Here is a 60,948-nt window from a genome sequence, read left to right as displayed (position 1 = left end):
TGATACTAAAATGGACTCTTGCTTAAATAAGTCCATTTATGGGCTAAAGTAGGTTTCAAGACAATGGAATTCAAAAATCACTCAAGCTCTTATAAGTTCTGAATTTAAGCAATCCAAGTTTGATTACTTATTATTTGTTAAAGACATTAAGAGTTTTTTTGCAGTAGTCTTAGTATATGTAGATGATATAGTGATTACAAGTCATTCTCTTGAAACAACCAATTCAGTAAAGGCGTCTCTTTCTGCTTAATTTAAGATGAATAACTTGAGAAAACTCAATTATTTATTGGGTATTAAAAGTTTTAGATCTTCAAAGTGTATAAGTTTGTCACGATGATATTATACTCTTCAATCACTTAAAGATACTGTATTTTTAGCATACAAATAAATAAGTTTATCCATGGACCCGAAACTATACTTAAATGCAAAAAATGTAGAGTTGTTGGTAAATGCCTCACAATGCATTAAGGTTGATAGGAATATTTTTATATCTAGTGCTTTTTAAACCTGATAGTTTATAAAATTAGCCAACATGTATCTTCTCTTACCTCATCTTAAAGCAGTGTACCATTTGCTTAGGTACGTATGTCTAATCCAGCATAAGGTATTTTCCTTTATTCAAATTCAACAACAAATTTACAAGCCTTTTCATATGCATATTGGGTTATCTACGTTGATTCCACAAAATCTACGATTATTTATTGTGTGTTCCTTAAAAATTCTCTTATATATTAGAATTTCAAAAAGTAGATAACCATTTCACATTCTTCTATAGAGGCATAATATAAAGCTTTGACAATAGTAGCAAATGAAATATTTTGGCATAAGCAACTGCTGTATGACTTTGAAATAAAAGATATTGATATAACCTTATTGTCGTGTGACAATCAAACAGCTCTGCACCTTGTTAACAATCTCATCTTTTATGAAAGGACAAAGCACATATAAATAAATTATTACCTTGTTTGTGATCACTTCAACAAGGAAAATATCAAGTTGTTGTTAATTAAATCTCAGCACTAGTCAACATATCTATATACAAAAGCTTTGGGCTCTCAGTTGTTATATTAGTTGTTTTCCAAGATGTTTTTAATGAACATACATAGTCCATCTTGAGGGATAGTATTAGAGTTCGTTAACTAGAGTTAATGTAAAGGTCCGGAACCTTAAAAAAATAAATTTATATTTTTAAATGCGAAAACGAACAATAAAGTTTAGGTTTACATTCTTTACACAGTAAATTGGGATGCCTAATAAGGCTATATGAATGTCCCTTCTATATTGGTTCATAAAAAGAAAAACGATAATGAAACATAAATAAATAGATATCTTAAGGGTTAACCTCCACTAGCACTTGAAGGGAGTCTGAAAGGTGTACTACTCACAACTCTTTTTTTGATCGGGATCTGAATCTTGGTTTTCTTGATATGAAATGGTTAATAAAAGGGTGAGCTACACTACCCTAGTAAGAATATCACATTAATCACTGATACAGAAAACTGAAGGTCGGTAAAAAATCAGAAAATAACTAATGAAGTCCTTACTTTAAATAAATATATTTAACTTTAAAAATTTTATTTGATACTTACCGTTACAATTTTTTTTCCAAAATCAACTTATAAAGACAAATAACCAAATAACATTTTAATTTCATGCATAGAATTATCAATTCTTATTTTTTAACCTATTTATTGGGACCCTGGGGGGGTCCATAGGGATATCCTTCTACTCGTGCATCTAGTATCAAAATTTGACCATTAACCCCTCCGGTAATGGGCGCCAAAACACAATCGCCTCGATACTTTGTCCAGTATGAACCATATCTCCCAAAATTTCCTAAGTACCGGGTCCGTCCACCCTTTCTCGGAATGTCCAGTAAGCTTTCATTTATTTAGATTTTCATTATCCAAACTACCACCAAAGTATACCAACGTCTTATTTCATATTCACTGATCAATAAATGATATTTAAGCAAGTGATATAATTTATCATAATCAATAACCGAGTAACCAGATAACCAAATAAACAATGCATGAGGAACTAAATAAACCAGATAATCGAGAAGACCATAAAAACTATCAATTTAAACATGCATAATATAATAGTAAGCAATTTAGGCAATATAGAAAAATAAACAGGGAATCAGGACAAGTATGAACTAACTAGTTTCAGCTCCATTAGTGACCTGTAATATTTTAAAGATTTTTTAATTTTTTACAAAATACATAATTATTAATTATTAATCCTCAATTTACTGTAACAGAGAATAGGGTAAGGGATCGTTACCTAAATCGATGTTTCGAAATATTGTTCTATCTATTATGTCTCATAACGGGTCCCGAGTTTCCTGAATTTTTTTGTGTGAATCAAAATATTCATCACGTATATAAAAATACCCTCAAAAATCCAAAATTGGTCTTGAAAATCCTTTTATGCTGATTTTAGGGTTCCAGCACGGCGGCGGCTCCGCCACCCATGGTGGCAGTTCACCTCGGCTTGGCCAGTTTTGGCCAATTTTTACTGATTTTACACATATCCCTGCAGAAAATCATAAAAAACCGAACCTACTAGCGGGGGGGTCTCTGGGTGCAGCGACTTTACCGGTTCTCTTTCGACTAACCTGCACAAAAAAGGACAGTGAACACAATGGTTGAAAAATTGTGTGAAACGGAAAAAGAGAAAAGGCTCATCAGAGGAATTTTATGATTTTTGCCATGATAGCTCCGTCGGGCTTTACCCACAATTTTCGGCTCACCCACCATCCATTTTGCTCTGATATGATCACAAGGAGACTCATAATCGAATTCCAAGCGGGAAGGAAAAAATTTTACATTTTTTGGCGGTCGACGGTGGCTCCGGTACGGCGGCGGCTAGAAGTCGATCTCTTTTTTGGCGGTGGCTAGAGGTCGATCTCTTTTTCCGGCGCTAGTTCTTTTTCTCTGGTGACAGCAGGTGTGGCTAGGGTTAAGGTTCTCCTTCAACGCGATGTTTAAATACCCATCCTGTATCGATCTGGACCGTCCGTTTGGGTATGCGTGACCCTCTCTTATTTGTTGGATGTATCATATTCGGGAAATGAATCTGGACCGCACGATCAGATTAAATTTGACCATTCGATCACGTTTAAAGAGGGAACACATCTGGATCATTCAACTAGCGGGGGATTAAATCTGGGCTGTCAGATCCCTGGGCATGCGAATCGCCCGCGTGGCGCCGATGTCAGTGTGTTTTGCTATGTGGCATGCTCTGGTTCACCGCAACTGCTGACTAGGCTGTCCCACGTGACCAAATTTTTTTTTTTTTGTATTTTAATCCCTTGTTTCTAATTTTTCTTTTTAAAAACACATTCCGAACTCAAATTTTCATCTATTTTTTCTAAAATTGCTTTCAATTTCGTCTTTAATTCATTTTTCTCAAAAATTTAATAAAAAAAATTAAAATAAACAAAATTACTTTTAAAAATACTTTTTAAAAATAAAAAAAAAATCATCCCAAACTAATTTTCGGGACTGGGTATTATAGTTAAAGCTAACATAAGTACCTCTTTTATTCTTCTATTGTTTTTATTCTTTTATTCTTTTATTGTATAAGAGGACATAACTCATTTTTTACTTTATGTAATACTCGAAATCAATTTTAAAAATTTAAAATTAATGCAAAAATTAGAAAAAATAGGTGGAAGATGAAATTGAAAACAATTTTAGAAAAAATGGGTAAAAATTTGGGTTCTGGGTGTTTTTGAAAGAAAGATAAAAAACTGGGAGTCAAAACACATTTTAGAAAAAATGTGCCATGTAGGACTGCCCAGTCAGCAACCCTGAGGAACCGGAGCCCACTGCGTGGCAAGGCACGTTGACACAGTGCCACGCGGGAGGCTACGCTGACAATCCGTGTGCCCACAATTGGACGGTCCGGATTTGTCCCCGTGTCCGTGGAGGGTGCAGATCCATTCCCTCCACAAGCGCAGTCATGATTAAACGTAATGAATGATCCAAATTTATTATCTCTTTAAAGCGATCATACGGTTCAGATCAAATCGTGATGAACAGTCAAGATTCATTTCCTATTTAAATACGATCGGATGGTTTAGATCAAACGCGATGGAGGGCTCAGATCAAAGGAAGATGGATATAAGTATCTCATTTCACACCAAACCCTAATCCTAGCTGTAATACCCTAAATTTAATTTTAATGTAATTTAAGAATTTTTTATAAATATAATTTTTTAATTTGTCAATTTTTAATTTTAATTTAGAGTAAAAAAGAAAGTAAAATTGATGGAGGATGAAATTGAAAGCAATTTTGGGAAAAAGGGATAAAAATTTGTGTTATAGAGGTATTTTTTAAAGAAAAATCAGAATATAGGGGCTAAAATATAATTTTGAGAAGTTTCACCACGTCAGACGCCCAATTTGTAACGGCCCCGGAAATTTAAATGAAATATATGTATTAAAAATGTCAAATGCGGAAGCGTAATAAAAATTTTGATTAACATCCCTTACACAATAACCAAAACGTACTCAAAACATGAAAGAACAAATTAACTAAAAGAGATTCTCGAGATAAGAACTATAAATATAGCTATGGAGTCTTTAGGCGTCCCCTTCACCGTTTTCCTGCGGAACGGGCTCGGGAACAATGTCTTCTTGATCTGAAATGGTTAAATAAGGAATGAGCTACACCAGCCCAGTAAAAACATCACACTATCTCACCGGCACGGAAGTAAAGGTGGGTAGAAAACAAAAATAACCAATGGAGCATAATTTATAACAAATTCATTTATCAATAATAAAATTATTTACTGTCCACTTACCTCGGCGAGATCCATGAAAAAAACATATGAAAACAATAACCTTATAATATCATGAAATCATACACACTTTATAATATAACATATATCACACCTTTACATTTCAATCATCAGGAAACAGATTTCCTCTTTTACCAGCCTACTAGTATCCCTGAGGATCCATAGGGGGTCCCTTCTGCACGTGAACCATTAACATTTACAACCCGATTCCAAGGCCGTCCCCATACCCCGTCCGGTATAGGCGCCAAAGCCATAAACCTCAATACCCCGTCTGGTATGAGGGTGAAACGGGTCGTCCCCATACCCCGTCCGGTATGGGCGCCAAAACACATAAGGTCTCCATACCCCGTCCGATATGAGAGACCACGTTCCCGGTAGGGTTCCCTACGGACCCGGTCCGTCCACCATCTCTCAGGATATCTAGTCAGGCTGTCTACATTATCCACTTATCAATTCACATAACCTTTTTACCTTTTTTCTTAATCTCAATCATGCAATCATGCAAAATATGTAAACCAGTAATTGACACCAAATCAGACAATACAGTACCAGATTCACCATAATACAAATCATAATAAAAGAAACATAGTTCATACATACGAGACCATAACATAATTACATTAAACATCATGCTGCATTTAATACTGAAAATTAGATCAAACAATAACAGACCAACACTATATCAGACTCGGGCTCCATTGGCAACCTTAATCAATTATACATCTATAAAGTCACAAAGTACAATTTAATCATTTATTTAGCTTTAATACCGTGATAGGAAACTGGGTGAGGGGTCCTTACTTGTTTCGGGGTCTGAAATCGACTCTACAGTGCGCCTATGGGCTGTCCCTAATTTTTCTGAATTTTTTTTGAAAAACTGAAAAGTACTACCGGTACCTGCACGTGACCCAACAAATCCCAAATCAGACCTAGGGCCTTTTTCGGCGAATATCGAAATTCTGGCACGGCAGCTCCGCCGTGCTCCGGTGATGGCGCCGCCACTTGCGGTGGCGATTCGCCTCGGGTTGGCCGTTTTCAGCCGAATTCGGCCACACTTGCATCGGTTCCTGTGATAAAACAATCCTAGGGCAAAAAATCACGAAAAATCGAGACTTACCAACGGCGGTGCTCTCGGGTGCGGCGGCTCCTCCAGCGTGAGTCGCGTTTTGATGTTTGGCTCCGATCAACCTGTAGAGAAAAGAACGGTGATCACAGTGGTATAAAATTTGCATCGAACGGAGGCCGGGAAGGGCCTCATCGGAGGCAAAAACTGAGGAGGGGCGCGGCAGCGCCGCTGGGCTTCGGCTAGGTTTTCCGGCTGTTTGGCCGGTAGTTTGGCTCCGGTTTGGCCATAGGCAGACTCAGCATCGAAAAACGAGCGAGGGAGAGAAAATTTACCTCGATCACCGGTCGAAAACTTCCCCGATGCGGCGGCGGGTGGCGGCGGTCGGCTCATCCGGCGTCTGGTTCTTCTTCTCTGGTGAGGCACTGGTGGCTAGGGTTTTGTGGTCAGGTGTGGGTGGGGTTATTTATACCCTTTGCCTTTTAATCTCAATTGTCCATCAAGATTAAATCTGGACCGTTCGATCGTGATTTAATTGGGATTAAATCTGGGCCGTCCATCGCGATGCAATCTGAGCCGTTCGTGCGCGTGAATCTGGGCCGTCCGTGCGCATGTTTGATCTGGGCCGTCCGATCGTGCGCACGCGGATTGCCCACGTGGCCCGTTCTCTGGTCAGCGTTGCCTTGTCACGCGGCGGGTCCTGGTTGGCCGGGGCTGCTGACCGGGCCGCTGACGTGGCACAATTTTTTTAAATTACGTTTTGACCCCCGGTTTCTGATTTTCTTTTTAAAAACACCCCCAGAATCCAAATTTTCACATCTTTTTTCCAAAATCAATTTCAATTAAATTCAAATAATATTTTTATCCAATTTTATCATTATTATTATTTTTATTTTCATTAAATTAAATTAAATTAAATTAAATAAAAATCAAATAAATAAAAAAAATAAAAAAAATAAAATAAAATTTTATTTTACTTGGGTGTTACACAATCAACAGGTCTGGTGAATCAGGACACGCCGCGTGGCAGTGGACGCTGACGTGGTGCCACACGGGAGGCCATGCCGACGATCCGCATACCCGCGATTGAATGGCCTCGATTTGTTCTCGCGCGCACGGACGACCTAGATGTGTTCCCTCCCCAAACGCGATCGGACGGTCCAGATCAAAAGCGGACGGATATAAATAATTCTCATTCGCACCAAACCCTAACCCTAGCAGCCAGAACCACTCGCCGGAGAAGAAGACCTAGCCATCAGGAAGGAGCAACCGGCACTCGCCGCCACACCATAACCCTTTCCGACCGCCAAAAAAGGTAAAAACTTTTTCTTTTGCTCGAAATTCAATTTTAAGCTCACCCATGGCTAAATTGGAGTAAAAAAGTTGGTTAATTGACTGAAAAATGACGGCGAAGCCCGATGGTGCTGCTGCGGGGAATTTCACAAAACTCCTCTTATGAGGCCTTTTCCGATTCCCGTTCTGTGTAATTTTTCTACTGTTGTGATCATCGTGTCCTACTCTACAAGTTGACCAGAGCAAAACACCCAACCGCAATGTGAGCTAGAGGAGCCGCCGCACCAGAGAGCCTTTTAACATGTTTTCTCGTAGGGATCGATGCAAAATCAGCCGAAAACAGCCGACCAGAGGCAGACCGTCGTCGTACTAGAATTCTAAAATTGGTCAAGTGGGCCTCGAGACTGATTTTGGGTTTGTTTGGGATATTTATAGGTACTATTAGCGTATTTTAATTCCCAAAAAAAATTCAGAGAACCCAAGAATTGCCCGTAGGCGCAGTCGAACAGCTTAGTTTTTCAGACATCAAATCGAGTAAGGATCACTCACCCTATTCTTTATTATAGAATTGAAGTTTAAATAAATAATAATATAGTATTTTGTGCAAATTTAACAAATATGCATAATTAATTACGGATTGCTAATGGAGCCAAAATCGAAAATTGTTCTTTGTTGATTTCTGTTAATTTATTGTACAGTTTAAAGATGTGGTAGTATCTAATTTATCAATTTTATGGTTTGAATGCATGTATTGTTGCCTTACGTTATCAGAGTTTAGTTGAAAAATTGAGATATGCTTATATTCCCTGATGCATGTTTGTTTGTTTGTATAATTATGGTTGATTTGAAAAATGGAGACTAACGAAAAATGAAAAAGCTGTGTGAGAAGATGAATAGATGAAAACAACAGTCTTATTGGATATTGTAGGAGATGGTGGATGGACCGGGTACATAGAGAACCCTATTGTGAACGTTGTCTCATACCGGACGGGGTATGGAGACATGATAATTTGACGCTCATACTAGACGGGGTATGGGGACGGTCCGTTTTACCCTCGTACAGGACGGGGTATTGAGGTTTAATAATTTAGCGCTCATACCGGATTGGGTAAAGGGACGGCCTATAATTGAGATTGTTAAAGGAAAGGGTTCGCGTTTAGCGAGGACATCCCTATGAACCCCCATGGATACTAGTAGGCTAGTAAAAAAGTGAAAGTTATTGTTTGGTTTATTGACGATGTGTATAGACTTGTGATATGTATTATGTTGCTAATTTTACATGAAATTATGATCTGTATAATATTAATTGTCTGCATAAGTTGTTTTTTTAAATTCCACTGTGGTAAGTGAACGGTAAATGATTTTATTTTTAATAATAAATTTATTGGTTTAAATTAAGTGCTTCATTAATATTTTGATTTTATACCAAAATTTATTTCTGTGTCGGTGATATAGTGGGATATCCTTACTGGGTTAGTGTAGCTCATCCCTTATTTAACCATTTCAGATCAAGAAAATCAGGTTCTAGAGCCCGATCCGCAGGAAGATTATGAGTAGATGCTACATTTCTTTATTTCCCATTTATTTCCTTATTCTTATGTTTCTTTCAAAAAAGTGAATTTCATAATGCTGTTTGGTATTTTTAGTTAGTTGTGTAAGGAATGTAAACCCTAAACATTTATTACGCTTTTGCACTTTAATTATCTTTTATTTTCTTTGGATATTTCCGGGGCCGTTACAGTTGGTATCAGAGCTGCGTTCTTCGGACTCATTCCTTACACAAAATTCTTAGGGAATACTAAAACAATAGATTATCACTCAACCACTCCTTGTGAAATGCAGGTACATATAGATGAGGAGAGGAAGACCCCCACTAAATCGAGCAGCCCGATATATTCTAATGCAACATGGGAAGATTATAGCCTATGGGTCTAGGTAGTTTACGAGTCATGAGAAAAACTACCCCACCCATGACTTAGAACTTGCCGCGATTATCCACACTTTGAAGACTTGGCACCATTACTTGTATGAGGAGACCTTCCAGATCTATACCGACCAAAAGAGATTAAAATACATATTCATTGAAAGGGATCTCAATATGCATTAGAGAATATAGATAGAACTCCTCAAGAACTACGATTGCAACATCTTGTATCACTTGGGCGAGGGCAACGTGGTAGCCGACGCACTCAGCAGAAAAACTACAGATATATTAGCTCACTTAATGATTTCAGAATGCAGGGCAATAAGGGCCACACAACAGGTACGACTCCAGGACCTGAAGAGAGTTACATAGTTAACCCACCTGACTGTTCAACATGAGTTGATCCAGAGAATAAAGGAAGTTCAATCCGCCGATTCCACCATAGCAGCCCTTAAGAAAGATGCAAAACATAGAGTAAATTCAAAATTTTGAGTCTCTACCGATGGCTTGCTTAGATATCAGGACAGAGTGTGAGTTCCATATGATAGTGAGCTGAAAAAGAACATCATGACCGAGACCCATAACTCAAAGTTTATCATGCATCTTTGAAGCACTAAGATGTATCAAAGTATGCAACCCGGTCTTGGTGAACGGGATGAAAACAGATGTAGCTGACTTTATTTTCAAGTGTTTGGTATGTTAGCAAGTCAAGACAGAGCATCAACGCCCAGACGGGCTACTTCAGCCATTACCAATTCCAAAGTGGAAGTGGGAACATATCATAATAGATTTCATGATAGGATTGCCTAGGGTACGCTCAGGATATAATGTCATTTGGGTAATTATTGATCGGCTCATCAAGTATTCCCACTTCTTAACCATCAAGATGACTGACCCTTTGGACAAGTTGGTAAGAATGTATATATGAGAGATAGTCAGGTTACATAGAGTATTAGTGACAGTAGTGTCCGACAGAGACCCTAGGTTCACTTCTTGGTTCTGGTATAGTTTTCAGCAAGCCATAAAAACGAAACTATCCTTTAGTACTGCATTCCACCCTCAGACCGATGGATAATTAGAAAGGACGATCCGCACACTTGAGGATATAATCCGAGCTTGTGTTATTGACTTCGGGAGCAATTGGAATGATCATTTACCCCTAATAGAGTTCGCCTACAATAACAGCTACCAAGCAAGTATCGGCATGGCTCCGTAGGAGGCGTTGTATGGCTGCCCATATAGATCGTCAATTTGTTGAGAATAGGTGAGTGATAGAAGATTGTTCGATCCATATCTTGTGGAGGAGATTACAACTAAAATAGTTAAGATCAGGAAGAACATTCAGACGGCTCAGAGCATGCATAATAGATATGCGGATACCCGAAGAATGGATTTGGAATTTGAGAAAGGTAATCGGGTGTTCCTTAAGGTCACTCATTTCAATGGAATCAGTAGGTTTGCCAAGAGGGGAAAACTAAATCCTCAGTTTGTTGGATCATTTAAAATCTTAGACAGAATTGGCACCACCGCCTACAGACTGGTACTACCTCCAGAACTATCCAGGGTCTATAATGTGTTTCATGTGTCCATGCTATGTAAATACAACCCGAACCTCTCTCATGTCTTGGCCCATGAGCCCCTTTCACTCCAAGAGAATCTATCCTACGAGGAGGTATCGATCGGTATTGTGGATTAAAAGAGCAGAGTACTCCGCAACAGAAAAATTTTATTCGCTAAGGTCTTATGGCAGAATCATATACAGGGAGAGGCCACATGGGAGCTAGAATCAAACTTCAGAGCCCAGTATCCCCGACTGTTTCATTGAGTGAGAGAGAGATAAATTTGAGGGACCAAATTTCTTTTAAGAGGGGAAGCGTTGTAATATCCAGAATTAATTTTAAAAATTTAAAATTAATGTATAAAATATAATTTTTAAATTTATGAATTTTTATTTAATGTAAAAATTAGGAAAAATAGGTGAATGATGAAATTGAAAACAATTTTGAGAAAAATAGATAAAAATTTGGGTTCTGAGGTGTTTTTAAAAGAAAAATCAGAATTGGAGGTCAAAACGTAATTTAAAAAAAATGTGCTACGCAGGACCGCTCAGTCAGCAGCTCCGATGAAGTAGAACGCGCTGCGTGGCAAGGCATGCTAACACAGTGTCACGCAGGAGGCCACACTGGTAATCCACGTGCTCGCGATTGGACGGTCCGAATTTGTTCTCGCGTGCATGGACGATCCGGATCCGTTTCCTCCTCAGGTGCGATCGGACGGTCACAATTAAATGTGATGAACGGCTCAGATTCGTTCTCTCTTTAAATGCGATCATATGATCCAGATCAAATTGCAATGAACGATCTATATTCATTTCCTATTTTAATGCGATCGGACAGTCGAGATTAAACGTGATGGACGGTCCAGATTAAAGGGAGATGGATATAAATATCTCACTTCATACCGAACCCTAATTCTAGCCGCCAACCCCCTGATGGAGAATAAGAACTAGTCGTCGGATAAGGGAGCCGACTGCCGCCCGCTGCCACGTCAGAGCCATCTCCGACCGCCAAAAAAGGTAAAAAAATTTCTATTTGCTTGAAATTTGATTTTGAATAATCCCATGGCCAAACCAGAGCAAAAGAAACGGCAGATGAGGCAAAAACCGCGAGTAAAGCCCAGTGGCACCGCCGCAGAAAAAAATAAAATATTACCTCCGATGAGGCCTTTTCCGATTCCCATTTCATACGATTTTTCCACCATTGTATTCACTATTCTGTTTCTCACAGGTTGACTGAAGGAAAACGCTCAACCGCGAAGGTGAGCTGGTGGAGCCATTACACTAGAATACCCTACTGCCGGTAAGTTTCTGTTTTTCGACTTTTTTCGGCTAACCGAGGCCCCTTAACGTGTTTTCTCATAGGGATGAGTATAAAATCAGTCGAAAACGGCCAGTCTGAGGTAAACCGCCATCGCGGGTGGTGGTACCACCGTGCCGGAATTCTAAAATTGGCCAAAAAAGAGTTTTAACACTGGTTTTGAATTTTTTGGGGTATTTCTAGTTATTTGGAGCGTGTTTTAATCTTCGAAGAAAAATTCAGGGAATTTGGGGACCGCCAGTAGATGCAGTTAAAAATTTAGTATTCGGATACCGATTCGCATAAGAATCCATCACCTTATTCCTTATTATGGAATTAAAGTTTAATTAAAATAATGTGGTATTTTGTACAATTTAAAAAATATCAATAATTAATCACATATTACTAATGGAGGCGGAACCTGTTATTTATCACTGTTTATCCTATTTTAACTAGTTGATTGATTTTACAGTTTTAAATGCATGATAATATGCTGAAGTTGGTAAGATAGTTCAATTGTGTTTCCTTTGCATGTATTGCTTATTTCGCGTGATTTATAGTTAAATTATGAAACTGTAAATTAAATGTAAACGGATAATTGTTTGATTAAGTGAATGAATGAATGATAGTCTTACTAGATATCCTAAGAGATGGTGGACGAATTGGGTGCATAGGAAACCCTACCGTGAACATTGCTTTATATCGAACGAGGTATCAAGGATTGGTATTTTGACGCTCATATAGGACGGAGTATGGAGACAGCCTGTTTCACCCTTATACCAGATGGGATATTGAGGGATGATATTTTTAACGCTCATACTGGACGAAATGTGGGGACGGCCGGTTAGTTTATAATATTGAATAAGGGTTCACGCGGAGTAGGGACATTCCTATGCACCCCCATAGATACCATAGGCAGATAAAAGTTAAAGTTGTTGTTTTAGTTAATTGAATATGGGATTACGATATTGTTTGTGTTATTGTTTTTATAAGTCAGTTTTAGAATTTTCGTTACACTAAGTGTACAATAAATTATTTTACTTATGATAAATGAATTTACTTAAATTAAGAACTCCATTAGTTATTTTCATGATTTTTACCAACTTTCATTTCTGTATCGGTGAGTAGTGTGATATTCTTACTGTGCTAATGTAGCTCACTCTTTCATTAATCATTTTAGATAAAGAGAATCAAGATTCAGATCTCGATCCACAAGAGGATTGCGAATAGAATGTCCAGTTGTTTACTTTCTATTTATTTCTTTGATTTTTTATTTTTTTTAGAATGATCATTCCCGTAGCCATATTAGATATTCTAAATTATTGTGTAAGGAATGTAAACATTAATGCTATTATTTCGCTTCCGCATTCAATTTATAATTTATTTCTTTTTATATTTTGGGTCATTACACTTTACTTCTCTATCTCTCAAATATACAAGACTCAATTTTTTTCATATGGCTTTTTGTCTTTTTAACTATTGATTTTGAAATCACTAAGTTGTAAAATAATATATATATATATATATATGATAATATATATAAATATATATATGAAAGACTAGTTAAATTAAAAAAAAATTATGTTTCTTTGACAATTTACTTAGTATAGAAAAAAGAAGTTAATATTATAATTTTTTAACAGATCACACGAAAATATGAAACTTCAAAAAATAGACATTAAACTGGTCAAATTTTATTTTTATTCTAAATTAATTTTATATTATTGCTCTATTTACGAAAACTAAATAAAAATTTAAATATTTTTTGAAACACATCTAAGAAATAAAATACAAGTAAATACTTTAGTTAATTTATAGTTTGTAGAACCGTTTTATTTTTAATGCTCCTTTCAGTAATAACTAAACTTTTAGTTTATGCTATCTACATGGTATAATTTTTTAAAAAATTTAAAATTATATAAAATAATCTAAATACTATTTTATGTGAGCAAAAAATTTATAGAAATGAAAATATTTCTAATAAAAATATAAAAGAATTATCTTTAAATAAATAAAGTGGGAGAAATTAATAAATAATGAAAAAGTTAGATGATATATAATCTTAAAATTTATAATCAACTAAAAGTTTAATTAGATAATTATTATATATACATTTATAATTAACTAAAAATTAAAATCTATTTTATATTTAAAAATTTAAATAGATAGTTATAATAAATGTTATTGTTTTAATTATTTTAGTTGAAGATTAATAATAATTATCATATATATATTTAAACTATGATAGAGGAGTAGTAATAACCATCAGCATTTTTTAATTAAATAAGATAAAATGTTCTAGTTCATTGAAATTAATTATATGATTAATTAAATTTTTATCAAATAAAAACAAAATTTTATTTTAAAAAGAGATATCATAATATATTAATTTTATTTGGAGAAATATTTTAAAAATATAAAAAAAAATATAATGTGGTAATTTTTAATTTTTTTGTGTATATAGTATAATACATAGATAATAGATTATCGTATTTTTATCACTACTAAGTCGTGTTTATTTCCAAATGGTATCCATGGATAAAATGTCAGTTTAAGCCCGGTATGTTTTTAGTTGTTCGTATAATCGCTTTGACACGTGGCAAAATTCTATTGGTTAGAAAGTGGTCATCTTTGATGATTTCACGAGGCGAGTAATTTTATGGTTCCATCATCTCATTGCTTTTATTAATTTACCGTATTGCCCTTCCTCTGAACCTGTATTTTCCATGCGCCACTCCCGCGTTCCCCCACCGTATGCGTGGTAGCTTCCCGCTTACGAACGACTACCCAATTAACTTTCCGTCCACGTCAGCGCCACTGGACCCCACCTCCCAGGAAACCCTAAATTCACGCCAGATGCAGCCCAAATTCACCTGCAAACTCAAAACCAAATCTCACTTTCGATCTAAAGCTTACTGTTGTTCCACGTGTTCAAACCTTCAAATCCCAGCCGTCCATGCCAGGTAACTCGGTCAGCTCTCTCGGGTAGTATCAAGACAAATCAACGGCTCGATCAACCGGCTAATATAAATCAACGGCAATAATGTTGCCCGAAATTTCACGGGGCAGATCTCATCGCCTTTAAGAACCGACCCTAGCCATCTCTCGTTCCTCGCTCTCGTTTAGGGTAAAGTCCCAAACTCACATCTCATTCTCTCCTTCGATTAATTCTTCCTTCCAGCACGTTTTTCTGGTGGCGCGTGGATAGTTTTGGTGGCGCGTGGGTCCACTATCTAGCTGAATCGTCGTTGTTTTGGCTATCAAAGCTGAGAAATATCGCGGGGGCTTGGCCGGAACCGACCCGGCCGGGTTCATTTCCGACCATTGTTAATGGCATCGGCAGTGTTAGCGAACCATCAGAACGAACCTGATTGGACGCAACCGAGAAGCGGTGGCGGCGCGAAATTCATGGGCAAAGTTCCATTTTCGAAATCAAACCCTAACCCTAATCATAGATTCGGCAACAGCAAGAAGAGGCAATTTCAGCACGCAGCGGACGACGTAGATGAATCACCGGCTGTGACGCAATCGGCTGCATCTGACGATGCATCCTCGATCAACCGGAAACCTAACATTGATTTCAGCGGAGGTGCATACGTAAGCTTCAAAATCGCTTCGTATTCGAAGAAGGAACTGATCGAGCTCAAAAATCAGTTGATCGTGGAGCTTGAGCAGATTCGGAAATTGAAGAATCGAATCGAGTCGCATGACTTGCATGTCAGATCCAGCTCTAGCAATTTTCCCCTGAAGAAAGGTAGCGGAATCAAGAAAGTTACTGGTAGCAAGCGTCCATTGCCGCCAAATTTCAGCAAGGAATTGAAGAGATTGAATCCCGAAAGTGGCAATTTGATGAAGATGTGTGGTCAGATTTTGACGAAATTGATGAAGCACAAACATGGGTATATTTTCAATTCTCCGGTGGATGTGGTGGGATTGGGTTTGCATGATTATCTAGACATAATAAAAAACCCGATGGATCTGGGTACTGTGAAATCGAGGCTGGCGAAGAACTTTTACGATTCGCCTCTTGATTTTGCTGCTGATGTGCGGTTGACTTTCAACAATGCCATGATGTATAACCCTAAAGGTCACGAGATATATGCCTTGGCCGACCAGCAGCTTACAAAATTCGAGGAGTTGTTTAGGCCGATAAATGAGAGATTGAGGGAAGAAGTACGACAAGAAATGGTGTATGACCGGGAATTGCAGGCAAGCTCATGGGATCGTGTTGAGAGGGATCGTGTGGAGCCAGATCGAGCAAAGAAAGAAAGAGACGATTCTTTGCAGGTTGTGAGGAAAATGAGAGTTCCAGAAAACGGGTCTAACATAAACCCGCCGCCCGTTCCGCAGATGCCTGTGCAACCACCATCTCCTGTACGAGTACCACCAGTGAAGCCGGTGAAGCAGCCAAAACCAAAGGCAAAGGATCCTAACAAAAGGGAGATGAGTCTTGAGGAGAAACACAAATTAGGGCTTGGATTGCAGAGCCTGCCACAGGAGAAAATGGAGAATGTGGTGCAAATAATTAGGAAAAGAAACGGGCATTTAACCCAAGACGGGGATGAGATTGAATTGGATATCGGGACAGTCGATACAGAGACTCTTTGGGAATTAGATCGATTTGTGACTAACTACAAAAAGATGGTGAGCAAGATCAGACGGCAAGCGCTTACGGGTAACAATGTGGCTGCAAATGAAGGCAACAAGGTAAATGCTGAGTTATATTTGTGTCAGCAGTATATAATGCCATTGCTTGTTGATATAATTCTTTTAGACGGTACTTATTTCTGATTTTGTTGTAGGAGTTACCTGCTGCTGAGAAGGTTGAGGTAGGAATAGAGGCAAGGAAGCCGAAGAAGGGAGAAGCTGGGGAGGAAGACGTGGACATTGGGGACGAAATGCCAGTTAGCAGTTTCCCGCCGGTGGAGATTGAGAAAGATGATGGTCGTGCCAGTAGCAGTTCCAGCAGCTCAAGTAGTTCCAGTAGTGATTCATCCTCGTCTAGTGGTATAGCCCAAATCTGACATTCAGAGTCTAAATGTTATAAGTGTGTGCATTAAATTTGTCAGCAATTTAGCTGGAATTTTGATTGTGTGAGATTCTTGCAGATTCAGATTCGGGGAGTTCCTCAGGAAGTGATTCTGATGCTGATGATGCACGGTCGTAGTACCTGCAAATGGTGTAGTGAGTAGGAGAAAGTGCGCTGCAAGTGTTGTTGACGCTGGGAGGGTGGCTGGACATTGGCCACATTTGTTTCAGCCACTGATAGCAGACTGGTTAAATTCTGTCTGGTGGTGAATCAGTGAAGTGTTCATTGTGACAAGGGTGAGTTATCTCTGAAGTGTTTTGTGGGGTTGTGGTGGTTTAATTTTTGTTGGGAGTGAATAGGCATTGTAGCTGGAGACTGACTGGAGGTTTCACCTTATTATGTACAAAGAAAAAAAGGGGGGGATCAAGGGAGGAAAAGTAGGTTAGGGATGTAGAGAAGTGTAGCGAGAAATTGTTAGAGAAGGTAGAAGAGAGAGGTTTGAAATGCGTTGTACACATTTAACAATATATACATGATTTTCTGCAATCCAGCATTGCCTCTCCCTTGCCAACGGGTTCTTTGTTAGGTTAAATCATTCTTTCCTTCAGATGAAAGAGGCAGAAGATGAAAGTGCATATTCTATATAATATATATAAGCGGGAAAAGATGGATGTAGAAGACAAGGATCATTAAATAAATGTTTGTGAACCCAACAATGAAAAGTGAAGCGGGGGATCTCCTCTGCTGTTAAAGCATGTGAGAGGCTAGCTTTGGATGCCATTTGCCAAAGAGTATGTTGTGGGACATGACTTCTCCACCAGCCGCCTTACAGAGAAAGCATGACATGCGAAATCAAAATTCATTAAGTAAAATATTCAAAAACTGTGCTGGTCTTTTTTTTCATATGTTAAATTTGCTTGGATCATGCCTATGCAATCTTTGCTCTAAAAACAAATATGGGAACTTGGTGGTTCCTGATTCCATCATGGCAACCAGTCAAAAAGTAAAAGCACAAAATGTATAATTTCGTTCTTTGCATATTAATAACAAATTCAACAGACAAAATTGTTGAGACCACTGCAGTTTCTCAGACATAATTCCACCCCAAAAAAAAGTCTTTAAACAGCTGTAAATTGCCAAGACATTGATATTTAGACTTGTGAACGGCATGGCCCCAGAATGTGAATTTTAGATTTGGAACAGATTTGACTTTTTTATCCCAAAAGCCAAATCTTTTCACCATGTATATATATATATATATATATATCGAGCGCTGCCTGTTCTTACCGCTTGTGTTCTGCAGTCTTGAGGTTAGTGAAGATGTCACCAAGTTTAGACTCACAAGCAGCTTGAGCATCTGGATCCAAATCCTTGAGAAAAGATTTTGAAAGCTTATGGGATGATATTAGCTGGAAGATTCTACTACAGAACTTTCGCACTTCAGCTCGCCTTGCTTGCTTTTCAGGCATATTGCTCACCAACTCCTTTATCAGATGACACAGTTTTTGCTTATGGTGCTTCAACACTTTTTTTGCCGCATCCTGGCTGCTGCTTTCACCAGAGTTCAGAGGAACCAATGACTTCAATATCTCAGTCACCAAGTCAAGAGCTTCAACTCGCCGGAATTCTGATTTTGCACTCCCACATCTCTCCAAAAGGAATCCAAAGAGATGATGCCCAATCCACAGCCGTCTCCGGAATATCTCCTTCAAAAACTCTGATTTTATTTGAGACTTTTTGTTATCAAAATACCCTACCATGACTGTCTGGAAAATATCAAGGACTTTCTGCAGTTCAGACTCTGGGAAACTTCTCGTATCAATGATCTTCAATATCCAGAAGGTAGAATTCTGTGCAAGGGAAGAAATCATTTTATGTCGATTCCAAGAAGCTAACTGCTTTTTTGATGGGTTACCAGCTGATTTCTTTCTCTTGAATGGTTTTGATGCCAACTTCAAATTCTTTTCCAACAAAGAGTTGAGAATAGACAGTTGCACAGCCTCACCCTTTGGGATATCCTTCGCTTTTAATATTTTCTTTTGAAGAATTCCATATATACGCTGCCCAAGCTGCTCGCTACCTTCTGCAGTTTGTGGATTGATGAATGCCTGAGCTAAGTTTGAGTATACTGTAAGAACTTGAGGCTTGCCTGTATCATAATAGATATCAGAATGCATTAGAAATGGAAGAAAATAAAAGAACTCCAGTTTCCAGAGCCCAACATGAAAAACATCAAAACAGAAAATTCCTCTCCGTATTGATCTACTTTCAGTCCTAAAGCCATAGGGTCAAAATGTGGATGAATTTTAAAAGTCTAGCAAATCGTCATAAAAATAAGTTGTACTTGCCTGGATTTTCATGCAGATAAATCTCCAGCAATGAAAGGACTCGAAGTTTGAATAGAACAAGTTGAGATTGAGCAGTTTCACTCCCAGCCTGATTTTTTTTCTCCTTGAAAATCTGGGCAAGGTAAGTGTCCATCCGAAACATTGCATCGTCATCCATCCCTCCATCAGAATCATCAGATTCTTCAGGAAGTTCTTCATTAGCATCTTCAACTCGATCTACTGCCTCAGAATCATCTGTCTGCTCATCACTCTCACCAGTTTCTCCCATCTCAGCCTCGTCAATTTCCCCATCTTCTTCAATACCAAGAAAATCTTCATCTTCATCATTATGATCTTCACTGTCCACATCCTGATGTCTAGCAGGTTTCAAACTTTTCTTAACAACTCGCAACATGCGCAACAATCCATCACCCGTGACATCATGACAAAAATATTTAAAAACCTGTACAAAAATTTCAGATACAAAATCACTTTTAGAAGGAAATTCACAAATGCAAGAAGCAAAATGAGCAAAATATCTCCAGGTCCTAGACATGCAATTAATGCCAACTCTCTTAAACCATGTCCATATTTCCACCTCGGAGTAGATATGAATCAATAATTATAATGCTGCATGAAGTAAGCGGCTACCAAGCAGAAAGCTATTTGGAAAAGCACAAGATAAGCAAATCGTTCAACTTAGAGAATTAAAAAATCTAACCCTAAATTTGGAAAAGCACTAGATAAGCAAATCGTTCAACTTAGAGAATTAAAATATCTAACCCTAAATTATTCTTGAAGGCAGGCCAAAGTTCATATTAAGAGCAAGATGATAAAGACACAGAGAGGATTTAGGACATGATTGATATTTTCTTAGAAACCAAAAGGTGCTGCCCCCCTCCTACCCCTCTTCCTACCACCAGATGATTAGCCCAGGTTTTTTCCCTTTTCCCTCGTGGGTCAGGGAAGGTAACGGAAATGTGTCACTCACCTGTTCAATGGCAGAGCGCATAGGAGCTGATGACTGTGGCAACAATGAAAGCAGTGTGTCAACAAGAACATCCATTAACTCAGGCGTTGCCTCATCATCTACCTCATCTTCTCCAGAGCAAGCAAGAAGATCAGAAGATGCCGTGAGGACTTTCTTACAACATATGGTCAGTTCAGACGCAGCTTCTGAATATTCCCCTGGCCGAAGGAGTACTTGGAGCAGCAACTGGATGAGTAAGTGCCTCAACGCGTGCAATTTATTTGCATCAGCACTCAGTCCACAATTCCTTTCCTGCCACGACAAAGACATTTACAAAACCAATAAATAAAAGCGGATGAAAATGTTTTGAAAGAAACAATATGATTGCTTCAAGGAGACTGGAAGCCAACAAACAAGTTTCCAAAATTACAACACTTACAGCTGCAAGACAGTCATATCCAGGGCAGTCCCCATAAACATCTTAATTTTTTATTATATGGTTTGGAAAATCATCCAAGGCAAATAAGATTAAGCTAAGACCTAATTTACCAATATTTAGTATGCAAAACACTGTTCTGGTATTTATTAAAAAAATGGTGACATGTATATCAAAATGAACAAATAGGAAGTTTAAAGATTCAGCATCTGGAAACCAAATAAAATGGCATAATATTAATAACATATTGTTGCAACAAATAATGTAAAACATTACCTCCCTGGAAAGCCTTGTTTCCATGTCTTGCAATTCTTTAAATGCCTTTTCATCCTCCTCACTCAAAGACCGAAAAAGAGAAACTGAAGGGATGTTGCGTAATGTGCTAAGGAATCGCATGAAGTACGATCCAAGATCATTTGTTTCAAGGCCATTTGAAAGAGATTGTGAACCCTCGTCCTTTTGAGCACTAGCCAGCAGTAACTGCAGCTGCTCTATACACATCCCACAAAGTGCGCTTGAAGTGGCTGCTTTAGGCCACCTAAATTTCTCATGCAGTTCAAAAGATGTAACTTCAGTACCAAGAGAAGCAGAGAACAGGCCTTGAACAGCTAAAAACTTCATAACTTCTTTCTGCACCCTGAATTTTGCTTCAGGATCCAGTTTCAAATATTTCAAAATGCTGGGCAGTGATTCTATGACCCAACTTTTTAAAAAATCTACATTTCCCACTGTTCCAATTCCATCCTTCTCCTCAATTGAACCTATATCTGAATTGTCGTCAGTTGTTTGACTCTGGTCTGAATTTAAGGAGCAAGGTTCTAATCCCCATTTTACACTTGAAGATTGGTCTGCAGCATGCCCTTCATCTACGAACATGTTCACCAAGTTCTGAATAAATAACATGCAACCGGTCTCTGTTTTGAAGTCTATCATCAAGTTTTTGACTGTTTTCGTTCTTGTAATGTTATCAAATTTTCCACTGCTGTGTTTCTGTAGAGCCACAATAACTGCCACTCTTCTCATATCATATTGTCTCACCCAATCTAATAACTCATTAAGAAAATGTTCTGCAACTTTATACAACCAACTATCTTTTGTGGAAAGTATATCGATAAGGCACTGGACAAATTTGTAAGATAGGACAAGTGGAACAAAGGATGCAGGCAGCTTTGGTAAGAGAAGGAGCACAATATCAAATACCAAGTGCTTACGGTCATGAGATGAAAGAAGAAGGGATCCTTCTATGATAACTTCATAAAAGCATTGAATGTTCTTGGCAATTTCTTCTTCTGAAGAACTAGACCTGCGACCTTTTTTGTACTTCTTCAAAGAATTAGCAATCAAAAATGAATCTTCAGTTTGTAGAACAGTTTCAGGTAAGAGAATGTTTATGAGAGCAGGCCATACACTATGAACTCGAGGCTGACAGAAGGTAGATTCCTGAGTATTCCAAATAAAGAAAAAATTTTCATGCAAAAAGTTAATATTAGTCATATTTAGTATCTTTAAATATATAATTGATAATCCCACCTTTAAGCAGTTTACAATACATAAAAGATGGTCAGCAGCAAAAATATTGCTTGGGCTGTATGGATTTGGCAGAAGTTTGCCAAACACAGAGCTGTCAACAGAAATCTTTTCTCGAATTTTGATTGCTAAAAGCAATGCATCGGGATTTCCAACATCAGTGGCTTCTTCAAACCACTCATGCAATCCTGGAGCTACAAGAACATGATTGAGCACCGCTTCAACAGGCAACTGCAAAATCATAAGACACAGACATGATTAAGCAGCTATATAACTTTGGCACATACAAGAGACAGAGACATGGGAGAAAACAATCTAAGGGAGCGTGTCAAATTTTAGTGCATAACATATTAATTTTCAAAAAGACTCCTGTAAAATCATAGACCAATAACACCAGGATGGCAGCATCCTTCTGCAACCATGATACGAATCTCGCAATCCTAAATGCCGTTCTTTAGCAATCAAAGATCACATGAAATGGCAAATCAAACTAAGATACATACAAAAAAGAAAAAGGGGTTATTACGACATTCCTCTTTGACTCCCTTTTGCAACAAGATTCACAAAGATAAAGAATGACTGTGTAGAGACATAGTCAGGTAGAAAGTAAGAGGTTCTAAGAATGAGGAGATTTTGTCTCTTTTTTTTAATAGAAGAAAAGCACGCTACTCACAAGGCACCAAGTGGTTATCACCCTGATACAGAAGAATTTACAAAAGAGCATCTGCCAAAGAATCTATTAGGTCCCCAAAATCATCAATGATATGGAGAGGATATCGATTTAATAAAATATAAGCTCTAATTCAATTACAATGATTTTTGCCTAAACTTTTGATTTTGAGAGCATCCAGTATCTACATATATATTTGGTTTTTAGATATTTTTGAATCACTTATTTTAGATTCTATGATGACATACTCGTGATTTCAGCTATTATAATTTTTTCACATATATTTGCACATATAAACACGCATATATAGCATGTAGTGTATAAGAATCTCTTCAAATGCTCCTGACAAAAGTAACCCATAAACAATACACATGATATGGGCACCACATATTCCCATATAACAAAGTACCAAACTATAGAACGGCAGCCCAATTACCGAATATCAAGAAAAAATGTGTTCTTCATTATGGCCAACACTGGGTAGCAAGAAAAGTGGTGTACAATGTCTTCGTATCCATACCAGACACCACAATGTACTAATGAAGTAACTCAATCATGAAAAATTTCCACAAATTGGTTTTTTGGGTAGGAAAATTCACCAATAAATAAGTGGTCTTAAATTGGAATTAGAACCCCAAGAGTTTTTTCCATTACAATTGATCCTTAAGTTACAATTAGGTCATAAAAGTTTTAGTTTGTATTATCTAAACCATGTAGATTATAGTAACAAACTTTACTTAAGAAAAATTCTTTGCAAGTTTAAGGACCAAATTATAATGAAAAGAACTCTTTTGACTCAATTATAACATGGTGAATAGTTCAAGAACTAAAACAGGATTTTGCCCCAGATCTTATGATGATATGCTCATGATTAACTACGATATATTTGTGTATTTGCACATATAGACATATATTGCATGCATTATATAAGAATCTCTCTAATTGCTCCTTAAAATGCAACCCATAAACAATTCATATCAAATGTGTACCTCATATCCCATACAAAAAAATACCAGACTGTTAGAAGGACAGGGCTAATGCTGAATATCAAGAAAAAATTTGTTCAACATTCCACCAACAACAAGTAGCAAGGAAAATGCAAGGTAAAACAATCCTGAAAAATTTCTACTAATTGGTTAATCATGTAAGAAGGTTTATCAATAAAAAGAGACCTGAAGCCATAAGAATCAATCTTTTAATCTTCCATAGTTCCACAAGGAAGAGAAAAAACAAGAACACCTCCCACAACCCACCCCCGACATGCCAAAGCACCATTATATTGCACGTGTTTTCAAAAAGAAGTTTGTTTTTGAGTGCAGGAGACAGTGAGATGCCTCATACAAAATACAAAACAATCATACAAAAGCTTATGCCAGATTAGTGCAAAATGGTCTATTGACGCTTACTTCCTTGGCCTTCAGTTGCCAAAGTATTATTTAGCTGTTAAAAGGTCAGAAGTCGATTCAAGGTTGTGTTTTGAGCAAATCAGAAAATGGTTTCTCGACAAAATAGCCCGTACTGAGCTCACTGTTAGCGAAAAGGCTAACAATCTACAACTAAATTGGACGAAATAAGACCATACATGTCTGCATTTCCTTGTTCTCCTACAAATACCATTAGGCTGTAGACATTTTGGATGCCTGAAGAGCTCACCTTATATCTTTAAGAAAACTGACTTCTTTAGCTATCCTCCATCATGCATATAGACATCAATCACTACCTCCAAAACAATAATCACAGCATTTCATTGTTTAAAGAATCAAAACATTACTTTAATGCAATATGCGAGATTGAAGAGAAAAATCAAATAAGACTGCACAATTATAAAGGAACTTCGTTACGACTTGCAGGCAACGAAAAGATTCCTAGATCTTTCAAGCCAAGGAACAAATGAAAACACAAAACACTTGATAGCAGAAGTAAAAATACTTCTCTATCAACGCTTTTACCTTTTCAACCATGTCTAAAAGGACAGCTACAGCAGCCTCTTGCAAGTATCGCTTCTTTGCTGCAAGAGAGATAAGAACACTGGTGAAGTCCTTAATGTAAGGAGTATTCTTATCAGAGATCCACTCTTCGCTTAGCCTTCCTGATCGAGCTAGAGCACCATAAGCAAATAATCGCCCTAACAAACAATCCCTTGCTTCCTGTAATGCAATTAAAAAAAGTAATTATAATATCTTTTGCAGTGCCAAAAACCTCCTGAAACGATTTTTTACTTACCTGGCCTTTCATTGATGAAGAGATTTCTAAAGAATCAACAATAAGCTTCAGCAGTGAATCCACTTTGACGCTAGAAATTTTGCCAATCAACAAAGTCAAACCTAAGGCAAACCCTTGTCTTGCACACTGCATAAACAGCAAATTTCATGTGACAAGATAGCCTGATACTGAATGACGTTCAACCAGTAAATAGCAATCAAAAGCTTCAATTATCTGAATAAAGACTTGAACAAGTGTAAATATTTCTATTGGAATTTCTGCTTCATCACAAAGGCACATGTATAAAATAATAATAACTTGTAACCTATTCATTTGAACTCTTAAAAGATGTATACCGGGAAACAAAAACTCAAGAACATCCCAACCATTATCATCAAAATGCAAAGTTCCTTATATTTCAAAAAAAAAGAAAAAGCCAAATTCCTTACCTAATATACATTTTCATTCAACTTCTAAAACCATACCTGACTCTAAAAGAATACTATATCAAGTTAACTGCCAATTAACTAGGTAAGTAACGTTAGGTTACTTTACATTCACTAACTGCTCAATTAGATGGATTAGTAGCAAGGGTTATAAGATGGCTATTCATTAACCACAATGAGGAAAGATAACATGAATTACAGACTGATACTAACAAATAATAGTACTCCAAACAGAATGCTTTATAGGATAGCTATACTAGAGTGTTCTATTCAGAAAGCACCAATGCCAAAGGAAAAGACAAATATTCATGAACAAAATTCTAACAGAGAATAATGTATGGACAAGCACTTCTCAAAAGAAAACAGCCATACAAGCACCAGTACACACCTCTCGAGAAGAAGAAACACCTCGGATTAGCCTGCGCACAGCATATCTCAAAGATGGTGCACAATCACTCAAACCATCATCTTTGTCCGCCTCTAGTTTCAAGCCCTCGCTGACCAAATCCTTTTTTCCAAGTCTCTCATATGCCTTCTGAACTTCCTGCAACTCCCTCACTAATGATTCCACTGCTTCTTCTCGCACTGAACCATCAGCCGAAGCCAAGTTCTTGAAAACACTGATATGGAACTCCGGCAATCCGCTAGTGGAAGAAGATGCTAGAGATGCGCTAGTCTCTTCAGGTCTGGGTTCTGCCTCCAATGGTTTAGGCTGCGCCATTCCTTCATCTTGCAAAGCAGCTCTCTTTCTCTCTTTATCAAACGCTTTTCTCTTCTTCTTCCTCTCCATGTCTTTGTTGGAACTAGCAGGGACACCAGAAGGAGTAACTGCTGCATCGTCTCCTTGTACAGTTTCTGGGTTTTCTTCATCTTTGTTCTTCTCCTTCCTCATTTTCTTCTTCAAAGGTTTCAGCTCCCTGTTGTTTTCTGCTTGATTTTCCACGTCCTCCACAGAATGGGAACTGCTTCTTTTCTTAGAACCCATTGAATCAAAACCCTTGTTTCTCCCTTGAAACCTAGTTGACCGAAACAATATGCAACTACTAACCAGAAAAACAAACACACCAAAAACGGAAATATATGGTTATTTAAAGAATCAATCAAACTTCCATAGGTAAAACACAAACTCCTGTTATTAACACATTCCATAAAAATATTCCCAATAGAAAATCAATAAGTCCTTACAAGATTAAGTGTGCGGCAGGCAGTTGAGTATGTCTCTCTGTTATCTTCCTCCGTCTAAAGTTAGAACCAAAAGTAATGCGATTACCGACTGTCAAAGCATCGGTTGAAGTCTCTACAAAAACGCGAAGTAATCGTCAGAAGAGCCAGGCGTTTGATTGATCGAAGGAGCCGCCGACGTCTCCTTGCGGGAGAGCTGCTCGACCACCCCTGGGTTCTCCTATGGTGAAATAAGTGAGAAAGAAGTGTGGTTTTATTATGTGTGGGGCAGAATTTACATAAATAACCTAATTACTGAGGGAAAGGGAAGACGATCAGGGAATTGCGTTGGAATTGCGAATACATATATATATATATATATATATATTTAATTTGATTAATAAAACATATGTTAATTAGGTTTAGGATTGTTTTGTATCTTTCTTAATTATAATTAAGAATAATAATTTTAAGTTATTTTTAATTTTCAACATGAAATAAAACTGTCAATAAATAAAGCTTACAACATCTTTCTTTTATCACTTATTGTTTTAAGAAAATTGATATAGTTATTAGTAAAATAGGTTAATATTTCTCTTATTAATCTTATATATGTAAATAAATTGGGAATTAACATGTTTTTAAATGTATAAAATTATATTTATACTAATTTTATACAATTATGGTAGTATGTATGTATATACATATATATAAAGCTAGTTAACGGTGGCACCACATTAAACCACTTCATTACATTAATTATTTTATAATTAATTTAATAAAATATATATGTAAAAAAAATATATATTTAAGATGAATTTTATTGACATACATATGCAAAGCACCAATTATTAAAAATTCTAATATTTTTTAAATAATTAATACGAGAGGAGCATTTATTGCAAAGAAGATTGGCATGCAATTATAATCGAATAAATAAATTCACATTCTTCTAATTATTTTTTTAAAAATATGAATTATCAATAACTTTTAATAGATTCTGTATATAAATATATTATACATAGCATTTAATATGATGTTTATTAATATATATATATATATATGCTTAAAAATATTTATAAATACTGAAAATCATCAAAAATCCATGACTATTGGGAGGAAGTTATTTGTGTAAAGCCAAACCAAAGGAGAAAGCAATATTGACTCCAAGAAAGAAGATGTAAAGTCATTAGATGGATTCACAATTGTGAAGTTACATTACATATCTTACTTACTATTATGATTATCAATAAAATTGGGATATTGAATATGTAAATAAATGAATTATGGAAGGTTGTTTGATGTGATCCAAAAAAATGCTAGGCATAATATTTGTCGAAATGACAAAAATTATATGAAGTTAAGAATTTTCTTTAAAAATACGTATTATTATCAACTAAACTGATCGTATATAATTTAATTATAAAATAATAAATTTGTAAGTAATAATATAATATAACTAGTTGTAACTAATTAACTAATAAAATTTTATTTGGAGATTCACTATAAACACAATCATAGTTAAGATTGATATTGTTATACCATTAAGACTTAATATAATTAATTAAACTTATTAACTAATTTTACAATATCAAAGTATTCATCAAATAAATATAGGTGATTAATCGTATTTAATTAGTTTATAATTAAATATTTGAATATAAAAAAAATAGAGAGAGATTTATATCATATTTCAAAATAATCATATGATTCAATCTAATGATATTGATCACTAATTATAATATGATTATTTTAAAAACTAATATAATTTATTACTCAAATCAACTGCTTAAGGGAACGTTATAAAATAAAATTTGAAGTGTTAGAATCGATCCAACAAACTCAAATGACTTTTGTAGCTGCCGCCTTACTAAAAGGACCCAAATACTTTTTTGAGTGAAGAATACCCATAAATTTGGAGATCTAAAATACTATCAACTCAAGCCTCCAATCCATTAATCTTTGAGTGAGACTTAAATTTCCAGGTGTCTTCTTCCATGGTGAAACTCCTATAAATGTCCCACGAAATCCAAACAAAAACCCTTTTTTGGGATGGGATTCCTAACTAAATTCAAAAGGGACTTGACCTTTTCCGGCTACCTTAAGATGCTTTTTTTCGCTAGCTTTACTTATTCGTGTTCATCTTATGCATTAAGAACCTGAAAATTCATCAATTTCAGAAATAATATTGCATTATTCCATGCAAGTATGCAATCAGGATCAAAGTGCACAAATTCCCTACATCATGGCTTACAAATCCAGTTTCTAAATGGTAATGTAAACGTGAGTGAGACAGCACACGCCTAAAAATGTGCACAACAAGATTGGAAAGCTCAACCACATATGGGGAAGGTATTTGAATTCCTAATACATTCAGCCTCCAAGATTTACTTACAAGGAACCGCAAGAACATGTCATACCGACGTGCAATATAAAAGTAGGTCATTTTTAGCTGCAGTTCGCAGCCTGTTTCAAAGGAACCATTAACAAAGCTGCTGCCTACAGCCTATAATCAATCTCTCACTTCTTCACCTCCTCATATTCTGCCTCGGGAGCCTGGTCCCCGCCTGGTGATCCTCCTGCTGTGGGACCGCCACTGGAACCACCAGCCATGTGCTGTCCAATCTTAGAGACAGCTTTGTTGGCGGCATCAATCTTGGACTTGATCTCGTCTACATTTTCTCCTGCCATCGCCTTCCTCACATCTGCCACAGCATCCTCTATTTCTTTTGCAACTTCGCTGGGAATCTTGTCTCTATATTCATCCAAGCTCTTCTCTATGCTGTAGATGGTGGTGTCTGCGCTGTTCTTAATGTCAATCAAAGCTTTTCTTTCTTGATCCCTCTGGGCAAATGTTTCCGCTTCCTTAACCATCTTCTCAATCTCATCTTCTGACAATCCTCCAGATGACCTGATTGTAATCTGCTGTTCTTTTCCAGTAGACTTGTCCTTGGCGGAGACGGTGACAATTCCATTGGCATCAATGTCAAAAGTTACTTCAATCTGAGGCATGCCTCTAGGAGCTGGTGGAATACCAACAAGCTCAAATTCTCCCAGGAGCTTGTTATCAGTTGCCATTTCTCGTTCACCTTGAAGCACCTTGATACCAACTTGAGTCTGGTTGTCAGCTGCAGTTGAGAATACCTGAGCATGAAGGACAATAATTAGCTAAAGCTCAACGATTTAAAATCATGATTTAGCACACATGGAAAAAACATCCTTTATACCAGTAACAATTCCAGTAAGTTCCATTTATTTTGTCGCTCATGTAATATGTTATATCATAACCACACAAGAAAGAATTTGGTTTCACAATCGAACCTGGCTCTTCTTCGTAGGAATTGTGGTGTTTCTGTTGATAAGCCTAGTAAAGATTCCACCCAGTGTTTCAATACCAAGTGATAGGGGGGTCACATCCAAGAGAAGCAACTCTTTAACATCACCACGGAGAATGCCACCTTGTATTGCAGCTCCCATAGCAACAGCCTCATCTGGATTGACTCCTTTACTGGGCGTCTTACCAAATATCTCCATCACTACTTCTTGTACCTTAGGTACACGGGTCATTCCTCCAACAAGAAGAACCTCATCAACTTCCTTAGTAGAGATGCCAGCATCTTTTAGACAGTTCTTGCATGGATTCTTAGTCCTCTCTATCAGGTCATTTACCAAACTCTCAAACTTTGATCTGGTAAGAGTGATATTCAAATGCTTCGCACCAGAAGCATCTGCTGTAATAAAAGGTAGGTTGATTTCAGTTTGGGACGTTGATGAGAGTTCAATTTTGGCCTTCTCAGCAGCTTCTCGGAGCCTCTGCAATGCGAGCCTATCCTTTGAAAGGTCAATGCCCTCAGTTCTCTTAAATTCATTAACTAAGAAGTCCAACAAAGCATTATCAAAGTCTTCTCCTCCCAAGAATGTATCACCATTTGTAGCTTTCACCTGGACGAGATAATAATCAGCAAGGTTAGAAGATATATTCATCACAATGACTTAAACAAAATAACCTAATATAGTTACAGTCAATGTATACCTCAAAAACCCCATTTGAGATCTCCAATATTGAAATATCGAATGTGCCACCACCAAGATCAAACACCGCAATCAGACCCTCCTTGTTGTTCATACCATAGGAAAGGGCAGCAGCAGTGGGCTCATTGATGATCCTCTGCACATCAAGGCCTGCAATTCTCCCTGCATCTTTTGTTGCTTGTCTTTGCGCGTCATTGAAGTAAGCTGGGACTGTGATGACAGCTTTTGTAACTGCCTTTCCAAGATAAGCCTCCGCAGTTTCTTTCATCTTGGTCAGAACAAATGCACCAATTTGGCTGGGAGAATATTGTTGGCCATTTGCTTCAACCCATGCATCCCCATTGGGAGCTCTAACTATCTTGTATGGGACCATCTTCATTTCTTTCTGCGTCTGAGGATCATCAAAACGCCTACCAATTAGACGCTTGGTTCCAAATACCGTATTTGTTGGGTTAGTGACAGCTTGACGTTTGGCTGGTGTACCAACTAGAAGCTCTCCCTTTTGGTTAAATGCTACAACAGATGGTGTCGTTCGAGAACCTTCGGCATTCTCAATAACTTTGGGATTCTGTTACAGCATTATAATTAAGCAATAAGAATGCAGGATATTAGGGGGGGAAAAACCATTTGTGAAGTCAAACTCACTCAGAATCAATCAGATACCTTTCCCTCCATGACTGCAACACAAGAGTTGGTGGTACCCAAGTCAATACCAATGACATCATTCCCAGCAGGTTTTGAACTGCATAGATTCAAAGAGTCACCTTAGTTAGACACAAATCCTATATAAAAATGAAAATATCTGCAGCCTAGGAACCAGAACTCATATCACCTGAAAGCTCTGCACAAAGTTGTCCAGTTGTTCCCTATGTAAGAAGGACCCCGCGATGTCTTGGCATTGCCGGTCAACTGTACAGGCAAAACAAAGAAAATATAAGATGCATTTTTACAGCAAAGTCCACCCTTGGAAAAATCCTATGATGCCTTCACTAACAAAAAGTGATCTCTGTGAATTATAAGTCAATATTTTTGACAAAAAATTTTGAGTCAACCTGAAGTCAAAATGAGACGTCATCTGGATCAACTGTATCACACACATCAGAACTTTCAATAATTTGGAAGCTAAAGATTCAAACTATAAGACCTTCAAGAACAGAGTGAATTAGCATTAGGCCGCATCTTCCAGGAAACAGCATGTAGGTAAAGAGCATTTAGGTTCCTAGTTTAGACCTTCTCAACAAGTCAATTAGATGCACTTTGCAGGACTTGGAGAAGCATTTCCATTAAGGAATCTAGATGGGAAGCCCACGAGCACTTTTTTATCCATGAATACCAAACTCCATCTCTTTATTAAACATTCTCTAGTTTCAGACGATAAATCCAGGAACTCAAATCTTAGAATCAAACACAAACAAACATGTGAATTAGAAAAACCACATGTTAACAACAAGAACCTCAGTGGAATCAAACCACAAGGGCATCCAACAACCAGATTAAAATTTAAAAAACTACGACCTAGGAGACGACAAGGAAACTTTCACATAACAAGCGTCAGTGATTGAGTACATAAACATCACTTTCCATTTATACTAAGAAATTAATATTATCATGTCGGTTAAAGCTGTAAACCAGCTTTCATCCTCGAATAAACTCTAAATAAAGAAGACAAGAAAATCTCATCTGATCGCGGCAGAATTTCCTTCTTTCAGAACTGAGCATACGAACACAATGAAATAATACAGAATTATGAAAGAACAAAAAATTAAAAAGCTTCGGATCAGGCCTTAGCTATTGTAAATTAAGAAGAAAAAAAAAATCCAGCGAGCCGACACGTTCACGTTCGAAATTACTAAGTTCCATCGGTAGTGGATCAATTAACAAGCAGAAAAAAAAAAAAAACATCTCGATCAATTACTGAAGGAGAAAGGTTTACGGACATACGCATTTATATGCTGACAGAGGGGCGAAGGCGACGTCCCGGCGTCGTATTGAGCGGAGAAGAGCTGCGGCGGCCATGAATAATCAGATCAACTTGTAGCTTTTGGGGATGAAAAAAAAAAACCCAGAAATGGAGAGTAGCGAGTACAGGAACTTTCCACGTTCAGGGGTTTAGGGTTTTATGGGCCGAAAGGCAAATGGATTTTTTCTAGCGAGAGGTGGAAGGTTCTAGATATATCTACTGCGGTCTGTACATACGTGGTGTCCAGTGTTCTCGTTTGTTAGAAAATTGATGCTACCAAGGGTGGGTTTAGAGCGGACAAGGAGGTCTTTAGCGGCTGCCACGTGTCCACGGCGTTAAGACCCTGAAGGTTTTTATTTTGGGTAAGGAGATAAAACGCAGTCGTTTCGGACACTGAACGGACAATGGCCGACCGGGAAGTAAATTTTTAAAATATATAACTAGTGAACTGACATATATACACAATATCAGGAATTATCATGTCTTGTAATTTTATTTTTTTTTGTCATATTCTTATAGTAGATAAGTTTTGGACAGTATTTTCATTTTTTTTCTTTAATTTAGACATAATTTTCTAATATCATATCATGTAATTGTTTTTAATATTAATAATATGCAATAATACAATTGTATTTAACTTTTAGTAGTTATTATTATCATATTTTATCATGTATTTAATAAAAAAATGAGCCTGAAAATTACCAGTATGGTCCAATTCGAGTCTGAGATTAGGTCAGTCCAACTTGAATCAGTATTTAGTTCGGTCCAAAATAGTCCGATTCCGGACTCAATGAATTCCTCTAAATATGTCAATTCAGTAGTTAGTAAAGTAATTATAATTAAAACAGCAAATAAATGTTTCACGACTTTCTCGCTCGAGCAGTTCATAAAATTCCATTTGCGCCCAAAACGGGCATAACAAAATTTTGAACTGAGAAACTCCCAACAAGTAAAATTGACTCTACAACAATGATGAGTCTAATATTATTCAAAGTTATGAATAACCCCCATTAACATGAATAAATACAATTATGTTCGTGCATGTTTGGGTTCATGAATTTTGTAATTCCTGTACAATATCTTACAAACTTGAAATTACAGCCGGATCGGCTCACCCCCCGACAAGGCCACTCCATCTCTCACCAGACAATATATAAAACCAAAGTGATCGATAAGTGTTCTTGATTTGCAAGGACGCCTATGAGAAACGACGCCTGTGCTACTTCCGGTCATTGAAAAATCAGTTGAAAAGTGACAAATCAAACACAGCGGCAGCTGAAAGCTTGACAAGAAATTCCTGTAGAATTCAGAAAAGAAAAGGTAGGTGTTCACCAGTTTGTCTAATTGAAGGAACTGAAGCAGCTTCTTCATCTTAGAACTGAGGTAAGGATAAAATGGCATACAACTATTCTGTTGGTTCTAACTTATTTGTACTCCTCAAATCCGAAGATAACCTCTTCTTTCTTGAACTCCAACAGCTCTTCTCAAGACTGACTTCCTGTTAAAAGACCAGCTTCTTTCCATAGCCCTCCTCCTCCGCCAAGCAGCCAAACGGGAATAAATAGCCGGGAATGCAAAGCATAGCAGCACCAGAAGCAGCATCACACCACAAACAAACATGACATTTCGAAAACCATCTTGTAGTTCAGGGTCACCTTGCTCTGTCCATGGAACTCCTCCCACGTTCATGCCAAAAACTGCTTGTGCACATTAAAAAGATTAGACTAGAATTCTACCGACCGAGTTCTGTGAAGATGCCAAGAAAATTTAAATATTGAAGGTTCTCATAAGAGTTTTACCTCCAGTTATGATAGACAAAGGAAGGAATATTATTGAAAGGAAAGAAAGATAATAGAGCTTCTTGTTGATTTGTTCAGCCTGCCAGCTGTCAAGACCTGCTTGAATTGCTGTCACTCGATTTGCAATAAAACCTACATTTTCTTTTAACCTTCTCAATTGTCCAATTAACTCTTCTAGGGAATTAACATCTTCAGACGAAAACCAATGTTTCGAAGCACATTTCTCTTTCACTCGGGGAAATACTTGCTCTCCATATGCAATTACCTAAGGTAAAGGAAGATAAATATAAAAATAAGATATCAACATGGATTTACTTTATCTCATCAAACTAAATCCCTCTGGGTCTTGTACTGTAACAAAAGCATGGATCCAGCAAGTGAATTCCCATATAAAAATGTTGTGGATTAATAGTATATAGTTTCTAATAGCCAAACCAAGAAAAGAAAAAAAAGGACTTTTTGTCTAAGTCAAAAATAAAGATAAACCAAGAAATTCAGTAACATGCCAAAGGGTGTGAAAGAGCAGAATTTCATAAACAGAAAGTCAGCCAGTTTGGAAGATACAAGTGAGTTTCCAACAGCCACACAAAGACAGCACATGGATTAACATTTTAGTTGTATGAACTTTTTTTTTAATTTTCTAGAAACAAATAAAAGATCATTTCAGTTGAACCGATTTCTTAGAAATAAAAATTTTGAACAATGTTCTGAAACTAAAAAGTCCCAAAATGCTTTCTCACTCTTGGCCATACAAAGGGAGAAAGAGAAAATTAGAATTTAACAAACCACCTGCAAAAGACGCTGCAAATTAAGATGCATCTTGGGGAATCTTCTATCATCCAGCATCTTTTTCTTTAAAGCAAATCCACCTGAAATGAGAAAAAGAAAGTGAATTAGTCATATGAATCAGGTGAATGAGATTATCATTAACTCTAGGGGGAAGTTTGACTGTGAACAAGGAATTTCAAATTATGCAATTACCCTGCTCGTTTTTCTTTTGCTTAGTGGAACATTCTATTAACATATTTACAAAGGATCTTACTGATCCTCGTCATTCTCTATACTTCTAGGGTGAAGATGCATCTTATATGGAGATAGTGGTCCTAAGCATCTTTCTTTACATGGACATATACATGTTAATTCACAGCGTTTTCAGTATCACAAGTACCAGTCTAACATAGTACACAAGCAGTGATAAAAAATACACAGTGCTTTACTCTTCTTCAGGTGAATTTCCTATGAACTGCTAAAACTATTAAAGTCGACTGTCAAAACTATGCTATTGAACCACAAATATAAATATGAAAGAGGAAATACAGTTATGCCTGGAATAGATCCCATGTCTCAAACAATGCAATCCAAATTAATGAGACAATTTTTCTTTAAAAAAAATACTGTGAAAAAGAGCAAATAATGCCAATCCTCAGGTGCACTATGTATTACTTAACTCTCCTCATGATAGTCCTTTTTTTTTTTTGAAATAAAAAGAATGGATATATTCATTCACAAGCATCAAGGGGAAGCAAACTCATATACAAAAGCATTTACATATGAATCAGATTGTTAATAAAATCCCCAAGATCCTCAAAAGAGTAGAAAGGATGACCCTTAATAAAAAAACATCCTCATGATAGTTAATATCAAGTGCATAATATGTCTAATCTTCAACCTTGATTCACCAATGTCAAATTTTCAATCTCCACAAAGGTTGTAAAAGATGGACTAAAAGAAGCTTCATACTGAAACAAAATATTCCATCGACCCATAGAAATAGATGTTTAAAAATTCATCCAGACTTCCTATATTCTTTTTTCAAAAAATAGAAAACAACTGGCTTCAGATTGCTAACAGCAGAAAGCGCATCATTGAAGTAATCACTTCATGGTTAAAGAATAAATAAGAAAAACATTAAGTACATGCCATGGGATTAGCATTAACTTCAAGACCAATTAAAAACAACTGCCTTCAGATTGCGAGCAGCAGAAAACACACATTAGAAAATGAAAAACTCGAGAAGAAGAGACTTTTACACTCATCATAACCGACTGAAAGTTCATTTGCTGTGAACAGCATAAATATCATAAAACATGAAAGTTACCTTTATCTAATTCAATCTCCACGGAGTCCAGCTCGATCTCAAGTTTAGTCACAACATCTTGAAGATGATCCACGTGTGTGTCAATAATGTGAACAACAAGATTCGAAACAGATTTTGGCACAGGATTATCAGCTTCTTCAGAGTGATTCATTGTCAATAAGAATTCCAAAACATGCTCCCCAATCACAATGCCACTGCCTGCCTTTTGCTCACCTCTATAACAAGAGGGATTTTCCACACTAGGAACTTCAGAGAGAAGAGATTGACTCATTGGTGAGAAACCTAATCTAGGAACACGTCCTAGAGACACAGTAATCACTGAATGCTCAGTAACTCTAGCAGCAATTCTAAATGTAAAATTGCTAGAGGGAGGACCTGGTGAATTAACTCTAAAGACAAGTGCCCCATTAACATACCCACAAAAGGGTCCATTGCTAACAAATGAAAGAATGTCTTGAAGCTTTAGTGGTGGGCAAAGGACATCAATAAGACATTGTGCAGATTGAGAAAGTTTGTGGTTTCCTTTAGGTAGTTCGACGTGATACCAACAAAACTCATTACCCCTACCTTCTGCAAGATTCCATTCTTTGTTATAATAGTTCCCAGACCCATCAAATATATATGCTTTCTGTCTCACCATCCCTGGAAATTGGGTTCGATAATTAAAAGTTTCCTTGAGAAGAGTGTTCCCTTCAGGTTCTCTATCAATCCCCTCCATCTCTTCTTCTGCAACTCGTTCTTCCTGACCCATAATCTTATTATGCTATCTTGATTGATCTGTAATCAACAACAATCTAAATCAAATTTCTCCAGTTTCCACAAGGGCTGCAGCTCTTGAGCCAAAAAATAGTTAAAATAATAAACAGAATGACCTTTTTGCAAAATTTCAAACTCAAAATCACTTCATGAGTCTCAATTTAGTATGTCTTCTTCACCATCAAACTAATGAAAAGAACTAGAAAAGATTATTAGAAACTTAAGAGAGTAACCTAAATCAAGGCAGAAACAAGACCATAATCCAAAAGAAAAACCCAGATCAAAATCAGTCGCCAAATTCAGAGCATATTAACTACTTCTGCGCTGACCCAGGACTCTCCAATTAGAAAAACGAAAAAAAAAATTCTAAAAAATTAACAGTCCAGATTCCTTGTTAATTAGCAGTCCCTGAATCTTCACATAATTTTCAACACTTCAATATACAAACAAACCAAAGATTTTCAATTACAACAAGTAATCCTAAAATAAACATGTTACCAACCAAACCAAGAGAAAGAAAAACAAAAAAAGAAGCAGATAAAATAAAAAGATTGGATTTCCTGCTTAAAAATTTCAATTTATATTTCTTGTAGTAACCTACATGCACATGCAAGTAAACATGGAAAAAAACAGGAGGAATCCGTATACCTGTCATCTAAAACTTAATATTATGCTGAAAATATCCAATAATGACAATTACAATAAAAAGAAATAGTATAACAAACAAATGAATGTCATTTTTTTTCCTCAAAAGAAATTATAAAATTATAGAAAAGAAAAAAGAAAAGTCATAAGAGCTTATTTGTAATTACATATTAAGTTAATCTTTTTTTTGAGATATTAAGAAAGTAAAGTACATGTTAAGTTAATCTCTTTTTTTCGAGATAAAAAGAAAGTAAAGTACATGTTAAGTTAATCTCTTTTCTTGTGAGATAAAAAGAAAGTAAAGTACATATTAAGTTAATCTTAACCCCTAACTTTAATTATTGAAGTAAAATCTTAAAAAAGTATAAGAAAAAGTGCCACAAAAGTTTTGGGTAAAATCTATAAATAAATCTCCTACACTTATCCTACAAGACATCATAAGTTTGATAATGAGAATAGGAAATTGGCCTTTGAAATACTTCTATGGCAATTATTTGATTTCATAAACTTATAATATTCTTTTGTCATTGCAACAGTAATGGAATTCACCAGTAAAGGTGGACCTCACCAGGAATACTCTTTTTAAAAAAATATTTCATGCAATACTTCCAAAATGCTTCTAAGATTTCTCTTCATCAATACTGAAAACATAAATCCATACCACCCAAGTTTGCACTCATTTTACATAATGATGTAGTATCTGGCCTTTTTATAGTTTGATATGTCATGTTCAAGAAAAAATCATAACTTGATATGCCATTCAGTTCTTACATTTCCAGAGTTTACCATTACTATGCAGAAATATACCAAGTATTTTCCTATTTAATTAGATATTTATGGATCAATCTACATCATTTTGATCAGTCATGCTAACATTATTGAATTACACACGTCCCAATTCCACTCAACATACCTCAATCTTAGTTTATATTGCTTTTAATATTTGTGAGTTACTGAACTAAGCTGCAAGAAGAACAAGTCCTAGGCTCCTACTAAAAAACTTTTCATTTTCTATTAATGTTGAATACATGTACATGCATATAAATATATCTACCCCAATATATATTATATGCAAAAAAGAAAGGAACTTTGTCTTCATAAACTAAATAAAAATAAGGCTTAAGAAATTATAATGTTGTCTCCTGGTAGAAAACTTTTAGACAAGAAAAATGTGGGGTTGCTCATTAAGTTGTTTGAGTTACAAACTTAAACATGATATCTTTCACTTAATCTGCTTAACTATATGACATTACCAAACTTTTTAATTTAGGAATTTCGTTTGTAGTCTATGTGATTCTTATGTTAAATTTTTAACAAGTTATTAATTTTCAACAAATTAAAAACTAAAATTACAGCACAAGAATTAAGTTTGCAGGAGGCTCAAGCTAAATGAAAAGAGTACATTACATCGACCATTTACTTCACTGGCTTTCATAGACCAAAGCAACATAATACATTGTCGGATTTATTTTCTGGAACACAAGTTAAATTGAAGATTCTGAATAGGAAGATGAGGCCCGGATATTTCTGGATCCATGACAATTAGATTTATCCACAAGCCAACATCTATTAAGCTCTTAAAAAGTTGTGCAAGAGCCAATTTCGTTCCAACATTCAAACATTGATGCTCTAAATTTTTAGAGAAGCTGTATATCCAGGCTCCACCCACTTGACAAACAAACACTAAAACCAACACCCAGATGGAACACAATACAAGAACAATAATCTCATATAATACAAACCCATGCTCATCATATAGAAAAAGTAAAGACAGACATAAAAGACAACGAGAAACCTTCTTAGAGACCAAACAAGGTTAACAGAAACCTGTAAATCAGTAACTTTTAGAACATTTAAGACTTCCATTCATTAATTAAGAGCAAAAGAATAATCTAATCATAGTTAGGAGGGAGAAGAATAGCCAACAGCAGCTCCAATAAATTAAATTAGCTCAAATTGTTTAGCTATTAAATCCCACGTCAAAATGCCCAAACATTGAAGAAATTATAATGGATTTACCCACATCTACTTTACACAATCCAGCTATAGAAAGACCGACAATCGACTTTCTGACGTTAAAACCTGATATATCTTTTTTATTTCCTAAATTAAACTTCGCTTCTTTCCAAAGTTACCAATTCATTCTCACATAAAAGTTCAAACCAAAAAAAAAAAAAAAAAGAAAACGTCTACTTATTATGTTCCACCATTCGAGCTCAATTTCAAAATTTACAAAAGGGAAATCAAATGTGGTCCATCAAAGCCAATCAACAAAACAGAAACGTTTCCAAAAGGAGAGAAAAAAAAAAGAAATAAGAGTAGAAGATAAATTTATGAAACGTACGGGTTTATTGGTGGAGAGAGCGGACAGGAGTGGGAGCAGAGAAGACCTCAGAGCGTCGTTTTGAGCGGAGAATAACTTGCTGCAGCCATGAAAGTGGATCTGATCCTTGTTTTAGGGATCGCGAAAACCAACAAGAGAGGGAAGATAGTTAGAATATAAAAAAATACATTGGGAGCTTGCCTAGTTGGCAGAGAGTTGTTTGGATTTGGAATACGCGATCGTTTCGTTGAACGAGAACATGTGATATCTAATTTCAACCGGATACAGGTCTACCAAAATAAAAAATTCAAACCCTAATCTAATTCAAATTGCTCAAATTTTTTAACTGTAATTACTAAATTTGAAATCTTCATTATCCAATTCTCTTTCAAACATAATTCCTTGTCATATATTACAGATAATACAGCTTAAATAAATTTTAATGATGATTAATTAATATATAATAATTATAGTAATTAAATAGTAATAATAAGAATTAGAATAATAAAAATTTTTTATGTTTAGATGGTAATATATTAATGTATATTAATGATATATTTTTATTTAAATAATCATTGTATAGTTGTATTTTAAGTCAATTTACTAATATTTATTATATTAATAATAAATTATATAAAAAAAGTATATAACGAAAAAAATAAATTATTTATTAATATAATTATATTTATATTTAAATAAATAATTATTATACATAATTAAATTAAAATTTTATATTTAATAAAATAAATAATTATTATTTATATTATATTAATTTAATTTTAATAAAAATAAAATTGTTTATATATTAATAATAAATTATTATAATTAAATACTATTATATTAAATTTAAAATTATTTTAACAAATAAAAAATTAAAATATACTTAAAATAATTACATACCATAACTTAACTTATTAACTAATATTATTTAAAAAATAATTATAAATTTCATATATGCAATAATATTTTTTTTATTAATTTCAAACTTTTAATTTTTTTAAAATGTACGGTGTATATATACATATATAGATATCTTGTATTCATATTTAATAATAAAAAAATATAATTATATTTATATTTAAATAAATTATTATTATATATAATCAAATTAAATTTTTGTATTTAATAAAATAAATAATTATTATTTATATTATTATATTAATTTAATTTTAATAAAAATAAAATTATTTATATATTAAAAACAAATAATTGTAATTATATATTATTATATTAAATTTAAAATTAATTCAACAAATAAAAAATTAAAATGTGTTTGAAATAATCATATACCATAAGTTAATTTAATAATTAATATTATATAAAAAATTAATCATCAATAAAATTCTATATGTGCAATCATTTTTTTAATTAATTTTAAACTTCTAAATTTATTTTTTAACAAAAATGTATAATACATATATACATATATAGATATTTTGTATTCATATCCAATAATAGAAAAATATTTATATTCTTTTACTAAATTACGTAAAAATTAAACAAATATCACAATAAATCAAAACTGCTTTAAAAATGTAAAATAATGTCAACAACAAGTAAAGAAAGATAAAAAAAATTAATTCGTTTAACATAAATTAATCAATCCAAAACATAAATTAGTCTATCAAAATAGTAAGATTAATCTGTTAAATATCCAACATCAGTTTGACAAAGTTTCTTAAAACCATAATATAGTATTGCATTTCGACAATAATGACCTCCATTTTCAATAATATAAAAATTCGAACAAAAAATCAAAATCAATAAAATGACAAATAAAAAATATTCAAACTTCATATGTGATATTAGTCATTACCTAGTAAATTAAGCAAATTAGTCATGAAAAAATTATGCTTAGGAGAACAAATCATTGAAACTTTAATCATGTTTAGTTTATCCATAAGCAGCATAAAAGCTTTTGTTTCTAAAAGGGGATTTGATCCCATACGAGAAACCTCTTGATATAATTCTTCTGCTAAAACAAACGCTTTTGAAATTGTTAATTTTTCCTTCACTGAATTTGAAATAGTTCAAACTTCAGTCATATATTTTTTTGTCATTAATCGTTGTCAAACGTCTCGCTTTATTTCGCATTAAAGATTCTTGCACCTTATGTTCAGATATTGAAATAGGAGTTTCGGGTATTGGAGCCTCACATGAACTATCCAGACCATGAAAATTAAAATTACCACTTAAATCTTGGGTAATTGGTGTCTCACTTGTAGCATCCAGACCATGTTCATCACCATTCCTCTTCCTTTGTCTTCGAGGATTTAGGGATGTCTCACTTGTAGACCCACTAGCTCTATCCCTTCCACACACTTCTAACATTTTCTCGTAATTTTGCATGCATTTGTTTTTTAATTCCACTGCTTGAGGTTGAGCCTAACATGAATAACTATATTAATACTTGAATAATATAAAAAATAGCAAACAACATATGATAAAGTAAGAGATTTACCTTTATTAGTTGCTCTCAAACTTCATCTTCTGTTTCGTATCATTCAGTTGTTGGATCCCAGACAAAATCACTCACTCCATGTTTGAAAACATCATAATATTTTAAGAATTGCCTTTTCAAAATTTTTATGCAATTATGTATACACTCTTTATCAATGTCCATATCTGAAAATGCATTCCTTACTTCTTCACGTACACAATCAATAGCGTGTGATGTGAATATCTCACCTTATCTACGACCACACAAATGTTGATCGTAAAACGAATTTACTAGGACGTCATCCATATGATCTGACTAGTGGATCATTTTACTTCTCGTGTCTGCATTCCTGTTCCTCTTAGCCATCGTCTAAAACACATATGAAAACATCAAATATAATCATATATAAAAAAATATAATATGATTACAACAAAATAAATTCTAAATTGTAGCATTCAATTAAAATATTTAAGTTACACAGACATCATATGTCATACAAATGTCATACGCCATACAAATCTCATAAACTATACAAATATCATAAATTATACAAAATGTAATCAATACACATATAAGCTGTTATTGCATCCCTAATTGCTTCGCATTTTCTCATTTCTTCAGTACTGTCCCTAGAGTTACAAATACTTTGTTCGTCTAGATATTTCAGAGTTCTTTATCAACCTCTTGAAGAATTTCATCAGTTTGATCCTCTCCCTGTAAATAATAATGTAAAATGCAACAAACAAATATAATAATATTAACAGTCTTAATCTGATAATGAGGTTCCGTCGAGGTTTGGATAATTGAAAAAAGTTTTTTTAGAACTCCAAAGGCACGTTCAATCGCATTACGCAATGAAGCATGTCGTAGATTAAATAGCTCACGAGTATTGCGTGGTGGATTCATAGAGTATTCTCTTAAATGATAGCGTTCTCCTCTATATGGTGTAATTAGTCCACCCCGCAACATGAACCCAGCATCGACAAGGTAAAACTTACCTATAAGCAATAAAGAAATTAAGTTATAATATTTTTCTTCAAAAATATACATTATATATCGAAGTTAAATATATTTTAATTACCTTAAAAAATTACGAGATGATCATCAACTCGGTTTAACGTATCTTTTATTATTCTTAAATCTGAAGCGGTCCCCTCCCACCCAGCTAAAACGTATGAAAATTTTAAATCAAATGTACAAGCTGCTAATAAGTTTTGGGTGGGAAAATCTTTTCTCCCGCGAAACCGTGGAGCATCTTTTCTAGACACTTTAACACATATGTGTTCCATCAATCGCACCAATACAATTCTAAAATTAATTATTAACTAATTAATTAAACATGTACTCGTGTTAAAATAATTAATTAAACGTATATAACTTATAGATATACCTTAAAAAATGAAAAGAATATGGGATTGTTGGTTATTTCCGGAGGCACTTGTGATCCATTTGGGTGATTAATAAATTTATCGGCTATATGTATTATACATCATTACACATTGTAAAAATGACGACTTGTTTTCTCTCTGGATCGTCGAAAAATACAAGATATGACTTGATTTCTCTCATTGTGCGTTAATAAGTAAAGTGTCTTAAATACTTGTTCCTCTACAGTTGCACGGACGGTATGCCTAAGTCCACCATTTATAACTAGTAAATGACATAAATTCATAAAAGATAAAGCTCTCATTCTAATTGTATGACGAAAAAAATCACTTGATAACAAATTTTACATAAGCTTATCTCGAGCTTTCTCTCCTTCTAATCTTAATTCATGAGTAAGCTTATAATTTATCTCGCGCCTTTTATGAACTACTAGCCCATGAAATATAATAAACTGGCATAGTAAAATAACTACACGTCTCAAAATATATATTTTTCTTATCTAATGTGTTAACAGAAATGATACCAAATGCTTGAAACAAAAAGAAACAATGAGTTTAATTATTCCAAATCAAAGCAAGTCATAACATACATTTTAATCAACACACACTTTCGCCTGTTTGGGGAATAAATTTCTAGTAATATTTATTTAACCTCATTCTATGTTGACAGAGTTCACATAACCCTCATCTGCAAGTTATAATTTTTCTAATTATCGACTTCACTCCCCCATCACACAGTGTAAAGAAAACCAATTTAAAAAAAAAATTGGGGCGGGTTCGGTTTTGGCAAAACCCACACCGAACTAACCCCATTGCCATCCCTAAATAGATTTATTATTATGTTATAATTCATTAGTGCTTCAAACAGAAACTATCTAAATGTAAACATGGTCTAGTCTTGATAGTTACATCTTATAAGGAATTAATCATACTAACCAAACCAACTGATGAAACAAGGGATAACAGTTTGAGCGTGTAGCCAGGTTTAGCAAGATTTGCCACCAATGCCACCTCCTCTAATTTTTCCTAACAAGATGGAAAAAGAAATCAGTAAGCAGTAAAAGAGCAGTGTTAACAAGGTGTTACAAGGAGGTATTGGAGATATTCAATGAGATGCAAAGAAAGAAAGTTAGGCCTAAAAAATTTATCTTGTCAAGTGTTCTGGTTGTTTGTGCTAATCTAGGGGCAGTTGATCAAGGCAGGTGGACTCATGCTTATGTAAGAAAAAATTCTATCAAATTGGATGCAGTTTTAAAGGAAGAATTAATAGGGATGTTATTGGTGGACATGTATGCTAAATGTGGGCGCATTAACTTGGCTTCGGATGTTTTTGAGAATATGAAGGAGAATGAATTGTTATCTTGGAATGCAATGATGAGAGAACTAGATATGCATGGCAGAGCAGAGGATGCTGTTGAGCTCTTCTTCAAAATACAGAGGGAGAGGGTATTGAGACCAAATGGGATTACTTTTGTCTGTATTTTAAATGCTTGTGCTCATGAAGGATGGGTTGATAAAGGTGTAAAGATATTTAATTCAATGCAAAAGATTTATGGTGTTGAACAAAAAATGGAGCATTATGATTGTGTGGTTGATCTGCTAGGAAAAGTAGGGCTCTTGGAAAAGGCAGAGGAGCTTATTGCCTCAATGCTAATGAAACCCAATGCAGCTGTTTGCGAAACACTTTTGGGTGCTTGCAGGATACATAAAAATGTTGAACTTGGTGAAAGAATTGAAAAAATCTTGCTTGAGATGGACCCTCTAAATTTGGTGAAAGAATTGGAAGCATTATGCAAAGGATAGGAGATGGGAGGATGTCGAAAAGTTGAGAAAATTGATGAAGGGAAGGGGTATCAGGACAACACCGGGAATTAACATGATTGACTTAGATGACATCATTCATGAATTCAAAATGGGTGATGGATCGCACCCACAAGTGAAGGAAATTCACATGATGCTGGAGAAAATCATAGAGAAGTTGCAGATGGAGGGCTACTCACCAAGCCTAGGAGCCTCATCCTGAGTAACTTCCCTAGCAGGTTCTGTTCTGACATTAAGCCACAGTCTTATTCTGAATTTGAACTCCTCATTCTGCCATCATAGTTATGCTATAAAGAGTTCCTAATAGTCTTTTTTTATCTTTTTGAGCTTACTATTTCAGTAGGCACCAATCTTATGATCTCCTAATTATATTTAAGAAGTTCTTGACTTTTGCTTGAAAAAAGCTTCTTCAGCTGTACTGAGTTCTCTATACTTCACAGCTAGTCTTTCTCTTCTGCAATAAGAGAGTCATTTCTAGGATAATTTTAAAGTAGGCATTGAATATTCTCCAACTTAGCTTTAGATGCTCTAGTCCTCTAAGAAAGATCTCCATTCCTACCGCAATTTTATCAATGAAAGCGTCTAGGGTCGGATTGACTAACCTAAGTGATCATTTTAAGAATGGAGTATGCTCGTGCAAGGATTTCTAGTAAAAGTTCTTAAAAATGCTAAATTCTTAAACAAAAAACATATGAACTTACAAAAATAACACTGGGTAACAACTCCTCTTCCACCACAGATTCAAGCTTTGAAAAAAAAATAATAAATAAACATAGGAAGTTTACCATAACCAAGAACATTGTTCAGAGGAGATTGGAAGGTGAAGAACGAAAGTGTGAGACCTCTAAATAGTTTCTACTATAGGATTATACACTATTTATTCTTCCACCAGAAACAAGTTATTTATAATTCTCCAACCAAATCATACTTATCCATTAGTATGAAAAAAATTCAATTCTCGTACAATGAATAACTCTATAATCAAAGAAACTATTCAACTATCACCCTACACATAGAAGTTCCAACACTATTCCAATACTGTAAGTGTACTACTATGTCTTGTCGTGATTGATAACATTTTGCTACTCTGAAGCCCGGTGCTTCGTTGCTAAGCTCTCCATTTTCGGTTCCCACCTTAAAGCATATAAAAATGAGAGTAATGAGTATGCATAACCCAATAAGATGAAATTTGGAACTAAAACTAATGAATGACAATTAAATGACCTCCCTCTTTACTATCATTTCCCTTATTTCTATCATTTAGTTTTCCTCCCTTGATAACTATTAAATGACAACACTACTCCCTCCTAATCCCACATAACTCCTTACCGTTAGCTCCTCGCTCTCCTAACCATATAAAAGAACCGCACTCTACCCCTTTTGTTTTAACCACAACACCTTACCAACTCGACACCATTCCGGTAGTCCCTACACCACACCCATACACCCTCTCAACAAAGACCGATCCACCAAGACCACACACACACACACTTGCTGCCTCCCGGGGCCCCGCCCCAATAGTAAACACAATCCTCCCATCGACTGTTACATGGCCCCGTGCATTACCGCACCACAACGTCAAATACACACTGCTATTCCCGCAGCAACGACCACTAAATGGCCCCATCAAACTCCACTAACATCGGCCAAACGGCCTCCCACACACCTGACCAAGGGAGTGCCATATCGACCACTGAGCGGCTATAAATACAACATGCCACTACTTATCATATCGGCACATTTATGTCTGCAAGCATTGGCCAAAGGCCTTACACACACACAACTGACACACATGCACACACAGCGTGCCACTGATTTCTACACTAGTATAAATCCATAAACACCAGCCAAGAGGCCTCCCACACCTAAATACCTATACATACACACACCACAGAGTGCCCTTCCCCACTGTATCACGTAAACCCAACTCCATCTACAGCTTCACACATACGGCCCACGAGCCACCATCCCTGCACAACAGAAGGTGTCGCCCTCAGCAAGTAGCCCTACACACACACAACTGAACCTACACTCGCCACCAATCACCCGTCGCCTATACTTATACCTATACAACAATGTATCCCACTCTCACAGTTATCTCACCCCTCGGTTACACACAACTCATCATCCACAAGCTCCGTTCCCGTCCTCACACTACCTCCCATTCATTCCTCTCCCTCACACAATCGACTGTCCACATGTACAACCCTCTCTACAGCTTACTCCCTCTCCTTTCTCAAACCTCGACTACTCTTGCACTTCCTCAGCTAATATCGCGACTCGACTTCCATCTCGTTGACGAGGAGCACCGCCATTAACCTGCACACACAATCTCACCGTGGTTTGCTCTAAATTAGTTTAGAAATTCCTAATTTCTCTTATCTCTTGCTTCCATCCTTCTCTATCTCCTAAAGCTACAGCGACCTCACCATCTTCTCGCACTTCCGAGTAGTTCCCCTTCCACACTCGCTTACTGCCTCTCTCGCAAGCGTTTCCCTCTCTCACTCCGCACCCTCTATTTTCCCTCTCTTTTCTTTCTCCTCTTCCCTCCCTTTCTTTACCCAACACCCGCTTTTATACCTATCTCAACTCCACATCACAGTCGTTGATTTCACCCATCTCATCCTAATCATTCATCTCACCCTGCCTCACAGATCTAGGCTATTACAGAAAGAAATACATGCAAATAAAAAAAAATGAAAGAAATTGATGCTGGAAAAGTCAAAGAAAAAAATACAAAAATATTTATTGATCGAAAAGGCGAAGAATGCAAATCAGAAGTAAAATCAATGAACCAACGTTTGGAAGCAATCAAAGAAGAAGAACAAGCAAATATCAATCGAAGAAGAAGAAGATTGGAGCTGTTCGTCTTCCCTGCGTGCGACTTGATTGGGGAAGAAGAGAAAATAGGATTTTTAATTGTTAGGATAAAAATGAAATTAATTAAATTAGATGGGGGTATAAGGAAAAAAAAATAGCATGCCGATCACATACCACCAATTGGATGGTTTAAAAATTCATCCCAAAATTTGCCAGTCAAATACCATTTGTTACTATTGAAAGTTGAAACAAACACGGTTTTTTCACGCCCATGAAATACCATATATTAAAATTCTACCATTCACCATTATCCAAACAAATGGTAAATTTAAGTCTAATAGTAATATCCAGAATTGCAAAATTTCATATTGATTTCTTCATTTTGGAATTTTAAAAATGAAAATGTTTTGTTGATAATTTATTTTCTTCTTCTTCTTCTTCTGCCCCCAACCCTCTGCTGTTTTTTTTCTCTTTTTGAGCTTTTTGTCTTCGTATTTGACTGTATCTCAGGATATTTAACTTTTCCTATTTCATATTGATATTTACCTTTTTAGGGAAGACACAATTTATTTTATTTAACTTAATTATTAGGTTAATGATAATTTAGTAAATATATATTTAATTTGAAGACAGAATTATTAAATTATTAGTTATCATCAACTACAGACTAATTTAGATTATAGTGAAAGAGTAAAAAAATAAATAAATAGAAAATAATTATTTTACAAGTATTTAACTCTTTCATACTTCCATAAACATATATTTATAAAGCATTTTCATGTAATACATACAATTTTCAAATAAATTTTATAAAAATAACTTATTTACTCTAAACTCTCTTTTACACCTTTTATTTTCAAATTCAAGGATTAAGATATTGCTACCTTCAGTTCTTTCAGCACTAGAAGAAATCAAATATACCTCTCTCAGGATACCAAAAATAATTTAAACCAGTTTCCTAGAACATCAATGCATGCTCTTGTTGATATCCAAGGCAAAACCAAAATACACATTTGGAATTGCAAATCAAGCATAAAGTCAGTAAAACAAAGGGCAGGATAATCAATGTCAATTCCCATTACTGCTCTTTCTGCTCTTCCTCCATATCATATTCATCCTCATCACTATCTTCTTCATCAGTTTCCTCATCATCAAATAGCCTACTCCGGGGAAATTTGCTGAGATCCGCCTTTCCATCTTCTTCACTGAGAAAATCCAGCCTATAGCTCGTGTCACGGTGTTTAACCAGGAGCCAACGCAGCAACCTGTCTTCCTTGTTGAGATAATGCAGCTCCTTGTTGATGTTGGGTGTAGCCATCATGGTCATCTGCATCAGTCGACCCTGTGGCATTTACAGAAAAGGATATCAAGAATCTTTTAGCATCTCATTGATCAACTTCTCAAATACTCCATGAGAATCATCAGTCACAATTGATCAACTTATCCAAAATATTCCATAAGAATCTTTAGTCCTCATTAAGAAAATTGCAGGAAATACAAAAATCCATGAAGAAACTAATTTTTAAAAATGTTTCAGTCAAATATCTTCAGAAATACAGACCGAAATAACTAGTGAAAGTGTAGGTCTGTTATACATTTTGGTTGAGACATCTGGCTTTTCTATTATGGTGATTGGCTCAGGCAAAGGTTAATCTTATGAAATAACCCAATCTCTTTAAGATGGAATTTGAACTTTCCTAGTAACATTTCATAAAGACTTATCTAGGATTAGCTTTATCAAATTCAAAACTGCGTTTAGAAGTTAATCTGAACTCCAAACATCTAGCTGTTTGAAAGTTAAAAACATAGAAATAGGAAATAATCCACCATCACTTGCAACATCTGATATTCAAAAGTAAGTTACGTTTCAGAGGCTAGACTGGAGGCATAAGCAGCTCAATAAGAGGCACCAAGTGTCGTAGAATAGAATTTGTTTCTCAAAAGCCTATCCTCTTAATTTTTAGTTGAAAACTAAATCTAGCACCTTAATCTAACACTGCCTTTGGTTCACACCTATTTTATTCCCATAGAATTCCTAGATTTTAGTTATTTGATATGTAAAAATTAGTTATAATTTACATATTTAATGTGTGATTAAACAAATTTCACTAATATCTTCAATTTCACAATCATGAATTTCATATAGCCATTTGTCAGGAAGGACGCACCAAAACACTTAATCTGAACTGGAATGAAATTAAATTGGAATTAGACTGCTATTATCATTCAAATTCTATCATATTTGTACTTTGAATGAGAGTAACTTGGAATTAGACTGCTATTTTCATTCAAATCTCTATCATATTTGTACTATGTTCTCATTCTTATTCCATAGGATTGGAATTTAAACCAAAGTCAAAGTAACTGAGATAGTACCACGACCCTTATATGGCAAATACGATAACCATTTTTGTTCAATCTCTATCAGGTCCTTTTACTTAATTATTTTAGTATCTTTTATATGTAAAATTGAGTTAGAGTTATCTCTATCATATGATAACATGTTCATTCAAATCTCTATCATATTTTTACTCTATTCTCATTCCTATTCCATAGAATTGGAATTTAAATCAAACTCAACATATGTGAGAGTTTTTTTTTTTTTAAATAAAAAGAATGTGTATATGGTATATGGCACCAATAGGGTGCCCATTCATATACAAAATATTTACATTTTAGTTAGAACATCAAAAACCTTCCCAAAATCATCCCACCCATAAATATCATGACCCGGCAAAAGAGTTCCAAAAACATTAATCCGCCTATCCCTAATATTGGCCATATCCCTCACAAACCCCTCGAACGCTCTATTGTTTTTCTCTTTCCAAATTACCCAAAAAATAGAAGAGGAATAAATTTTACAAATTTCGATTTTTTACAAATTCCACTTCAGCTCTAATGTTATCTAGTACAAAATCTATTTTCTTTTTTCCTACTCCTCTCTTCTTTTTTATTATTAGCTTTTTAGTATATGACCACATTATCATTAATAATATCAGTTCCACGACTATCAATCTTTTGGACTCATCATCTGCTCAATTCACCATGATCATCACAGTGATTAATCCAAGTGAGGGGATGGGGATTCAGTACTACTATTCAAGCCATCCATACTCACACATAAAATATATAGCACAGATAAAAAAGCAGGTCAGTTATCTGATTTTTCTCCACTTCAGAAAAACCTGTCCTCAAATTAGAACTATACGAACCTTAGGAGGGAAACAAGTATGGTCACTGTTTATGCTTTTCTGACAAAACAAGGGTGTTTGCATATTGCACTATTACAGCACATGACCAAAAGCAAAATGAAGGCATACTTGCCTTATGAATACTCTCCTTCACCAATGTTGACAATATCAGTATATAAACCGAGGGCCGCCTCCATAGAATGGTGCCTGACCTAACAGTCCTCTTGGATCCAGGCTTCCTTAATGTCAGAATATCTTGTTAACACACACTACTATTAGATCCAGGCTTCCACAATGTCACCTGCCTATTTAAGCTTTCTCCAAATTCTAACCATATCTGATTTCAACAAATCAAAGATCTTGTGCTCTATATTGTCATGAGCATATCTCCTACCCTGCTCAATATTGTGCCACTGGTCGTATTCAAAATCATTAACAAAACCAACTGATCATGCTACCTCCTCGACTTGTCACCGCTCAAACACTTCAATTCTTAGCAGGGGACTTATTTTTTATCTGGGTGAACTTTAAAGGACGATTTCCTCAAAGCTCTCCTACTCTCCTCAAGGGAACAAGTCTATAGTAGTTTTCTCTCTAACCAATCATTTTTTTTTTGAAATAAAAGTAAAATATTATTATTCACAAAGTAACAGGGGGATACCACCCATATACAAAATAGTTACAAATCTATCAATTGGTCGATGACCGCACCCATATCATCAAGATCTTTAATATCATGACTCAACAAGATAGATCCAAAAGTGTATATCCATCTATCCCTAATATTACCAAAATTAGTCTCTACCTCCCACAAAAGCTCTAGTATTTCTTTCTTTTCAAATCACCCAAAAAATAGTAAGTGGAATAAGAAATAAATGTCTCCCTTTTTCTTTACCAAACCCTCCCAAGCCCACAGTTCATTACTTACACTACCCGCCATAACCCAATCCACCCCAATAAGCCTCAGAATAGAACACCAAATGTTGTAAGTGACAGGGCAGCCCAATAACAAGTGATAACAGGTCTCCTCATCGGCTTTGCATAAAAAGCACCTGTTAATCAGCACATTCCCTCTTCTAAGCATGTCAATTGTTAAAATCCTCTCTTTAGCCGCTTCCCAAGCAAAAAATCCGATTCTGGGTGGAGCTTTAGATTTCCATATTTGTATGAAAGGGGCAGAATGGGTGTTGTTGTTCTCTCTCTTAGTAATGAATTCATAGTATGATCTAACAGAGAAGCCCCTCTTTTTGTCTAACTTGCAAATTCTTTTATCCTTATTCTCGGCAATGTTAATATTAGATAAACACAGTAACAGCTCCACACACTCCTCCACTTCCCAATCCTGCAAATTATGCTTGACCGGAACAGTCCACACCCTACCCCCCCAACCAACTTCATAGGCTTCCTTCACGCTCATCTCCTTGTCGTTGGCCACAGAGAAAATTCAAGAAAATTTATCTTTAAGTTTGAACTCCCCAGCCCATTCATCCAACCAGAATTGAATATCCTCTCTATTACCAACCTGCCAAATTAAACATTTCTCAAAAGTGTTGTTTCCTTCCCTGATTTTCTTCCATAACCCCATCCCAATCTGTCTGAACTTTCCCCTCCTCCGACTTTCCCTCTCCCAATCACCCCATCTTGCCCTAATAACTTGATTCCATAGCCGCTCCTTCTCTATAGAAAACCTCCAAAGCCATTTTCCATGGAGAGCAGTGTTCATCTCTCTAATGGATCTTATCCCCAGCCCCCCTTCTCTAATGGGTCTCTTCACATCATTCTACTTAACCAAGTGGTACTTTCTATCACCCCCATCATCGCCCCAAAGAAATTGGCATTGAATCTTCTCAAGTTTATGCACAATTCTAGCAGGGATAGTTAATATAGAAAGATAATAGATAGGTAGGTTTGCAAGAGTACTCTTAATCAAAGTGAGCCTACCCCCTTTAGATAAGAACGCCCTTTTCCACCCCGCCAACCTCTTTTCAAAAAGATCCACCACGAGATCCCAAGTATTAACATTTTTATATCTAACCAATCATCTTCAGTATAATTTCGTTCTCAATTTACACTCCCATTACAATTTTCCAGGTTAGGCCGAACCTTATCACCATCAACGCAATTTTTCTCAACCGTGAACATGGATGACCTTGAGTCAAGTTTCCCATACACAACCAGAACTCCATTAACTGAGAAACTACTATTGAGCTGCTCTGTAATCTTTAATAAATTTCAGTGACTGCTTCTTCCAACCTGATGAAATAGTTACTTTCAGCAATGTTTGTGCACCTTAATGCTTCAGCCTTCTTACCAACCATAACTAAAACTGTACTTCCAACTCACGATTAACTAGATCACATATATTGTTGCAAATTCAGTGAGAGATGATATTCATAAAATCCCAGAGAACCAGGTTTCAATAAGTCAGGATCTCCAAATTCAAATTCTGGACCATAGTATAAGAGTCTAGAGTTACATTTTTTAATAGGAGTGCACCAGATTTTCATTTAAAGTTGAACACCCAGAGACAGAGTATGGACGTCAACAAATCCAGGAAGTCTTGCACTTCTATGTTTGACTTAGCCTTAACTAATTGAAGCTGATTGCTTCATCCCAGGACAGGTTGAATTTCACTTCTGGCCTAAAATCCTCAAGCAGTCCTCTACTATAGTTCAACTTCTATTCAGTTCTAACGAGACAAAGCCTTACCCTAAACAATGTTATCTTCACGAGCTCATTGCAGAACACTAATAGCAGCAATATAGTTCATTAAGAAATCTTATTGCCAAGTTTTCATTCTTTTACAACCAAAAAGAACAAGAAATAAGCACGATCAGTGGGCTCCCCTAGTTATTAGCATTACAAGCAAGGCAACACAGCATGCAGGAAATTATTTATTAGCAACTTCTGTGCCACAATAGACCAAACACAGACTCTAATAATTCTTCAGTAGCTCATAAGAGAAAATACATGTAAAAAAAATCCAATGCATTAACTAAACTTAGTAGCAATTGGCAGTGCACGGTCAAAAACCAGAAGAAAAACGATGAAACAAACCCAACTGAATGCGTAAATAACCAAGACCGGAACAATTGGAACAAGAAGAGAATTTTTTTTTTTGTGTGTAGTGTATTACATCTGAACAATAAAGTATTCACCTGGTAGAATCTTCCATCCAGCTTCTTAATACCGTAACCTAATTGAACTGCCCCAAATGATTTCATCTCCGTAAGAACACCATGTCTACTGTAGACATGCCTGCTTACCCGCGCTACCAAATCCATTAGAGCTACCTGCTGTACATTGGGTTTGAACAGAAGCATACAATCATAGAGCGGCATGGTTATCCTGACCCCTGAGACAGAAAAAAAAAAAAAGCTCAGTTTAATACCAAAAAAAAATTTGTCGTGAAATGTGAAGTTTACGCATATACAGAGAAACGGACTGGTGAAGGGAGGTGATAATTACCTCGAAGCTGAGCCCGTTAATGGCAGTCTTAAACGTGTTTACGCCTGTACTCTTAAAGAGATTTCAGAGGAAGCCTGAAAAAGAAAACGTAATAAAATTGGCACGATAAGCACTGGAAGCGAAAGACAGAGAAGGGAATTGCCGATTTGATGATACCAGCTTATCGCCGATAAATGCCGGCGGTGGCGTGGATCGCCGATGGCGGCTGTTTGTAGAGAGTGCGACGGTTGATTGTTTGAACCGTTGGATTGAACTTAAAACCCTTTCATCTTCCTGAAAATACCAAGTTAGTTTTTCTTTTTCTCTTTCTTTTTCATTTTTTTTTTTTGCCATTTTTCCCGAGATAAAATTGGTCTAAACCATAAGCCACGTGTTGCAACAATTCACCCACGATCCGACCCGGTTTTTTTTTTTTTGTTTTTGTTTTTGTTTTTGTTTTTGTTTTTGTTTTTATAATTATTTTAGATCGAAAATAATAATATATTAGTGTAACCATCTTGCAAGAAGACATGCAAAAGAAAGTTAAGAGTACGCTCCAAATAAATAAATTTATTGACACATTCAATTTAAATTTTTCTCAAGGCATTAACATGACATTTATAATATTTTGAAATTTAAAGATAAAAACTAATTCAAAAAAGAAAATATGATATATCTTCTTCAATTATTATATTATTAATTATATGGCTATAAGCCTATTATATCGACAAAAATAAATATACGTTATGTTATTTACACCAACAAAATTATATTTAATATTAAAAATATATCGAGATTCTAAAAGATTTTAGTAAATAGATCAATTGAGTTAAATTATTAGTACCAAAAATATAAAATAAAAGTATATTATTTTTAATGTAGCTTTTAGTATTAAATTTATTTTAGTTGATGATATGAAATGTCAATTATTTATGTGACAATATACATTAAATAGTTTAATGAAACCATTCACTAAATGTAATTGAAAATATTAAACAAATTAAATAAAATGAAACTTTGGGTTCTTAGTTTTCCATTCGTGTAGAAATCAGTCATGTAATGTATATTTAGCCAAAATAAACTAATATATTATAAACATACTAAAATTTTGTACAAATTTATTAATGTGTATATATATATCATCAAATATAAATAAATTGTTAAGATATGCACAACTCATTTTTTACTAGATTAAAAACATTCTCATAGGGCCATGCCTATTATATTGGAACCATCCATAACAATTTCAAAGACCTCTTATCTTAAAATAAAAGTATTTTACATCATGTGTTCATTTCTACTGAGCTTTGTAGAATCAAGAGCCAACAAAATCATCTCAAAAGATAATGATAAGGCTCTTAATAATTTAAAGGAAAAAATAATCTTGTAGAAGACCTAAAAAAATTATATATCAAAAGAACAAAAAATAATTTTATTAGAAAATCTATCAAAACAAACCAAATAAAAACAAGCGTGTAAAAACCCAAGACTTAATTGAATAAAAATCTTGAATTGATGAAATAATAGCAAAAATAACTGAGAGTTTAGAGTTTACATTCTTTACACAATAAATTAAAATGCTCAATAGGGATATGAGATGTCCCTTTAAGGAAATTTAAATACCAAAAATGGAAATATAACTAAAAGATCAACCTCCGCTAAATAACTCTGAGGGGATACAGGAGGCAACCTTTAGTCGCTAACTTTCCTGCTATTCAGGATCCGGATCTTGGTTTTTCTGATTTGAAATGGTTAAATAAGGGGGATGAACTACACTAATACAGTAAGAACGTCAACATTTAATACCAATACGAAAAATCAAAAATTGATAACAAATTATAAAACAACCAATGAAACTATTTTTCTTTTTAAATAAATTCATTTAATTGAAAAAAAAAGTAAGTTTCATACTCACCTTTTAAGTTCTCAAATTCGACTTGTGAAGACAATAATCAAAATAACAATTCATAATACATTCCAAAAAACAATAATAGCCAAATTTACCTTTTTACCTACCTACCTACCTGTACCTTTGGGGGTCCATAGGGGTTTCCTCTACACGTGGACTTAACATCCAATTTATTAATTAACCGGTCGTTTCCACACTCCATCCAGTAATGAGTGCTAAACGTACCACCGCCTCAATACCATGTTTGGTATGAGGGTAAACAATACTTCCCAAACCCTTCTGGTATGAGACTTTTCAGCCTTGTTCGACTGAGGTAATGTCTACGGTAGAGTTTGCCTTATATATCAAGTCCGTACACCCTTTCTTATAATACCCGGTAAACCTTTTATATACATGTTTACATCATCAACTAGCCACCATTTGCATAGAAACATCTCATTTCATATTCACAAATCAATAGAACAACGTTTAAACAAACAATAAAAATTGATACTTTAACAATTAAGAAAAACATGATTAAGGTATTTATTTCAAATCAATCACAGATAGGGATAAATGGTTAAGTAAATCAATGAACGAGAAGACAAATAAACCAGTGAATTAAAATGCGTGTAATAAACAAACAAATACAGTCTACTAATAGATAAACAGTATAGGTAAAATAAACAGTTTCGTACTGACCAGTTACCGACTTCACTAGTGACTTGTATTTAATTAATTAGAAGTTTCTAACATTTACAAATTGCACCGTTATTATTTACTAGACTTTAATTGACTATAACGGGAGAAAATGGTGAGAGATTCTTACTCCGATTCAGTATTCGAAACACTATCTTTTTCACTGCACCTCCTATCAATTCTAAAATTTCTTGAATTTTTTCGTCGAAAACCAAAATACTCATCATGTGTTCTGAAATATCTAAAAATAAGGATTTTTAAATTTTCTGGCCAGTTTAGGGTTCTAGCACGGCGGTGTCTTCTCTCAATCTGGCCAGTTTTAATCGATTTCGTGCAAAAACTTACATAAAATGAGGTTAAACAGCATCTGTTGGCCGAAAAAGGGAAAAACCAAAGCATTACCAACAGGTTTTCGGTACGGTGGCTTCGCCGTTTCTCTCTCGCGGCGGGGATTTTATTCGGTCGACCTGCACCAGAAAAGGATTAGGTACACAATGGTCAAAAGACTGAAGGGAACAGGAAATAGGAAATAGGAAATAGGATCAGGCTCATCGAAGCAATTTTTGGGTCGCAGCTGCAGCAGCTTAGCTGAGCTCTGCTCTTAGTGTTCGACTTCCTTTTTGGCTTTTTGGCGCTGATATGGGTGTGGGGAGGCTTGAAATCAAATTCTAAAAATGAAAGGTAGAAAAAACTTACCTCCTCAGTGTCGACAGCGACTCTAGTGCAGCAACAACGACGGTCGGCTTTCCTTTCGGTCGCCCTTTTTCTTTTTCTCCAACAGGGTTGGCTGTGGCTAAGGTTAGGATTTTTGGGAAAAAATGCTTAAATACCCTCTCAGCATCGATCTGGGCCGTCCGTGAAGGGACATGTGGCCCATTCTCAACTTGTTAGATCATTCTTATTTAGAGAATTAATCTGGACCGTACAATCAGATTAAATCTAGTCGTTCGATTGCATCTGAAGAGGAAATTGATATGGGTTCTCTATATGGGTGAGAGGAGATTTGGGCAGTTGGATATGTTGGCATGCGGATCGCTAGAGTGGCTTACTGTATGGACACGTGTCCGCATATCTTCCATGTGGCGCATGACGACCAGCCATGCTGTTGACGTGACGGTCCATGTGGCCAAATTTTTGTTATTTTTACTTTTACCATAGTTTTTTAGATTTCTTTTCAAATAAGTTATCTTTTATTTTTATTTTAGCCCTGATTTTTGAAAATATTTTTAAATATATCCAAAACACAATTTTCTTCAAAAAATTCAATTAAAACTTAAAATTCAACTTTTTAAATTTGTATTATTATTATGATTTAATTATCCTAGGCCTAAATTCTGGGTCCGAGTGTTACAACTTTCCATTCCTTAAGAAAATTTGGTCCCTCAAATTTATCACTCTCTCACTAGTCAAACAATTGAGGGTACTGGGCCTTGAAGTGTGATTCTAGCTCCCAAGTGACCTCGTCTCTCGAGTAGATGGATATTCCAATCATGTCCAAAATCTCAAACGGTCCGATAAACCATAGTTTAACTTTCTCATCTTTCTAAACCTGTTGATATCTTTAAAGAGGGTGACCTTAAGGAACACTCGATCACCATTTTTAAATTCCAAATCACTCTTTTGGATGTCCACATAACTTTTCATTCTACTTTGGGTTGTCTAGATATTCTTTTTTATTTTAACTATCTTTGTTGTGGTCTCATATACAAGGTCTGAACCAATCAATTTTCTATCACCCACCTCTTCCCAATAGATCGATGATCTACAGGGTTGATCATACAATACCTCATACGGAGTCATGTCGATACTTGCTTGATAATTGTTATTGTAGGCAAACTCTATCAAGGGTAGGTGATCGTCCCAATACCCTCCGAAGTCTAGAACACAAACCCTGAATATATCCTCTAGTGTACGAATGGTTCGTTTTAATTGTCTATCTGCTTAAGGGTAGAATGTTGTGCTAAATAATAGTTTCGTTCTCATTACTTGCTGAAAACTTGTCCAAAACTGAGATCTAAACCTGAGGTCTCTATCTGATACCACTATCACCGGAACTCCATATAACCTAACTATCTCCCGGATATAGGTTCTAATTAGTTTATCCAAGAAGTCGATCAATCTGATAACCAAGAAATGAGAGGACTTGGTGAGTTGGTCAACAATTACCCAAATTGTATCACGCCTCGAGCGTGCCCTAAATAACCCTGTTACAAAATCCATAGTGATATGTTCTCATTTTCACTTCGGGATAAATAATGGCTGAAGTAGCCTGCCTGGGTGTTGATGATATGCCTTGACTTGCTAACATACAAAACACTTGGAGACGAAATTGGTAATTTTTCTTTTCATCCTGCTCCACCACCTCCATGCCTAGAGCCTCTGCAGATGCTGCGGCTAGCACTGTAGGGATTTGTGTACTATGTGATGGAAGATGGCACGTGGATCTAGATTCCACTTGAAAGTGGTGATCAAGCTCGGGCCGTTAATCTAAAAATATAATCAGGCAGTTTGGAGTTTACGTATAGTTTACATAAAGTCTAAAAAATGAAACTTCTAATCTGCGTAATCATTAAGCCAGAGTGGTGATTAGGGGAGATTAGGGGGCGTCACATGCTTTGATACATCTTAGTACTTCTGGGATGCATGATGAACTTTGAACTGTGAGCCTCTGTCATGATATCTCTTTTCAGTTCACTATCATTTAAAATACATACCATGTCTTAAAATCTGAGCAAACTATTAGTAGAGATTCAAAATTCTGAATTTAAACCTTATTCTGTATCCTTTTTAAGAACTGCTAGAGTGGGATCAGTTAATTGAGCTTCCTTTATTCTCTGAATCAATTCAGGTTGGACAACTAGATGAGCTAGACATGTGACTTTTTTCAAATCCCGGAGTTGTATATGTTGTATAGCCTTTATTACTCTACAT

General features: G+C 35.5%; 5 protein-coding genes and 1 pseudogene across 9 annotated transcripts; 2 read left to right on the top strand and 4 right to left on the bottom strand.

Annotated features, from left to right (window-relative positions):
- Window positions 1-15,050: 15,050 nt before the first annotated feature.
- LOC110824846 (transcription factor GTE7-like) lies at window positions 15,051-17,520 on the top strand. The gene is made up of 3 exons (XM_088221966.1): window positions 15,051-16,652; window positions 16,748-16,952; window positions 17,054-17,520. The coding sequence occupies exons 1-3, from the start codon at window positions 15,276-15,278 to the stop codon at window positions 17,110-17,112; spliced, it is 1,641 nt and encodes a 546-aa protein (XP_088078092.1). The 5' UTR covers window positions 15,051-15,275; the 3' UTR covers window positions 17,113-17,520.
- Window positions 17,521-17,991: 471 nt separating this feature from the next.
- LOC110819055 (DNA polymerase V family) lies at window positions 17,992-27,024 on the bottom strand. 2 transcript variants are annotated; one of them, XM_088221965.1, is made up of 9 exons: window positions 26,738-27,024; window positions 25,941-26,595; window positions 25,128-25,253; window positions 24,854-25,051; window positions 22,238-22,465; window positions 20,984-22,147; window positions 20,293-20,583; window positions 19,323-19,764; window positions 17,992-19,123 (listed from the first exon to the last, which is right to left on the bottom strand). In XM_088221965.1, exons 2-9 carry the CDS (start codon window positions 26,535-26,537, stop codon window positions 18,258-18,260), a joined length of 3,912 nt encoding a protein of 1,303 aa, XP_088078091.1. In that variant the 5' UTR covers window positions 26,538-26,595; window positions 26,738-27,024; the 3' UTR covers window positions 17,992-18,257. The 2 variants fall into 2 exon arrangements, with proteins under 2 accessions (XP_088078091.1, XP_088078090.1); XM_088221964.1 differs by having other exon boundaries at window positions 25,941-26,592.
- Window positions 27,025-28,887: 1,863 nt separating this feature from the next.
- On the bottom strand, window positions 28,888-32,896 carry LOC110818958 (heat shock 70 kDa protein, mitochondrial). 2 transcript variants are annotated; one of them, XM_022048016.2, is made up of 7 exons: window positions 31,976-32,121; window positions 31,798-31,889; window positions 31,578-31,654; window positions 31,409-31,487; window positions 30,747-31,313; window positions 30,035-30,655; window positions 28,888-29,857 (listed from the first exon to the last, which is right to left on the bottom strand). In XM_022048016.2, exons 4-7 carry the CDS (start codon window positions 31,418-31,420, stop codon window positions 29,234-29,236), a joined length of 1,824 nt encoding a protein of 607 aa, XP_021903708.1. In that variant the 5' UTR covers window positions 31,421-31,487; window positions 31,578-31,654; window positions 31,798-31,889; window positions 31,976-32,121; the 3' UTR covers window positions 28,888-29,233. The 2 variants fall into 2 exon arrangements, with proteins under 2 accessions (XP_021903708.1, XP_021903707.1); XM_022048015.2 differs by lacking the exons at window positions 31,798-31,889; window positions 31,976-32,121 and adding an exon at window positions 32,687-32,896.
- Window positions 32,897-33,660: 764 nt separating this feature from the next.
- Window positions 33,661-40,663, bottom strand: LOC110819054 (uncharacterized). 3 transcript variants are annotated; one of them, XM_088221962.1, is made up of 6 exons: window positions 40,348-40,663; window positions 37,475-37,544; window positions 36,603-37,379; window positions 35,294-35,373; window positions 34,505-34,769; window positions 33,661-34,402 (listed from the first exon to the last, which is right to left on the bottom strand). In XM_088221962.1, exons 3-6 carry the CDS (start codon window positions 37,351-37,353, stop codon window positions 34,143-34,145), a joined length of 1,356 nt encoding a protein of 451 aa, XP_088078088.1. In that variant the 5' UTR covers window positions 37,354-37,379; window positions 37,475-37,544; window positions 40,348-40,663; the 3' UTR covers window positions 33,661-34,142. The 3 variants fall into 3 exon arrangements, with proteins under 3 accessions (XP_088078088.1, XP_088078089.1, XP_088078087.1); XM_088221963.1 differs by lacking the exon at window positions 37,475-37,544 and having other exon boundaries at window positions 33,661-34,002; window positions 34,109-34,402; window positions 40,348-40,662; XM_088221961.1 differs by lacking the exon at window positions 37,475-37,544 and having other exon boundaries at window positions 40,348-40,661.
- Window positions 40,664-45,264: 4,601 nt separating this feature from the next.
- On the top strand, window positions 45,265-45,954 carry LOC110819053 (pentatricopeptide repeat-containing protein At5g66520 pseudogene; annotated as a pseudogene).
- A 3,746-nt stretch (window positions 45,955-49,700) lies between these two features.
- LOC110819099 (Translation elongation factor EF1B/ribosomal protein S6 family protein) lies at window positions 49,701-55,747 on the bottom strand. The gene is made up of 4 exons (XM_088221960.1): window positions 55,608-55,747; window positions 55,452-55,525; window positions 55,142-55,338; window positions 49,701-50,134 (listed from the first exon to the last, which is right to left on the bottom strand). The coding sequence occupies exons 3-4, from the start codon at window positions 55,322-55,324 to the stop codon at window positions 49,871-49,873; spliced, it is 447 nt and encodes a 148-aa protein (XP_088078086.1). The 5' UTR covers window positions 55,325-55,338; window positions 55,452-55,525; window positions 55,608-55,747; the 3' UTR covers window positions 49,701-49,870.
- Window positions 55,748-60,948: the final 5,201 nt, after the last annotated feature.

Source organism: Carica papaya, chromosome 6, assembly GCF_054855325.1.
Source record: "Carica papaya isolate Zhongbai chromosome 6, ASM5485532v1, whole genome shotgun sequence".
Taxonomy (NCBI): domain Eukaryota; kingdom Viridiplantae; phylum Streptophyta; class Magnoliopsida; order Brassicales; family Caricaceae; genus Carica; species Carica papaya.
The sequence above is the reverse complement of the archived record's forward strand: the minus strand, read 5'-3'. Positions and strand labels throughout refer to the sequence as shown.

What these genes read in the sequence shown, in the direction of transcription:
- LOC110819055 (XM_088221965.1), bottom strand. Translation starts at nt 26,537, where the DNA reads ATGGGTTCTAAGAAAAGAAGCAGTTCCCATTCTGTGGAGGACGTGGAA. An exon ending in CTTCATCAATGAAAGGCCAG is followed by an intron (nt 25,052 to 25,127) that starts GTAAGTAAAAAA and finishes ATTGCATTACAG; the next exon opens with GAAGCAAGGGATTGTTTGTT. An exon ending in AAACAAGGCTTTCCAGGGAG is followed by an intron (nt 20,584 to 20,983) that starts GTAATGTTTTAC and finishes TTGTCGTGGCAG; the next exon opens with GAAAGGAATTGTGGACTGAG.
- LOC110819099 (XM_088221960.1), bottom strand. Translation starts at nt 55,324, where the DNA reads ATGCCGCTCTATGATTGTATGCTTCTGTTCAAACCCAATGTACAGCAG. An exon ending in TGGATGGAAGATTCTACCAG is followed by an intron (nt 50,135 to 55,141) that starts GTGAATACTTTA and finishes TAAATGCCACAG; the next exon opens with GGTCGACTGATGCAGATGAC.
- LOC110824846 (XM_088221966.1), top strand. Translation starts at nt 15,276, where the DNA reads ATGGCATCGGCAGTGTTAGCGAACCATCAGAACGAACCTGATTGGACG. An exon ending in CTGCAAATGAAGGCAACAAG is followed by an intron (nt 16,653 to 16,747) that starts GTAAATGCTGAG and finishes ATTTTGTTGTAG; the next exon opens with GAGTTACCTGCTGCTGAGAA. An exon ending in TGATTCATCCTCGTCTAGTG is followed by an intron (nt 16,953 to 17,053) that starts GTATAGCCCAAA and finishes AGATTCTTGCAG; the next exon opens with ATTCAGATTCGGGGAGTTCC.
- LOC110818958 (XM_022048015.2), bottom strand. Translation starts at nt 32,761, where the DNA reads ATGGCCGCCGCAGCTCTTCTCCGCTCAATACGACGCCGGGACGTCGCC. An exon ending in ACTTTGTGCAGAGCTTTCAG is followed by an intron (nt 31,488 to 31,577) that starts GTGATATGAGTT and finishes GAATCTATGCAG; the next exon opens with TTCAAAACCTGCTGGGAATG. An exon ending in TTGCAGTCATGGAGGGAAAG is followed by an intron (nt 31,314 to 31,408) that starts GTATCTGATTGA and finishes ATGCTGTAACAG; the next exon opens with AATCCCAAAGTTATTGAGAA.
- LOC110819054 (XM_088221962.1), bottom strand. Translation starts at nt 37,353, where the DNA reads ATGGGTCAGGAAGAACGAGTTGCAGAAGAAGAGATGGAGGGGATTGAT. An exon ending in ATTTGCAGCGTCTTTTGCAG is followed by an intron (nt 34,770 to 35,293) that starts GTGGTTTGTTAA and finishes CCTTTACCTTAG; the next exon opens with GTAATTGCATATGGAGAGCA. An exon ending in TTTGTCTATCATAACTGGAG is followed by an intron (nt 34,403 to 34,504) that starts GTAAAACTCTTA and finishes GTGCACAAGCAG; the next exon opens with TTTTTGGCATGAACGTGGGA.